This window comes from Punica granatum, chromosome 1, assembly GCF_007655135.1.
Source record: "Punica granatum isolate Tunisia-2019 chromosome 1, ASM765513v2, whole genome shotgun sequence".
Lineage (NCBI taxonomy): Eukaryota > Viridiplantae > Streptophyta > Magnoliopsida > Myrtales > Lythraceae > Punica > Punica granatum.
This window is the reverse complement of record NC_045127.1, coordinates 17692896-17752973: the sequence shown is the minus strand read 5'-3', so window position 1 is coordinate 17752973 and position 60078 is coordinate 17692896. Positions and strand designations below refer to the sequence as shown.

At 42.0% G+C, this 60078-nt stretch overlaps 3 protein-coding genes across 8 annotated transcripts; all 3 read left to right on the top strand.

Moving 5' to 3' along the window:
- Positions 1-10403: 10403 nt before the first annotated feature.
- Positions 10404-14364, top strand: LOC116203979. The gene is made up of 3 exons (XM_031535983.1): positions 10404-10698; positions 12872-13711; positions 13922-14364. The coding sequence occupies exons 2-3, from the start codon at positions 12874-12876 to the stop codon at positions 14362-14364; spliced, it is 1281 nt and encodes a 426-aa protein (XP_031391843.1). The 5' UTR covers positions 10404-10698; positions 12872-12873.
- A 26497-nt stretch (positions 14365-40861) lies between these two features.
- Positions 40862-42658, top strand: LOC116192761 (60S ribosomal protein L44). Its single transcript, XM_031521396.1, has 4 exons — positions 40862-41058; positions 41786-41965; positions 42057-42131; positions 42244-42658. Exons 1-4 carry the CDS (start codon positions 41056-41058, stop codon positions 42301-42303), a joined length of 318 nt encoding a protein of 105 aa, XP_031377256.1. The 5' UTR covers positions 40862-41055; the 3' UTR covers positions 42304-42658.
- Positions 42659-47970: 5312 nt separating this feature from the next.
- LOC116187975 (angio-associated migratory cell protein-like) lies at positions 47971-52923 on the top strand. 6 transcript variants are annotated; one of them, XM_031517067.1, is made up of 14 exons: positions 47971-48413; positions 49152-49262; positions 49555-49621; positions 49705-49871; positions 49982-50017; positions 50159-50200; positions 50425-50544; positions 50623-50768; positions 50857-51004; positions 51101-51184; positions 51736-51851; positions 52013-52071; positions 52278-52368; positions 52478-52923. In XM_031517067.1, the coding sequence occupies exons 4-14, from the start codon at positions 49778-49780 to the stop codon at positions 52703-52705; spliced, it is 1164 nt and encodes a 387-aa protein (XP_031372927.1). In that variant the 5' UTR covers positions 47971-48413; positions 49152-49262; positions 49555-49621; positions 49705-49777; the 3' UTR covers positions 52706-52923. The 6 variants fall into 6 exon arrangements, with proteins under 6 accessions (XP_031372927.1, XP_031372933.1, XP_031372911.1 ...); XM_031517073.1 differs by lacking the exon at positions 49555-49621; XM_031517051.1 differs by having other exon boundaries at positions 49555-49871.
- Positions 52924-60078: the final 7155 nt, after the last annotated feature.

The window sequence follows — 60078 nt, the reverse complement described above, 5'->3', positions numbered from 1 at the left end:
AATGGCCGTTTTGCCCACAGAAATCGCAGAAAGGATGACCTCGATGCTTGAAATCGCCTCTATTGGAGCCAAAATTAGGGTTAGAACTGCCGCCAGTATCAGTGCCGATTTTGGTCGCAAAACCGATCGCCTCAATATTGGAATCTCTGCCCTAGGTGATAAGGCATTGAGCTTCTTCATTTGCGGTCATGAGTGGGCTTTATTTGCATTCGATAAGGGGTCCATGCTTAGAATTTGAATTTGAATTGTGGAAAACTCGAGATTGAGCCTGATGAGGAATTGATGCACTTTCTCTCTTTCTTTATGAGCAGTGAGTTGAAGTCCATCATTGTAAGTACAAGCCGACAGATCAAGTTATAAGTCCAATTCATCCTAAAGACTTTTCAATTTCGAATAATACTCGGAGATTGACCTCTTTTCTCTTATGAGTAGGCAAATATCGGTCTTCAATTGATGAATTCTTGTTTCATTGCCCTGAGAAAATCTTTCCTTAAGATCATCCCAGAGTGTTTTTGCATTCTTTGCCCCTGCAACTGAGTTCTGCAATTCTTCATCCAAGTGATTGAAGATATATGAGACTAACATTGAGTTACAGGTTACCCACTGCTCATGATAAGGTTGTCATTCTGCTGGTTGTATTAGCTTGCCTTCGATGAAACCGAGCTTGAGTTTGCATTGCTTGAGACCAAGTATTGTAATTATTTCCATTGAGTTTGCAGGAAATAAGTTGAGTGTTGGGACCATCAGAAGGAGTGAAGACATAGACGAGTGGTATGCCTCCACCCGAAGTATTCTAGTCTATGGTTTTCAACATGATGATGGCTTAGAGAAACGTGGAAAAAGGAGGAATTTACAGGACAAATCAGAAGCGTAAAGGATGAAGCTTAGCAAGAATAATTGGCATATGGAAGCTTGACTATACTAGCCGGCAATGAGATGAGACGGCTGGCCTTAAGACCACCGCTCTGATACCATGTCAAGAACGGAATTGGGCGAAAAGATGATACTCTTTTTCATTCATCCAATAGGTACGTATACAACCAGGTCCGATAAATAGAAGGAAAGCAATATCTATGGCTAAACTAGGGTGTCCTAAGTATAGTATACAAGGATATGTACATAAGTTACAACGGAAAGGAAATCTTCCCATAATACTACTCGGATTGAAATGATGACTAGAGGCTAGAACCATGCCGTGCTCAAGTCGCGCGTACTCAGTGTGTGGGGCATTGGACCTCGTGATCGGTGGTTGAGGCGGTGGACCCTGTCAGCACCCAATTTCGGTCCATCGGCTCCAGGGGGGCAAAATTGTCATTTTTCTATTTATCATTTTTTTTTTAAAAAAAATTTAATTAATTAATTAATAATAATAAAAATAAATTTAAAAAAAATATATAAAAAAAAGGAAAGAAAAGAAAAAAATCTCGGGCAGGGCCGGGCAAGGCCGGGCAGCGTTGACCGGCTGCCCGTGACCCGCCGGCCCTAATTTAAAAAAAAAAATTACTGTTCCGGGCAGTTCGGGCAGGCCGGGCAGCGGCAACCGGCTGCCCGCGATCTGGCCGGCCGCCTAGAATAGGAAATCGCGGATTCCGCGATTTCCTCCCCAAATCGGCTGAAATCTCGACCGAAAATTGCAATTAAAGGAGGGAAAACCTAATTCGGCGGGGACACAAGGAAACCCACAGAAAGAAATCGCGAAATTCCTCTCGGATTGGGAGAATTTTGCAAATCGTTGCCCGATCGGAATAACGCCGGAAAACTGTGAAATCGCCTTGATTCCGACCGTCCCAGCCATCAGCGAAGCCTAGATCGGAGCCGGCGTGACCCAGGCGGTGCTCAGACCCCTCACCCGATCCTTTTCGCGTCGTCGTCGCGGCGTCCAACAGCCGGAACCGCCGCTCGTGGCCGATCGGCGCCGCCAGCACCACCTTCTTCCGGAGCTCCTCACTGACGGGCTTCGGCCCATTATTTCCTTGTTGCAGGTCCAGCCCAGTCGGCCCAATCCGCCAACCTCGGCCCATCTATCCTTCCGCAGCCCAAGTCTTCGTCCGGCCCGAATTGCTCCAGACCAGCCCACTCCTTTCGGGCGGTTTTTTCCTTCGGACCGGCCGACCGATCCGATCCGATTCGACCCGTTCGTCCGACAGCTTTCGTATATTACAGAAACGCCCCAAACTTTTGGGTTAGGTAAAAATCTCAACTTAGCGGCATGTTTAGGGCTTTATATTAAATATCATGCTTGCTTGAATGATGATGACATGGAATAATTGCTTGTTGGTTGCATAGATTATCAAAATTATGCCGAATCCGATTATTCTAATTTTCTGATTTGTTCCATTCTAGTCCTGCAACGAATTTTCATTTTTTTTCAATCCTGCCCAAATTCCCAAATCAATTTTAAACCAGTTTCATGACATTTTCGATATTTTCATCACGTCCCTAATTTATTTCAGAATCAAATACTGCTCCAGCAAACTTTTACATTTGTTTCAATTCAGTCCCTGGAGCATTTATTATTTTTTTAAAATCAGCCCTAAATTTCAAAATTCATTTCAAACATACTCTGGGCTATTTCATTATTTCTAGCACATCCTACGAATTGTTTTAGAATTTAAAATCGCTCCAGTAAACGTTTCAATTTGTTTCAATTTAGTCCCTGCAACATTTATTCATTTTAAAAAAAGCCCTGAATTTCAAAAATTAATTTCAAATAAACCCTAGCCCATTTTATACTTTCCCGGACATTCTCCAAATTTTATAGAATTTAGAAAAAAGTCATTCTCCAAATTTTTTTTTTGATTTGTTTCAGTTTAGTCCTTGAAACCTTTTTCTGTTGCTTTATTAGTCCTTATTATTCTACATTATGTTGTTCGATCTTTATGCAAATTGTTTCGAGATGACTGGAAATTAGAGTTTACCGGGCGATCTATTATTGATCGTTTCGACGGCTCGAAACCCAAAAAAATAAAATAAAGCATTCAGCAGATTTTAATTAAACTTAATGATTTCACCAATCGGGTAAACGGGACGTTCATTTGACTAATTAATTCACTCGACCTTAATAATTTTGCACGAATTGGTAATTAATCGGAAATACGCGTCGATAAATTGCAAATACGTGTTGACGCCTTCTTTTCAAAATTCGCAAATTTCATATTAAAATCTGAGACTCGTGATCCGATGTGACATGGACGTCTGGGAAGAACTTGCATGTTTTGACTCGAGGCCTCCTAATTTTAGGTAACTCAAGTCGGGGTGTGGAAGTTCTTTTTAGATCACTTCCGGATAGATTGACCGTTTCTTTGACTTTTTGGGGTTCTCGCATAACCCTAGAAGAATCAGGGAATCAGTCAACGCCGATCACAGGCCGAGGTGGCCCGCATTGCGCAGTCTCTCTCTTTTCAAAAATAAATTTTCTATACAAAGGCGAAAAAAGGCGTATTTACAATTTATTGTTATCTATGCATGATCTTGGGTAGTTAGATCGGGAATAACGGTTTGAGATACCAAAATTTGACTTAATCGCATACTCGGCCTAATAGAAAACATAATTGGGATAGCGGGCTAGGCACTAGGTTGTAGGATTCTCGTGTCAAAATCCACATTCTATAATAACTTATCATAATCAAAGTGTCACGATACATAACAATTTAAAATCAACCCACACATTCGAGACTTGATCACGGACACATACAGTCTGTCAGGTCCGGTAAATGATGCTGAATGCCACATGCCATTCCCGTCTTGCCTTTTGCTTGTTTTAGGGTAGGATTTGTATGCCAAGATTCCTCGGTTAATAATCAATTAATCCACGTAAATTTGGTGATAACAAAACCCCATTGATTGTTTATTTGAGCTTGCTTGTTACATCTTTTGCACTTGATTGTATTGCGGATCGAGCCCGATCCTTTAGGACTCGATTCACACTGGGTCCAACGCCCATAACCGACGATCATGGGGTCCAATGCCCTTATACACCGAGTGCGCACTTTAATTTCAATTTCAGTCTTTTCAAACTACACGGTGAGCACGAGTGGAATAATAACCGAATGCGAACCGACCGGGATCCAATTGTTATAATTTGTATTTTATTTATTTGAGAGAACAATGTGAGGATTTATGTTGTATGTTTATTCATGTAAGAATCCCGGTCGGAGAGCAGACGGTCGGAGTGTTTCTTCGAATTTACGGTGTCAAAACGCGTAAGATGAGCGGAACTTAATTAAGCGGTAATTAAAATAAAATGGCAAGCCTAGACAAACTAGAGTACCGATAGGGCATGCGAGATATAGGCTCGCATGTAACAGAATCCCCGAATTCGGAACCTTGGGTTTCGCAGACCATATGCCTTAGCAATTAGGTGTACTCCGTACCCCTAGACCTGGGTAACTTGTCGGCCCTCGACCCTCGGGTCATAAAATGGCAAGTGGCGACTCCTTCTCACGTGCGTCCGTCGCGCGTCCCCGGGAAGGTGGATACTCCCAAGCCGCGTTGCATTTAGGCCTCGCGCATGCGTGCCCCGACGAGACGAAATTCGGGTGCGCACAGACCCCATGTTGATCGTATCCTAAGGGTTTGAACTCGACCCGAACAAAGTAGAACAGAGAATAAATTAAGCATTGAAACATGGTTGTTTTCGCTTTAAGTGAGTTAAGTTTTCATGTGAGTCGAGTTTTGGAATGCATGTCTCTAACCTAGACACACAAGCCTGATCAGGGCGCAAGCAATCAATAAATTGACCGTGGGCCCACTCGGAGGATATGATGCATTCGACTTTGTTAAAGACAGTTCGATAGAAACAGCGTCCCATCACTCTCTCTCTCTCTCTCTCTCTCTCTCTCTCTCTCGGAAATTGAGAAGAGAGAGGGGAGATCAAACCGATGGTGACTTATCAACCGTCATTGCCTAGACCAAGTCGTTGATAATCTCTAAGGTCGTTGGTGACTGAGTCTAGGCAGCAGTGGTCGGGGTCAAAGCCACCACCGCCCCCTCTTGTCCCGTCATGCTCTCTCTCCCCCATCTAACTTTTTATGCAAAAAATGAAAAATTGAACCATTCTACAAAGTTGAAAAAGTTCGGTGCAGTGTTGAATTATTTAGAAATTAGCTAATTTGACTGAGCTATTAAGTACAAAAGAAAAAGAAAAAGAAAAAGTATGTTCCGTTTTACTGAATCATCAAATGCTTTTTGACTATTTTAATAAGTTAAGTCTTTTTTATTTCCTTGCGCGTAACAATAAGTTAAGTCCAATTGCGGACTGAAGAATTAATTAAACACTCAAATAGGATAAACAAACTTCACATAAGTATACTATGCTATGTCTATTAGATTTTTCACATTAGTTTTGGTTTTGCAAGTATATTTGAAATAACGAAGACTGTACGGAACTCAACATTTTTCTAGATTGATATGATTTTTTTCAGGATAAATGACAAAAAGATCATGGTTTCACGATTTTCCTAAATATCATATATACTTTAAATTTTACTCTAAAATCACATAATTATTCATAACCTATCACACCGTTCACCTCCATTACCTTTCGACCATTAAATGCTTATATGTCACGCCACTGTCACTATGCTAGAACATTATAAATAAATAAATAAAGTTATTAAAACACGTGCTTTGTTTGGCAATTAATACTAATAAAAATTTAAAAGAAAAAACTCTTAGGCTGGGTTTTTATTGTCAATTCTTAGGCAAAAATTCAAGGCCGACTCAAGAATTAATTTTGAAAAAGAATATGCAAGTCGATCTAGATCTTAGGATCCGGTTCAATTCGATTTTTTGGATCGAAATTTGACTTGGGGGAAGTGCTGAGATAATTTTGAAAAATAATTTCTAAATTGAATAAGAAAATATTGATTTTAAGATGGATCCTAGTAATGAATTGGAATTGTCATCGGAAAATTGGAAGTATTTGCCAAATCACTTTGTGGGAACTTGCTAAAAAATGAAGTGCGAATACCTGGCGGATTGATGATCACCTGTAACAACCCGCCACGGGGCCTTGGATTTTTCTTTCCTTTCACGTAAAAATGCATCGTGTCCTTAGTCTATTAGCTAATATTGATCCATGATCAACGTTAATTTGGCCTTGATTTTTCTTTTTAAATTTTTAAAAAGTGTTATTTTCGAAAAGGAACATATTTTCAATTTTTTCCCCGATGTATCATGAGCACTATGTGACAGTAGACATGGCAATTTGTGGGCTTTGTTATGTGGCACTTAACGGCGAATTTTACAGATGGACGGCATGATAGATTAGAGACCAAATTAAAATTATAATGATTTTACGGTAAATTTTTAAGGTATATAATAAATTAAGAAAAATTGTGAAATCACGCGATTTTTTTAATATTTACTTTTTTTTTTTAACTTCTCAATTGGGATTAACAGAGGGATTTTCATAATGATTTTTCAGAGTTTTTTTTTATAAGTGGTGTTTTATTAATCCAAATCTGCATGCACAGAGAATCGCCAATTCAAATTTAACATCCAAGTAACACTAGCAAAACCGGATCTCCAGTGTATGAACTAATAAGGAACTTCTCAACAAGAAAATCTAGGCAAAGACAAAATAGTCTTCAATTCACCATTACAATCTCTCTCTCTTACTATGCTGTCCATGGTTCTTCTTTGCTCGTGGGAAAAGCCTCTGGTTTCTCTCGATCCATGCTTCTCAGCCAAATTGAGCCAGTAACTTGACAGGAAAAGAGGACGGGATTTCTGCTTTCTTCAGAAATTACAGAAGTATATATTGAATTGTTTCGTTCTATACTGACTTAAAATTTACTTTTGATTGAAAAGTGTGAGGCCATTTCCAGCTTCAAAGACTGATCCTCACAGCAACACATCATATGCATTGACATTCCTATGTTTTAACTGCCGTGAGCCAGACCGGTTCACCTTTGACATTCAACAATCAGAACATACAGCATTGTCCAAGGAACCAATCGGGCTTCCAGAGTATAAAATGCATCCAAATTTAAGCAACATGCACTTTTCGACATTTTTCGCTGAAGCCCATACACTTACAACTTTGCCAGGAGGGGGAGGAAATAGCGAGGTCGAGCTAAATTGAGTCCAAACTTTAGCCATTAACCAGTACATCAAACCCAAAGTTCATCCAGAACATTGATAGTTGTGGGACTGCATGAGGTGCGCTCCAGTGATTGTCCAATTTAATCTAAGTTGATCTATGTCAGCACCATGTTTTGGTGTACCGGCGCTCGATGACCATCAACGAGAACCCAGCTGCATTTCCTATTTATCGAGAAAATCACCTCTAATCATTGCTCGATGCACTCACTGCTTTTAAAATCGGGACATTTCTTTAATTTAATTCCAATTTTGATTAAAAATAAAGAAAAAAGATAAATAAATGAAATAAAAAGTTCAAAGGGAAAATTTTCAGGCTTTACGTGCATCAATTTCGATTTTCGAAATTCGAGACGATACTCGGGGAAAAAAAATATTTTCTGCATAATATCGATTCTCGAATTTTTTTAAACGCAATGGCGATCCCAAAATATATTTTGGGCATCGAATTGAAAATGATCGGAATTTTGAAAATAATCGAGTAATTACGATCAACACGTGTCGGGGACTCGATATCGATTCTTATTGAAGCTCTGTCTCCATTAATGCAAATTTCAATTTTTATAGAGCCAATTATCTTTCGATTTCGAAATATTCATTTTGAAAATGTCGATGGATCCCGAGAAATTGAATTTCGATCGATGAACATCTGTATGAGTAAATAAAAAACCCCTCCCTCTCCTTTCTTCTTCCTTCTTTTCTACTCTCCTTTATTTTTCCTTTCTTCCTCCTCTGCTTCCATGTAGCAACTTTGCACTGAGTCGATTTTCTTCCTCTCCGGCAGCTAACCCTCACGTCACCGTCTCCATCATCACATCACCACCAACCCTCACTTTCTTCTTCTTCTTCTTCTTCTTTAACTGTCAACCATCACGTCCTCTCCATCACGAACAACACAAATCCCTCTCTTGCTCTCTCCATCTTTCTCGGGTCTGTATCTACGCGCAGCAGCAACAAAATGCACATACTTGCCTTCCTTTCCTCCGGCCCCTTCTCTTCCTTCAACACCAACAGCGTCACATACACACCATCACCACCCTTTCTCACAATCGGAGGCAAACACAGCAACACTGTGTCAGCACCCCATTTTGGTCCACCGGCTCTAGGATATGACATCAACAAGGCTCCCAACTAGGGTTCCACAACTCTAACAAAAAAATGGCAAGGGCAACATATAGAATTTTGTAGCACACACAATTGGTCCCGAAGAGTAAGGCACAAATTATCAATATTCGAACCGAAGGCAATGGACAAAAGGGAAATCACGTCTCTGTATCATTTTCTTCGATGAGAACGACTATCTTTGTGGATCCTAGAACTAAGTTCGATATTTTTATATCAAGGTGGTTTGGTGAGTTAGGGACATTTCAATGCAAAAATCACGTCGAGAGCCCTTTCAAGCAAAAAGATAAAATTCGTGGGAGCTGGGGTGCCCAAACAGTGAATACAACAGCTCGAGCAGGGGATTTGACGCATCATATCACGGTCAATCCTGAACCTAAAAGGGTGAATTCTATATGCTTGACCTAGGAAATCGAGTTAGGTTCAATTTGACGGGTCGTTCATTCCAAGATTCAATACAGAGAGAGAGTTATAAATTTTTTAGCGCACCATGCCCGAAACTGTTAAACCGGGACAGACTCTGTCAGTCGAGGGAGAAAATCCATAAAAAATTCAATTCTTCGTATTTTCAAGTATGGCCAACGTCATTGGATTCATAATTCACTGAAGATTCAGAAAATAAAAAGAAATAGAAGATATTTTTGGCTAGATTAGTACAGAATCGAATATATTCTCACAGATCATAACCAAATCTCCCGGTTCGGGCCAGCTGTCAAAAAAAAATTGTTTCGGGAACTTCCCGAGGTCAAACGATCTTCAAATTTTACGAGGATGTGCCCAACTCATGTAGAGATCAAGGAAAAATATCAGATAGACCGAAAGGTTCATGAGAAATGGAGGAAAATTCGGGATGTTCAGGTCAGCTGATGGATGGTTGGTGACAGCACCCTGACTTCTCTCCTCCAGCTGCCTCCTTTCCTCTCAACCCTCACCTCATTCCCGAAAAAGAAACCCTAAGGCACTCTCTCGGAAACCCTAGCCGCAACTTCCCCTGGGCTGATCCCGAATCCTCCCATTGATTCTCCCTAAACTCCCTCTGGGCTCCATAACGGTAGGCAGACCAGACTCGACCCTAGTCTCCTCCTCTCTGATCGTCTCTCTCTCTCGCACCTTCTCAGTTCTGGCACAAACACAAACAGAGAGTAACCTCAGCATTTCCAACACCATTCCTAGCTTCTTCTTCCTTCCCTCGGTGACTCCCTGTGAAAAAAAAAATAAAGAACAACAGCAGCAACTACGAGCTTGAAAGATACGTTTGTACAAGCACCTGATGTGATTCAGCTTCGAGCTCACACCCGCTGGGACCTTCTTCGACTAGCAGCTGCAACCAGCTTGTGGGCTGTGCTGTTCCGCAACTCCGGTGAGCTTATTCGATCTCTATTTTAGCTGGTTTTGTATAGCTATGATATGCAATGATTTATTGGTTGATTTGGAGGACGTTTGGCTCGATTTTGATGAGTAAAAGACATGTTTGTGATGAAGGCTTAGTTACCCAATGATTTCTTGATTAATTTGGAGTCATTTAGCTTGATTTCCTTAGATTGAGGTCGAGTTTATGATAGTGGCTGAGCTGAGAAATGATTGTTGGTTCGATTAAGATGGTTCTAGCTTGATTTCAATGCTTAGAGATTACGTTAAGAGCATGGGCTGAGCTGTATTTCGTTTTCTTTGACGGCTTTATGGAAGTTTGCATGGTTCTAAGAGCTTAAATCCTCGTTTTGATATAGTGGCCGAGTTATGATACAGTTCTTTCATGGTTTCGAGCTCGTTTGGTATGAATCGATTGACTTTTGGTTGGGTCTAAGGCATGGGCCGAACGAGATGATGCTCTATTGATCAGGTTGAGGTCCTTTAGCATAATTTAGATGATTTGTGATGGGATTATGGTACGGACTGAATTGCTTGATGGTTCTCTGTTCGGTATAAGCACATTCGACATAATATTGAAGGCCATACGTTAAAATTAATTGTGCGGCTGAATTGAACGATTATGGACGTGCTGTAACTTCATTGCTTGCTGGTCTATCTAGATTTTGATCCTTAGAGACATGTTTTGGCCGCCTTCAAGTCATTACATGAGTTGTTATTGTGTCCATATGTCTTAGTATCGACTTTCTTAACCTTTTATGTCATTCCGGGTGCTAGCAAGTTGAGTCATTGGGACTTTAAAGTCGTGACCAGATTTCAATGGTGGTCTTGGAACTCATTTCATTAGCCTTATTCTCGATCTTGTTCATGGCTCGCATATTTGCTTTTGTCCCGCTTCTCCCGTGTTTGTTTCTTGTCTTGCATGTCTCACAAGAGGAGAAGAAAGGCGAGATATAAGAAGATATTTGGCCAATGCCGATGGAGCTCCAAGACGACGTGGAGACTCACCTAGGCTTAGGCTGAGTCCCGACTTGAAGGCCGCCCCGGTCCGTGGTAGTCAAGGATCTTCCGAGCTAGCTCATCCTGAGAATCTCTTGGGATCAGGTAGAAATCTCCAACTTAGTAACATGCGATAGGTCTTTCGATGTTCGACGAGGGAATTCGATGAGCTTGACATGATTGTGTGCCCGTGATTTGTGTGTCTGGATGTTTCCTTGATAATTTAATTAAAATCTCATACGAATTCGGATTAATCATATAAACTCAGTTTAAAAATTGTATTTAATTTCAGGGCAATTGGAAATTAGAGTTTATCGGGCGGTCAACTAATGTCTAATCCGACGACTCGAAATCCGTAGACTAAAGCATTCGGCAAGTTTTTAATTAACCTAAAATTCTACATACGGGATAATTGGGACATTAAATTTGGCTAAATTAAATCACTTGATTCCTTTAAATGGATTGCACGAATTGATTAATAATTTGTAATCGCGTGGACAGTTCAAGAACTATTAGTCATGCCCATTTTAAAATTCACAATTTCAAAAGCACTGAGATACGTATAACGTAATCTTGATTTTCATGCACACACATATTTACCGATTCAAGGGCATGATTACCGGTTCTTGTCATGCCGTCATCCTAGCGTAGGTTTATGCATAGAATTGGTCAAAACATAGGAAAACAAATTAATTACAAACTCGGCTTAATCGAACATGGGCAAATAATCAAGCAGAGGGTTAGGTTTCGGGTTTTAGGTGAAAATACTCTTAATCTGTAAAAGCCATATTGTCACGATACAAAATAACCTAAAAATAACCCACACATTCTGGACTTGACTACAGACATCATGTCTGTCGGGTCCGTTAAAATAATGCTGAATGCTACATGCCCTATTTATCACTCCTTTTGTTTGTTTTAAGGTAGGATTTGTATATCAAGATATCTCGGTTAATAATCAATTAATTCACGTAAATTCGGTAATAACAAAAACCCCATTGTTTGTTTATTTGAGCTTTTTTGTTACATTTTTGCACTTGTTTGTTATGCGGATCGAGCCCGATCCTTTAGGACTCGATTCACACTGGGTTCAACGCCCCTAACCGTCGATCACGGGATCCAATGCCCCCATACACCGAGTGCGCATTTAATTTAATTTTCGGTCTTTTCCAAAACCATACGGTGAGCATGAGTGAAATAATGACCGAACGTACGACCGGGATTTAGTTATTGTAACTTGTCTTTTATTTATTTGAAAGAACAATGTAAGGGTTTATGTTGTATATTTATTCATGTAATAATCCCGGTCGGAGAGTGGACGGTTCGAGTGTTTCTTCGAATTTACGGTGTCAAAACGGACAAGTCAAATGCAACCCTAAATCATGCGGTAAATAAATAAAATGACAAGTCTAGCAAGTTAGAGTACCAAAAGGGCGTGTGGGATATAGGCCCACACGTAATAGAACCCCCGAATTCGGAATTTTCGGTTCCGTACAAGACCATTACCTTAGCATACTAGATGTATCCATACCCCTAAACCCGGGCGACTCACCGGCCCTCGACTTTCAAGTCGTAAACAGGTAGTGGCGACTCCTTCTCACGTGCATCCGTTGCACGTCCCTAAGAAGGTGGACACTTCCAAGCCGCGTTGCATTTAGGAGCGCGCATGCGTGACCCAACGAGACGAAATTCAGGTGCGCACAGCTTGGCGACTCCGCTGGGGACACTTAGAGGGTTTGGGCTCGTTCTCGCTTGCTTTGTTTGCTTGTTTATTTATCGCTTTCTGCAATTTTCCGCTTATCTACTTTACGCATTTTTATTTCTCGCATGCACATTGCATATCATACTAGTTTCAGGTACCTACGGGTCGCGTCCCACGACCGATTTTAGGAAACGCAGGTTAGATAGGGGTTCCGAGTAAAGGTACGTCGCACGGTTGGACCGTCGATTAGGCCCCCAAAGATCCCCACTCAATTTCAAGGAATTGACACCCTTGAGTCGAGAGCCCCCATCCTTACGTAGCACGGTCCCTGTAGTACTAAAACCATGCATTCTGCAAGAGCTCCACACCATCCTCCAACCCGACTCCAACAACAGTCCTTGAGTCGGTCTGCGCGCCAATTTGAATTTTTTCTATTCTTGAGAGTGATGTGCGATGTATACTATTCATTAAGCCGTGGGCATTTTATTTTCTACATGCATGCATCATCCTATTTCAAAATTAGGGTGTCATTTGTATTGACTAGTCTTAAGTCGATTTTCTTTGCATCTTGGTAAGGGATGTCACGCCCGGTCTCCTGCCCGCACCTCGACAGAGTCACACCACCGCTCGAGGAGATTACCCGTATATGGAGAGCATTACGCCCAATCGACTGCCGTTACATCTCTGCGTTCATAGGGGATATCCCTTTTCTGGCTACTCGGCACGTTGATTGGAATTTTCTCGAAACCGCCATCGCATTCTGGAACCCAAGTCGCGTCGTCTTCGACATACAGGGTACTGAGCTCACGCCAACCATCGAGGAGTACCGAACACTCATCGGTCGAACCGCAGTTGTCCACGGCATTGTAGAACCCAATTTCCACACCGCCCGACCAATCCAAGTCTCACGCCTACTCGGGGTTCCTACGAGTCGTTTGAATGTTGAACTCGCATACTCCGGCAGCACGGAGATTGCAATCGAGAAACTCCTCTTTTTTATTGAGTCCCGAGTGCATAGGGTCCAGGGGGATTTTCTTCGAAAGGATTTATGTCATGCTGTTCTATTGCTAATCTTTGGGACCCTCTTATTCCCTCGCTCGCATAGTCTCATCGATGCGGCCTTGGCCAGCATTGTCCTCCAAGTGGTCGGAGGGCGTGGTTATGAGGTAGCCTTCGTGGCTGAGACCATTCGGTCCCTCGACCGCGTTTTGAGAACATGTGACCGAAAGATAAGAGGATCCCCTATGCTTTTACAAATTTGGCTACAAAGTCACGCAAACCCTCTGCGTCTGGTGCGCTCGATTATGTATTTTAATGGTCCAGAATCAATTATTTCTCGATTGCTACCCCTCCTGCGTGTGGAAGAACGCAAGGTCTCTGAGTGGATCAAAATTTTTTGTGAAATAGCACCTAGGGGCTTCAAGTGGCGTGCCGCATGGATGCCACCCGGACCCATGGCCCTTAGGTGTCCTGATTTTTATGGAGTCCCACTCATGAGTCATGCGGGGTCTACCACTTATTTTCCGGCGCGAGTAGTGAGGCAACTCGGTGGCTTACAGACGGTCCTCGAGGATACGGCGCGAACTAGATTTGAACATACTTGGCGGGAGGATCAAACACCCGCAGATCGCCAAAGTAACGTCGAACAGATCCTGGATGCGTGGCGAACTGTGATTACCGAGCGTCCATACTTCCCCGAGCATTCGACCCTTGATAAGCGGGATTTCCAAGCTACAGAAGAATACATCCTTCGCTTCTACCGATGGGGTCCAGCAGCACACGAGGATCTCGTCAACTCTCCGCAAGTCAGAGACGGCGGGTCACCCGGCACAACTCGCACTCCGAATATGACCATCCAAGCCGAGCTCACTCATCTCAGAGCCGAAAGAGATCGTCTTCGTCGGGAAGTCGCAGAGAAGGACGAGCAGCTTGTTGATCAGCGCCAACTACAGAGAGAGCTCGCCCAGACCCGTGCCGAGCTACAGAGGCGCGATCAGAAATTGGCACGAGCAAACGCCGCTTTGGAGAGGTCCAGGAAAAGGGTCCGCGAGGGTCCATATACACCCTAGGATAGACACCCCCGCCAAACCCTCGAACTAGGACTTTCCATGGCGATGGTTGCTTGCTCCCCGAGCGCTATGGAAAATCGACTTAGGACTTCAATTTCAAAACTTGCATTGTACTTTGAACTATCATAGTCAATATGAATGACCGCATTAGTATTTTCAAAACTCATGCATCGCATGTATTCTGTTTATTTATTATTTTGCAGCTACCACGCATTCTCACATGACAGATGAGTCGTGCCAAATTTCGCTGGTAGACAACCTACAATCTTCACCATTCCTCTACGCCTCCACGTGTTCCAACACGTTTCTTGGCCTGTCCTGTGCACCTCCCTCAATGCAACAGAGTGCGTCACTAGGCGTCGTGTGAGCACATCACTCCCTACCCGTGCCGAATCTTCAGCATACGTCCCTCGATGCGCTCGCACGACGCCTACCAGGCCAGTTCGCTTCCCTACACTCTTGCATTGAAATCCTGAACAATTTATGCTCTTTCATTGTTTTCTTTTCCCATTGCAGGAAATTCCCAACAAGAAGACAGCCTGAATACTGAGCGATCACAATTGAGACAACAAACGTCTCTCATCCAGCTCCTTGGGATTTCAACACTAAGCAAGACCACAAGAAAAATCAGAGTCACCGCTTTGCAGTGCCCTGCACTTTTTTTCAGCATTGACCTTTGCTTTTGCCTCTCTTGCACTTTCTTACCGAGCACGCATTTACTGCATCGGGCTCCAGCCCCCGCATTTACTGCATCGGGCTTCGGGCCCGCTTTTGGGTTTTGGCCCCGCATCGGGCTTCGGCCCCACTCTTGAGCTTCGGCCCCGTATCGGGTTTCGATCCTGCATTTACTGCTTTCGGGCCCCGGTCCAACATTTACTGCTTTTGGGTTCCAGCCCAGCATTTATTACATTCAGGTTTTGACACATCGCATTTACTGCTTTCAGGCTCATCTGAAATCCAAAATCGACTTGGATTCAAATTCAGCCAAGCGATACTCCGAGGAGCAAGTCTAATCCTTTCGCTGCAAAGACCGGAAGTGACAGCTCCACAAGCAGAGCATGACCCAACTCTTGATCGCAGGAGATACCAGCACGATCATGCCTCTGATCAAAGAATGGATCTCATCCACCTCTGTTGTGGTCGCCGATTGAATACGGGGGCAACATGCGCAATCTTCTTTAAACTCTTTTTTGCTTTAATTTAAATGCATTCCCACAAATGGGCTCTCGACATGAACAAATCCTTCAATGGAGCATTAGGACAGTCTTTGTGACGCCCTATTAGTTCTGTTGGACCTGTTCGACTAGCCTGTCCTCATGGGACCCGACTCCTCGAGCCTTCCCTATGACGACTGCGCATGCTTACTCGCAACTAGGGAAAATATGCTTATGTGACTTTAGTCACGGTCTAACCACTCCAGAGTAGTGATGACTGGATTTCCAGAAACAAATGCCACCTACACGTGGCACCCCATGGGTCGCGCGCGGGACAAAAAGGGATTTTCCTGTGGGACCACCTCATATTTCTTACCACATATTCCCCGCATAATCGCCTAATGCATTGTCTTCTTTGTCATCCTTCACAGGGGCACATTGACCACAAGCGAAGAGCGATGCACGAGTTCACGCTTCCTTGAGAACTTGTCTCGGACCCTTTTCTTATTCTTTGACGAGGGAGGTGTCCGACGATGAGGTACCCCCATATGAAGTCGAAAACAAGGACAATCGAGCGAATCACTCAGCATTGATACAATTGTCTTCCTCGAACATCCAGTGGATTTAACAGCGAGCACCCTCCAAGAGGTACGTGCTGGAAAAAACAACAAGAGATGATCGGAGACATCAAATCAGACGCCTACCACGGGCCACTTCAACAAATGAAGACTGGGGCATCCCCGTTCAACATTCGCGCCGAGACAACCTCGGTTCCTTATTCCACATGGGGCAATTTGACATTTTCTTTTCCTAGATAACAGGGGAAATTCACATGTAATGCTTGCAAGGGCAAATGACACGGAGTTCGACTTCTGAGTGCCCGAGAGTCAAACTTCCAAGAAAGCTAGTCCTCACAAAATAGGGCTAGTAACACACAACAAGTCTCCACGAGGCGAAACACACCAAAGCGGCCTCGGCGATGCAAAATCTCGGAGTTTCAAACAAAGACATGGGAAACAAAACAAACCCCAGCTGCAAAAAAAAAAACAGAGCAAAAAGAAGCTGGAAAAACCCGCCAATGAAGAGAGAGGAAAGATGCGGGAAAAACCCGCCAATGAACAAAATAAGGCACCGTCGAGATTTAAAACTCCGGCTTCGCCAATCTAGAAAAATCAACAAACACCGAAAAAAGGGGAGCAGCAGACACGACTCCTCGACGGAGATAGAAAACAATGCACTCGGAGGTTGAATCCTTCGAAACCTTCGCCCTTGCAAACTCGAGAGATAAAAGAATCGAGTCTGTTAGGTCGAAAACCCCTTTTGGGGCGGCCTAGGCAAAAGCTAGGGTAAAAGAGAGGCATGACCGGAAACCCTTTGGGGCGGTTGTGGCAAAAGAAGAGCTCCTCCCCTTTAGGTTGAGAGGTGCGACCCCGAGGTGGGTGACCGTAGCAAAAGGAGAGCAAAATGAGAGATAGATAAAATTGACCCTCTAGTCTCTCACACATCGTGCGGACTAGAGATCCTCAACGGAAGTGGCCAAATTATCTACTCCAACATGATCCTCAATCAGCCCTCCAACACAGCTCAACCGTCCAGCGTGGATTCCTCCTCAAGCACAGTGGGCAAACCGAGCATGCTATCTAAGCACTTTGATACAGCCTACACAACAGAAGAACAGAGGAAAAATGGTACATCTCGCTACAAGCGTGAACTCGTGTATCCTTTTAGCCTGGGGCAACGCGTTCCCCCCAAGCTTTCTCTTTTTTGTTTGTCTTTACATAACTCCAGAATGGGTCACAGCCACCCTTCAACAGGCTACCACAAAGCCGAAATCCCAGACATTCCTTTCTGAGGTCTAGTCATAGCATTCTGGAAATGGTCAGACCGAGTCTAATCAAATCTAGGCAAAAAAAATCCCCACGCGGGTCACAAGCGCAGCCGCCCTACGGTACCTTGACGAGAAGGGTCCTAAGCCGACGGGCGCGTCGAATAATCGACAGAGCCGTTAGGGCATCATTGAGAATGTCTCGATATGCTCGTGCATGGCCAACAGGAGCCTTAGAGGCCTTACATTGAGGCCTTCGAAAATGGGATCTCATTCGCATCGCCAAAGTAAAAACTCTCTACGGGTCGCCTGAAGAACATGCGTCGCGAACACATTCTTTTACCTGTGCTTATAAATTGCTAGTAATCCCATGACTTACTACCGATGTCAGGATCACAGGTACAACAAACGTCGGAACTACGGCGGACTCTGATTCCCCATCCCTCGGGGTACGTGGGCACTTCGTCTAGAACTCGAGTCCTTCATCACAAGACCAGGGCGTCCCCATCAAACTACAATCGCCCCTGTGACAGAGTCGGCATCCGGCAGAGCAACGAGCAACCGCCCTAGTGGTGAGGTTGGCTTCTGGCAGATCAGACGCACAACCGCCCGAGGGGCAAAACACAACCACCCCGGCGGCAATGCCAGCCACGCCTACCACTACACCATCCCAACAAAGCCATGACCCAATGCCAAGCGCCCCTCTTCGGCGCCCCGCGCCATTCCCTAACACTAGTCGTTGCTTCTACATTCCCTGCACTTTCGCATCATGCCCTCATTTACTGCTTTCCGGACTTCGTGTCCGCATCGGCATTTCGGACCTCGTGTCCACATTTACGACATTCTGGACTTCGTGTCATATTTACTGCTTTTCGGACTTCGTGTCCTCATTTACTGCTTTCCGGACTTCGTATCCGCATTTACTGCATTCTGAACTTCGTGTCCGCATTTAATGCCTTTCGGACTTCGTGTCCGCATTCACTGCATTCCGGACTTTGTGTCCGCATCTACTGCATTTCGGACTTCGTGTCCGCATCTACTGCATTTCGGACTTCGTGTTCTCATTTAATGCTATCAGGACTTCGTGTCCGCATTCATTGCATTCCGGACTTCGTGTCCGCATTCACTGCATTCCGGACTTCTTGTCCGCATCTACTGCATTTCGGACTTCGTGTCCGCATCTACTACATTTTGGACTTCGTGTCCTCATTTAATGCTTTCCGGACTTCGTGTCCGCATTCACTGCATTCCGGACTTCGTGTCCGCATCTACTGCTTTCCAGACTTCGTGTCTGCATTCACTGCATTCCGAACTTCGTGTCCGCATCTACTGCATTTCGGACTTCGTGTCCGCATTCACTGTTCTTCGGACTTCGTGTCCTCATTTACTGCTTTTCGGACTTCTTGTCTGCATTCACTGCATTTCGGACTTCGTATCCGCATCTGCTGCTTTTCGGACTTCGTGTCCTCATTTACTGCTTTCCCGACTTCGTGTCTGCATTCACTGCATTCCGGACTTCGTGTCCGCATCTATTGCATTTCGGACTTCGTGTCCACATTTACTGCATTTCGGACTTCGTGTCCTCATTTACTGCTTTCCGAACTTCGTGTCCGCATTCACTGCATTCCGGACTTCGTGTCCGCATCTACTGCTTCCCAGACTTCATTTCTGCATTCACTGCATTTTGGACTTCGTGTCCTCATTTATTGATTTCCGGACTTCGTGTCCTCATTTACTGCTTTCCGAACTACGTGTCCGCATTCACTGCATTTCGGACTTCGTGTCGGCATTTACGGCTTTCCGGACTTCGTGTCCGCATATATTACGTTTAGATTTCGTGCCTGCATTTACTGCATTTTGGACTTCGTGTCCTCATTTACTGCTTTCCGGACTTCGTGTCTGCATTCACTGCTTTCCGGACTTCGTGTCCGCATCTGCTGCATTTCGAACTTCGTGTCCGCATTCATTGTTGTTCGGACTTCGTGTCCGCATCTACTGCATTTCGGACTTCGTGTCCTCATTTATTGCTTTCCGGACTTCGTGTCCGCACCTACTGCATTTCGGACTTCGTGTCCTCATTTACTACTTTCCGGACTTTGTGTCCACATTCACTGCATTCCGGACTTCGTGTCCGCATTTACTGCTTTCTGGACTTCGTGTCCGCAGTTACTTCTTCCCGGACTTCGTGTCCGTATCTACAGCATTTCGGACTCCGTGTCCTCATTTACTGCTTTCCAGACTTCGTGTCCACATCAGCATTTCGGACCTCGTGTCCACATTTACGGCTTTCCGGACTTCGTGTCCGCGTATACTGCTTTCCGAACTTCGTGTTCGCATATACTATTTTTCGGACTTCGCGTCTGCATTTGCTTCTTCTCAGACTTCGTGTCCTCATTTGCTTCTTCCCGGACTTCGTGTCCGTATCTACTGCATTTCGGACTTCGTGTTCTCATTTATTGCATTTCACATCTACTGCTTTCCGGACTTCGTGTCCGCATTTACTATTTTTGGACTTCGTGTCCTCACTTACTACATTCCGGACTTTGTGTCCGCGTCCACTACATTTTGGACTTCGTGTCCTCATCTACCACTTTCGGACTTCGTGTCCTCATCTACCACTTTCGGACTTCGTGTCCTCGTTTACTGCTTTCCGGACTTCGTGTCCGCATCTACTCCGTTTCGGACTTCGTGTCCTTATTTACTGCTTTCAGGACTTCGTGTCCGCACCTACTCTGTTTCGGGCTTCCTGTCCTCATTTACTACATTTCAGATTTCGTGCCCACATTTACTGCATATTGGACTTCGTGTCCACTTTGATTGCTTTTCGGACTTTGTGTCCATATCGTTCTCTGGACTTCTTGTCCACATTTAATGTCCTTCAAGTATGCATCCACATTTACTAATTTATGGTTTTTACTATTTTGCAACAGGCCCACATATTAACAAAAACGAGGAGAATTACCAAACGGTCGCCAGGACCAAACGAGGTGCTTCGTATAGTCTTTGGCTGCATCCTCTATCCGAGTACGCAACCAAAGAGGGGCAAGCTGTCAGCATCCCATTTTGGTCCACCGGCTCTAGGATATGACATCAACAAGGCTCCCGACTAGGGTTCCACAACTCTAACAAAAAAATAGCAAGGGAAACATAAAGAATTTTGTAGCACACACAATTGATTCCGAAGAGTAAGGCACGAATTCTTAATATTCGAACCGAAGGCAATGAACAAAGGGGAAATCACGTCTCTGTATCATTTTCTTCGATGAGAACGACTATTTTTGTGGATCCTAGAACTAAGTTCGATAATTTTAGATCAAGGTTTGGTGAGTTAGGGACATTTCAATGCAAAAATCACGTCGAGAGCCCTTTCGAGCAAAAAGATAAAATTCGTGGGAGCTGGGGTCCCAAACAGTGAATACAACAGCTCGAGCAGGGGATTTGACGCATCATATCACGATCAATCTTGAACCTAAAAGGGTGAATTCTATATGCTTGACCTAGGAAATCGAGTTAGGTTCAATTTGAAGGATCGTTTATTCCAAGATTCAATACGGAGAGAGAGTTATGAATTTTTTAGCGCACCATGCCCGAAACTGTTAAACCGGGACAGACTCTGTCAGTCGAGGAGAAAATCCATAAAAAATTCAATTCTTCTTATTTTCAAGTATGGCCAACGTCATTGGATTCATAATTCACTGAAGATTCAAAAAAATAAAAAGAAATAGAAGATATTTTTGGCTAGATTAGTACAGAATCGAATATATTCTCACAGATCATAACCAAATCTCCCGGTTCGGGCCAGCTGTCAAAAAAACATTGTTTCGGGAACTTCCCGAGGTCGAACGATCTTCAAATTTTACGAGGATGTGCCCAACTCATGTAGAGATCAAGGAAAAATATCAGATAGACCGAAAGGTTCATGAGAAATGGAGGAAAATTCGGGATGTTCAGGTCAGCTGATGGACGGTTGGTGACAGCACCCGGACTTCTCTCCTCCAGCTGCCTCCTTTCCTCTCAACCCTCACCTCATTCCCAAAAAAAAAAAACCCTAAGGCACTCTCTCGGAAACCCTAGCCGCAACTTCCCCTGGGCTGATCCCGAATCCTCCCATTAATTCTCCCTGAACTCCCTCTGGGCTCCATAACGGTAGGCAGACCAGACCCGACCCTAGTCTCCTCCTTTCTGATCGTCTCTCTCTCTCGCACCTTCTCAATTCCGGCACAAACACAAACAGAGAGTAACCTCAGCATTTCCAACACCATTCCTAGCTTCTTCTTCCTTCCCTCGGTGACTCCCAGTGAAAAAAAAAAAAGAACAACAGCAGCAACTACGAGCTTGAAAGATACGTTTGTACAAGCACCTGATGTGATTCAGCTTCGAGCTCACACCCGCTAGGACCTTCTTCGACCAGCAGCTGCAACCAGCTTGTGGGCTGTGCTGTTCCGCAACTCCGGTGAGCTTATTCGATCTCTATTTTAGCTGGTTTTGTATAGCTATGATATGCAATGATTTCTTGGTTGATTTGGAGGACGTTTGGCTCGATTTTGATGAGTAAAAGACATGTTTGTGATGAAGGCTTAGTTACCCAACGATTTCTTGATTAATTTGGAGTCATTTAGCTTGATTTCCTTAGATTGAGGTCGAGTTTATGATAGTGGCTGAGCTGAGAAATGATTGTTGGTTCGATTAAGATGGTTCTAGCTTGATTTCAATGCTTAGAGATTACGTTAAGAGCATGGGCTGAGCTGTATTTCGTTTTCTTTGAAGGCTTTATGGAAGTTTGCATGGTTCTAAGAGCTTAAATCCTCGTTTTGATATAGTCGCCGAGTTATGATACAGTTCTTTCATGGTTTCGAGCTCGTTTGGTATGAATCGGTTGACTTTTGGTTGGGTCTAAGGCATGGGCTAAACGAGATGATGCTCTATTGATCAGGTTGAGGTCCTTTAGCATAATTTAGATGATTTATGATGGAATTATGGTACGGACTGAATTGCACATTCGACATAATATTGAAGGCCATACGTTAAAATTAATTGTGCGGCTGAATTGAACGATTATGGACGTGCTGTAACTTCATTGCTTGCTGGTCTGTCTAGATTTTGATCCTTAGAGACTTGTTTTGGCCGCCTTCAAGTCATTACATGAGTTGTTATTGTGTCCATATGTCTTAGTATCGACTTTCTTAACCTTTTATGTCATTCCGGGTGCTAGGAAGTCGAGGCATTGGGACTTTAAAGTCGTGCCCAGATTTCAATGGTGGTCTTGGAACTCATTTCATTAGCCTTATTCTCGATCTTGTTCATAGCTCGCATATTTGCTTTCTTGTCTTGCATGTCTCACGAGAGGAGAAGAAAGGCGAGATATAAGAAGATATTTGGCCAATGCCGATGGAGCTCCAAGACGACGTGGAGACTCACCTAGGCTTAGGCTGAGTCCCGACTTGAATGTCGCCCCGGTCCGTGGTAGTCAAGGATCTTCCGAGCTAGCTCATCTTGAGAATCTCTTGGGATCAGGTATAAATCTCCATCTTAGTAACATGCGATGGGTATTTCGATGTTCGACGAGTGAATTCGATGAGCTTGACATGATTGTGTGCCCGTGATTTGTGTGTCTGGATGTTTCCTTGATAATTTAATTAAAATCTCATACGAATTCGGATTAATCATATAAACTCAGTTTAAAAATTGAATTTAATTTCAGGACAGTTGGAAATTAGAGTTTACCGGGCGGTCAACTAATGGCTAATCTGACGACTCGAAATCCGTAGACTAAAGCATTCGGCAAGTTTTTAATTAACCTAAAATTCTACATACGGGATAATCGGGACGTTAAATTTGGCTAAATTAAATCACTTGATTCCTTTAAATGGATTGCGCGAATTGATTAATAATTTATAGTCGCGTGGACAGTTCAAGAACTGTTAGTCATGCCCTTTTCAAAATTCACAATTTCAAAAGCACCGAGATACGTACAACGTAATCTTGATTCTCACGCACACACATATTTACCGATTCTAGGGCATGATTACCTGTTCTTGTCCTGCTGTCATCCTAGCGTAGGTTTGTGCATAGAATTGGTCAAAACATGGGAAAACAAATTAATTACAAACTCGGCTTAATCGAACATTGGCAAATAATCAAGCAGAGGGTTAGGTTTCGGGTTTTAGGTGAAAATACTCTTAATCTGTAAAAGCCATATCGTTACGATACAAAATAACCTAAAAATAACCCACACATTCTGGACTTGACTACAAACATCATGTCTGTCGGGTCCGTTAAAATAATGTTGAATGCTACATGCCCTATTTATCACTCCTTTTGTTTGTTTTAAGGTAGGATTTGTATATCAAGATACCTCGGTTAATAATCAATTAATTCACGTAAATTCGGCAATAACAAAAACCCCATTGTTTGTTTATTTGAGCTTTTTTGTTACATTTTTGCACTTGTTTGTTATGCGGATCGAGCCCGATCCTTTAGGACTCGATTCACACTGGGTTCAACGCCCCTAACCGTCGATCACGGGATCCAATGCCCCCATACACCGAGTGCGCATTTAATTTTATTTTCGGTCTTTTCCAAAACCATACGGTGAGCATGAGTGAAATAATGACCGAACGTACGACCGGGATTTAGTTATTGTAACTTGTCTTTTATTTATTTGAAAGAACAATGTAAGGGTTTATGTTATATATTTATTCATGTAATAATCTCGGTCGGAGAGTGGACGGTTCGAGTGTTTCTTCGAATTTACGGTGTCAAAACGGACGAGTCAAATGCAACCTTAAATCAGGCGGTAAATAAATAAAATGACAAGTCTAGCAAGCTAGAGTACCGAAAGGGCGTGTGTGATATAGGCCCACACGTAATAGAACCCCCGAATTCGGAATTTTCGGTTCCGTACAAGACCATTACCTTAGCATACTAGATGTATCCATACCCCTAGACTCGGGCGACTCACCGGCCCTCGACTTTCGGGTCGTAAACAGGTAGTGGCGACTCCTTCTCACGTGCGTTCGTCGCACGTCCTCGGGAAGGTGGACACTCCCAAGCCGCGTAGCATTTAAGAGCGCGCATGCGTGCCCTGACGAGACGAAATTCAGGTGCGCACACACTGGACAGCGGGCAGCCTCTTCTTTCTCTCTCTCTCGATCAACAAAAAAAAAACAGTAGACACACAGACAAAACCTCCATCTCCTCTTCCTTCCCTTCATCTATTCCATAACACGCCATCACTATTCCATCTCTGTGCGCACCCGAATTTCGTCTCGTCAGGGCACGCATGCGCGCGCCTAAATGCAACGCGGCTTGGGAGTGTCCACCTTCCCGGGAACGCGCGACGGACGCACGTGAGAAGGAGTCGCCACTTGCCATTTTACGACCCGAAGGTCGAGGGCCGACAAGTTACCCGGGTCTAATAGGGTACACCTAAAATGCTAAGGCAATAGTCTGTATGGAACCAAAAATTCCGATTTCGGGGGTTCTATTACGTGTGGGCCTATATCCCACACGCCCTTTCGGTACTCTAGCTTGTCTAGGCTTGCCATTTTGATTTAATTACCGCTTAATTAAGCTCCGCTCATCTTATGCGTTTAGACACCGTAAATTCGAAGAAACACTCTAACCATCTACTCTCCGACCGGGATTTTACATGAATATATGTATAATATAAAACCTTACATTATTCTCTCAAATAAATAAAGACAAGCTATAATGACTAAATCCCGGTCGGTTCGCATTTGGCCATGATTTCACTCATGCTCACCGTATAGTTTGGAAAAGACCAAAAATTAAATTAAATGCGCACTCGGTGTATGGGGGTATTGGATCTCGTGATCGACGGTTATGGGCGTTGGACCCAGTGTGAATCGAGTCCTAAAGGATCGGGCTCGATCCGCATAACAAACAAGTGCAAAAATGTAACAAGCAAGCTCAAATAAACAAACAATGGGGTTTCTTGTTATCGCCGAATTTACGTGAATTAACTGATTATTAACCGGGATATGTTGGCATAAAAATCCTACCTTAAAACAAATAAACAGGATGATAGATAGGGTATGTAGCATTCGGCATCATTTAACGGACTTGACAAACATGATGTCCATAGTCAAGTCTCGAATGTGTGGGTTATTTTTAGATTATTTTGTATCATAGCAATATGGCTTTTACAGATTAAGAGTGTTTTCACCTAAAACCCAAAACCTAATACTCTACTTGACTATTTGCCCATGTTGATTATGCCGAATTTGAAATTAATCCGTTTTTCCATGTTTTAACCCGTTCTAAACACAAACCTGCACTAGAGTGACGGCAGAACAAGAACCGGTAATCATGCCCTTGAATCGGTAAATATGTGTGTGCATGAAAATCAAGATTACGTTGTACGTATCTCGGCGCTTTTGAAATTGTGAATTTTGAAAAGGGGATGACTAACAGTTCTTGAACTGTCGGTGCGATTACAGATTATTAATAAGTTCGTGCAATTTATTTAAAAGAGTCAAGTGATTTAATTTAGCCAAATTTAACGTCCCGATTACCCCATATGTAGAATTTTAGGTTAATTAGAAATTTGCCGAATGCTTTGGTCTACGAATTTCGAGTCGTCGAGATAGCCATTAGTTGACCATCCGATAAACTCTAATTTCCAACATAGTCACATAATTACAAAAATGAAATATTTAAATGGGGCACATACATTGTCGGTGGGTGATCTAAGTAGAAAAGGGCCGGATATTTTAGAAAATATCCAGGGGACTGAATTGAACGATTTTAAAAGAGCAGGGACTGATTTGAGAATTCTAAAAAATTGGGGACTGATATGAAAATTCTAAAAGATTGGGGACTGATTTGAAAATTCTAAAAAATGGGGACTATGTAAAAAATTACTGAAAGTGTCCTAGGGCTTATTTGAAACGAATTTGAAAATCGGGACTGATCTGAAAAATAAAAAATGGCCCCATGACTAAACTGAAACAACTCAGAAAGTTCCTTGGGATGCTTGAAAAATTCTGAAAATTTCAGGACTGATTGGAAAATAGTAAAATGACTGGGACTTGATTGAAAAGAATTTTTGAAATTCGGGGCAGATCTGAAAAGGGTGAAAAATGGTCCCGGGACTAAACTGAAACGATTTGAAAAGTTCTTTGGGATTCTTAGAAATATTCTGGAAAATTCAAGGACTGATTGAAAAATAATAAAATGACCGGGGCTTAATTGAAAATGATTTTGAAATTCGGGGCAAATCTTAAAAAAATAAAATGAGTCCTCTGGACAGAAATGTAACAAAATGGAAAGTTCGTAAAATCGAGTTCGGGACAAATCCGATCACCCACGCGACCCAAGAACACTCAATTCACATTATATTCATCCAAGCAAGCATAGACATTCAGAAAATTAGCTCTAAACATGCCACTAAGTAGAGGATTTACCTAGTTCGGGAAGTTAAGGGGTGATTCTGTAAATAAAAAAAATAAAAAAAAAAATCAAAGATCTGCTGGGCGAGTTGGACCGGGCCGTGATGGGCCGAACTGGGCCGGCTGAGTTGGATTGGGCCGCTGGAATTCGGACTGGGTCGAATGGGCCGCTGGAGTTTAAACTGGGCCGGATGACTGCTGGGCCGAATGGGCCACTGCTGGATTGGGCCGTTGGTGTACTGGGCCGGGCCGCTGCAGAATGCGAGCTGGGCCGCTGGACGGCGCGGATGGTCCAGGCCGCTCCCGGGAGTTCCCTGCGAGACCCGAAAATGGAAGCCGACCCGATTAGAGTCGAAAGGGGAACCGATGAGAAGAGGCGTGGTCTAGGTGGCGGCGCGATTGCAGCCGACCCCGAAAGATCGCGGAGTGCAGCTGGAGGGTACGTGGATCGTCCGGAGAGAGAGTTGGCTGAGCTATGAGAGATGGGCGAGCTCCGATTTTTTTGAGAGTTCGAGCTGTGTTTTTTTTCGAAGAAAACAGCGAGCTCCGGGAGAGTTGTGAGCTGAGGGGTCCCGGTTCGTGGGAGCTGAGGGCGAATGGGAGCTGCGGGATCGAGAGATCGGCGAGAAAGAGCTTAGGGAAATTTTCTTTTTTGGGTGAACTCAGGGAGCCGGGTCGGGGATGTTCGGAATCGGAGAGCCGAGACCACCCGAGAGAGAGAGAGAGAGAGAGAGAGAGCCAGAGAGAGAGAGAGCTCCCCCCACTTTTTTTCGAATCCTCCCCCCCCCTCCGGCCTGGGCTTCGCCAGGAAGAAGAAGAAGGAAACGGAACGGAGATCGGGCGAGATTTTCACCGGAAATTTGCGAAAGCGGGAACGAAAATCTCGGTTTTTCGGTTGCAGGGACCAAAATGAAAGGAAGGAAAAAGGAAGGAGGAAAGAGGAAGAAAAGGAAAAGAAGCGGGCAGGAAGGAAAGAAATGAAAAGTCTGTCTTGTTGGTCAGACCGGCTCTGACCGGTTCTGACCGACTTGACCTTTTTTTTTTAAAGGTGTGTGTGTGGGCAACGGTCGGTCAGACCAGCTCTGACCGACCCTGCCCATCCGTCCTGTCGGTCAGACCGGCTCTGACCGGTTCTGATCGACTTGACCTTTTTTTTTAAAATAAAAAGGTAATAAATTAGGAAATGACAATTTTGTCCCCCTGGAGCTGATGGACCGAAATTGGGTGCAGACACTCTCTTTTTTCTTCAGAGGACACTCACCAGCCCTTACCCTCTGCCTTACGCTACTAGCCCTCTCCTTCCTTCCCTCTCCCTCTTAATAGACATTCACGCACACACGCACAGACTCCCTTCCCTCTCTTTCCATTACCAATAGCTCCATCATCTTCTGCTTCCATCACTTTCCCTATTCTTTTCCTTCCGTCCCACGGTGACCAGCCCCTATTCTCTTCTCACTTAATCTCCATCACCAACTCCATCATCCATCTCTCTTTCTCACACTCTCGAACCCCTGAGACAGCAGCACAGACAATGGCTCACCATCACCATCCAGTCTATCCTTCGTCAGCTCCTTTTTTCCCCTCAGCTCCATCATTGACTCTATCGTCAACACACCACAGCCACACCATCACCAGTGCCTCTTTCCTTTACGCTATCACCAACAACTTCATCCCTTTTTTTTTTCTCATGTCCTTCCCCTTTCTCGGCTCTAGCAACATACATACACATAAACACACACCGATCACGGGATTTAATGCCCCCACACACCGAGTGCGCGTGACCCAAGCGTGGCATGGGGTCTAGTCTCAGTCACCGTTTCAATCCGAGTAGTTTCCAAGCAGAGAATGACTCAGATCGGGGCGCGTAAAAAGAGGTTAGACAATTACCCGAGAGCTCGACCGGTCTCATGGCTATCTCGAAGACCATTAGGTCCTCTTGGGATCCATTGGTTCGGTCGGACCCGACCCTTGGCTCTCCTGAGTCTGCGTCACTTTAATTTCAGTTTCGGTATTTCTCAAAACACACCGTGACAGAGAGAATTTGGTCAAACGCGAACCGACCAGGATCAAATCATTGTATTTGTATTTATTACTGAAGGCACATTGTGAGGTATTTATTTGTACATTCATTCTTGGAATAATCCTGGTCGGTGAAAGAGAGGCTCGAGAGTCGAAACCAATCGAGTCGGTTTACCGGTCCCTAGGATGAGCGGAATCACAGCGGCCCGATCCACACAGTGAACCAGTCATCATGATCCGGTTAACTGAGATGTGAGGACAGCGGATCGATTCCCTGACATGAGGATTTGTTCCTCTTTCAGTCTCTTAGTTTGAATCGATTGTTTTCACGAATTTACAGTTTCAAACCGGGTGTGACGAGTGATACCTAATTCATGCGGTAAATAAACTAAAAATGGCAAACGGTAGACAAAGTAGAGTACCGAAAAGGGCATGCGGGATTCAGATTCGCACGTAATAGAACTCCCTAACTTGGAACTCCTCGTTTAGCAAGACCATATGCCTTGTCAGCACCCCATTTCGGTCCATCGGCTCTAGAGGGCAAAATCGTCATTTTTCCAATTTATTACATTTTCTAAAAAAAATAATAATAATAAATAAATAAATAAAATAAAAAAATTTAATTTAATTTTAATTAATTAATTAATTAATTATAATATATATATATATATATATATATGTATCATATAAAAAAAATTCAAATCCCAGGCAGGGGCCGGGCAGCGTTGACCGGCTGCTCGTGACCCGCCGGCCATTTAATTTTAAAAAAAAAAAAGATTCCGGAAGACCGGGCAGGGGCCGGGCAGCGCTCGCCGGCTGCCCGTGATCCCCGCCGGCCCAGGAAGCCCCAAATCGCGATTTTCGCGATTTCCACCAAATCGGCCAAAATCTTAACGGAAAAGGGGATGAAATTGAAATTGAATGGACAGAAAGTAAATTCGGGGGAGGGGGGGAACACGACCCAGGGAGAAAAAACAGAAAATTGGCTCTCGATTTGGCGAATTTTGAAATTGGAGAACTCGGAACTTCGCCGGAAAACCGCAACTTTTCCCCCCGATTCCGGCCGATTAAGCGCCGGTGAGGTCCCGATCGACCACGGCGAAGCATCGGGGACGCCCAAAGCCATCTCCCGAGCCTTCTCGTGCCGTCGTGGCGGCGTCCAGGGGTGAGAACCGCCGCCCAGAAGCCGTTGCCGCCGCTGCCCCCCGATCCTGACCGCCTTTGGTTAACGGGCCTCGGCCCAGTTCGATTTCTTTTGCAGGCACAACCCAAGCCCAGAAATTCGGCCCAACGCTCCAGTCCGGTCCAGCAGCTCTTCCGGGCGGTTTCTCCTTCGGGCGGGCGATCCGATCCGATCCGACCCGACTGTTCGGCGAATTTTTTTATTTACAGAGAAGCCCCTCAACTTTCCGGATTAGGTAAATTCTCGACTTAGTGGCATGATTAGGGCCCCTTCCCTGAATATTATTGCTTGCTTGATGGATATAATGTAAAATGAGTGTTCATGGGTCACGTGGGTGATCGGATTTGTCCTGAACTCGATTTTACGAACTTTCTATTTTGTCACATTTCAGTCCAAAGGAAGTATTTTATTTTTTTAAGATCTGCCCCCAATATCAAAATTATTTTCAATCAAGCCCCGGTCATTTTTATTATTTTCCAATCAGTCCTTGGATTTTTCTGAATTTTTCCAAGAATCCCAAAGAACTTTTCAAATTGTTTCAGTTTAGTCCCGGGACCATTTTTCACCCTTTTCAGATATGCCCCGAATTTCAAAAATTCTTCTCAATAAAGTCCCAGTCATTTTATTATTGTCCAAGCAGTCCTGGAATTCCCAGAATTTTTCAAGCATCCTAAGGAACTTTTCAAGTTGTTTCAGTTTAGTCCTGGGCCCTTTTTTTGTTTTCAGATCAGTCCAGATTTTCAAATTCATTTCAAATAAGTCCTAGGACATTTTCAGTAATTTTTTTCACACAGTCCCCATTTTTTAGAATTTTCAGATCAGTCCCCAATTTTTTAGAATTTTCAAATCAGTCCCCTGGACATTTTCTTAAAATATATGGCCCTTCCCTACTTGGATCACCCACCGACAATGTATGTGCCCAATTTAAATATTTCATTTTTGTAATTATGTGACCATGTCGGAAATTAGAGTTTATCGGGCGGTCAACTAATGGCTATCTCGACGGCTCGAAATCCGTAAACTAAAGTATTCGGCAAGTTTTTAATTAACATAAAATTCTACATACGGGATAATCGGGACGTTAAATTTGGCTAAATTAAATCACTGGATTTCTTTAATTGGATTGCACGAATTGATTAATAATTTGTAATCGCGTCGATAGTTCAAGAACGTACAACGTTCTTGATTTCAAAAGCACCGAGATACGTACAACGTAATCTTGATTTTCATGCACACACATATTTACCGATTCAAGGGCATGATTACCGATTCTTGTCCTGCCGTAATCCTAGCGTAGGTATGTGTTTAGAGCGGGTTGAAACATGGGAAAACAAATTAATCACAAACTCGGCTTAATCAAACATGGGCAAATAGTCAAGTAGAGGGTTAGATTTTGGGTTTTAGGCGAAAATACTCTTAATCTGTCAAAGCCATATTGTCACGATACAGAATAATCTAAAAAATAACCCACACATTCGAGACTCGACTACAGACGTCATGTCTATCGGGTCCGTTTTAAATAATGCCGAATGCTACATACCCTATCAATCATCCCTTTTGTTTGTTTAGGATAGGATTTGTATGCCAACATACCTTGGCTAATAATTAGGTAATTCACGTAAATTCGGCGATAACAAAAAAACCCCATTGTTTGTTTATTTGAGCCTGCTTATTACATTTTTGCATCTATTTGTTATGCGGATCGAGCCCGATTCCTTAGGACTCAATTCACACTGGGTCCAACGCCCAGAACCGTCGATCACAGGGTCCAGGGCCCCCCATACACTGAGTGTGCATTTAATTTAATTTTCGGTCTTTTCCAAAAATATACGGTGAGCATGAGTGAAATCATGGCCGAATGCGAACCGACCGGGATTTAGTCATTGTACCTTGTCTTTTATTTATTTGAGAGAACAATGTGAGGTTTTATATTATACATACATTCATGTAAAATACCGGTCGGAGAGTGGACGGTCAGAGTGCTTCTTCGAATTTACGGTGTCAAAACGCATAAGATGAGCGAAACCTAATTAAGCGGTAATTAAATTAAAATGGCAAACCTAGACAAGTTAGAGTATCGAAAGGGCGTATGGGATATAGACCCACACGTAATAGAACCCCCGAATTCGGAATTTTTGGTTCCGTACAGACCATTGCCTTAGCATTTTAGGTGTACCCCGTACCCCTAGACTTGGGTAACTTGCCGGCCCTCGATCTTCGGGTCGTAAAATGGCAAGTGGCGACTCCTTCTCATGTGCGTCCATCGCGCGTCCCCGGGAAGGTGGACACTCCCAAGCCGCGTTGCATAGGCGCGCGCATGCGTGCCCCGACGAGACGAAATTCGGGTGCGCACATGCCTTAATAAACTAGATGTATTCCTTACCTTTAAAACTCATTAGCTCTCGATCTCTGGATCGTAAACAGGTAGTGGCGACTCATTTTAACATGCATCCATCATGCGTTTCCCGAGAAGGTAGATACTCCCCAGCCGTGTGATTGTGCGCAACCATTAGGGCCCCGAGGAGACGAAATTCAGGTTTACAAAGTATGCACACCCGAATTTTAATCTCGTCGGGGCACGCGTGCGCGCGCCTAATGCAAAGCGGCTTGGGAGTGTCCACCTTCCAGGGGACGCGCGACGGACGCACATGAGAAGGAGTCGTCACTCGCCATTTTACGACCCGAAGGTCGAGGGCCGGCAAGTTACCCGAGTTTAGGGGTACGTGGTACACCTAATTGCTAAGGCATATGGTCTACGAAACCCAAGGTTCCTAATTCGGGGGTTCTGTTACATGCGAGCCTATATCTCGCACACCCTATCGGTACTCAAGCTTGTCTAGGTTTGCCATTTTAATTTAATTACCGCTTAATTGAGTTCCGCTCGTCTTACTCATTTTGACACCGCAAATTCGAAGAAACACTCTGACCGTCCACTTTCCGACCGGGATTCTTACATGAATAAATGTACAATATAAACCCTTACATTGTTCTCTCATATAAATAAAACACAAATTACAAGAATTGAATCCCGGTTGGTTCGCGTTCGGTTATTATTCCACTTGTGCTCACCGTGTAGTTTGAAAAGACTGGAATTGAAATTAAGATGCTCGCTCAGTGTTAGGGGGATCGGACCCCGTGATCTACAATAGGGGCGTTGGACCCCGTATGAATCGTATCCTAAAGGATCGGGCTCGATCCGCATAACAAACAAGTGCAATAATGTAACAAGCAGACACAAATAAACAAACAATGGGGTTTTGTTATTGCCGAATTTACGTGAATTAAACGATTATTAACTGGGGTATCTTAGCATACAAATCCTATCCTAAAACGGACAAAGGTGGGTACAGGGTGTGAATCGATCTAGGATCGCCTCGGGAAGGTATTTCGCATTTGGCATTATTTTCGAGGACTTGACGTACGTGACGTTTGTTATCAAGTCTTGTGTTTATGGGTTGCTTTTAAGATTGTTCTATGTTGTGACACTACGGTTGTTACAAATTATTACCGAATATGGATTCCGCCCATAAGTCTTAGAACTTAGTGCCTATCTCACTATTGCCCGTTTTTGTCTTAGCCAGGTACATAATTAGTCCGGTATTTGTATTATGAGCCAATCCACCCGAACTAACTACCCGAAACTATGCTAGAATAACAAAAACTTATCGGTTGGATAGAGCGAGCTATGCAGATGAACCTGCGCCTAGACAGGTAGCTCATCCCTATCTTGATACCGTAATGTTTCTCTTATTCTAACCCTAGAGTTGTCGCTAAGTTGCAAATAGACGATTTTGCCCTTGAGGTGAAAATTATTTTCGAAAAAGAGAGATTACACGGCACGAGCCACCTCGGCCTGTGACCTGCGCTGACCGATCCCTTGGACCTTTCAGGGTTGTCAAGAACCCTAAAGAGCCAAATGATCGGTTAATCTATCCGGAAGTGATCTAAAAAGAACTTCCGTGCCCCGACCTGAGTTTCCTGAAATCAGGTGAGGCCTCGAGTCAAGACGCGCAAGTCCTTCCTAGACATCCATGTCACATCGAGCCACGTGTCTCGGGTTTTATAAAATTTGCAAGTTTTGAGAAGGGCACCAACGCACGTTTACAACCTATAGACGCGTGTTACCGGTTTATTACCAATTCGTGCAAAATTATTAGGGCCGAATGAGTTAATTAATCGCATGAATGTCCCAATTACCCCGTTAGTGGAATTGTTGATTAAATTGATAAATGTTTTGCCAAATGCTCTAAATATTCGGGTTTCAGACCGTCGAGCCGATCATTGATGGACCGTTCGATGCGAATCCTAATTCCCGACCACCTTGGGATTCAAAAATTAATTTTAGGTCGAGTTTGCATGATTAAACCGATTCATGTGAGGTTTCGATTAAAACGAGAAAATAAAGCATTTAAGACACGAATCAAGAGCACATTATCACGTCAAGCACGACAAACATACAAATTTACACAACCGGTGCCGCCATGATCATGATAAACACATAAAAACATAATATCAATGGAATCGATAAAACAACACCGATTCGTAGAAGCGAAAAAAACATAAACGAACGCACATTGTCATGTTGTATACATCTAATTACAGAAATAAAATATTTAAACGGGGCACATACGTTGTCGGTCAGGGATCCAAGTAAGGAAGACTTGGATATTTTTTAGAAAATGCCCAGGGACTGATTTGAACGATTTTAAAAGAGTAGGGACTGATTTGAAAATTCGAATAAAGTTTCGGGGATTGATTTGAAAATTTTGGAAAAATTGGGGACTGTGAAAATCACTTAAGTGTCCCAGGACTGGTTTGAAATGGATTCGAAAATTCGAGCTGATTTGAAAAGTGAAAAATTGCCCTAGGGACCAAACTGAAACAACTTTAAAAGTTCTCGGGACTGGTTTAAAATCCTGAAAAGTTCAGGGACTGATTGGAACATGCTGAAAATGGCCGGGACTCGACTGAAACGGATTTTAAAATTTGGGGCAGATCTGAAAAAGGCGGAAAATAGCCCCAGGACTAAACTGAAACAACTTGAAAAGTTCTTTGGAGTGGTTGGAAAATTCTGGAAAATTCAAAGACTGATCTGGAAGTATTAAAATTGGTCGGGACTTAACTGAAACGAATTTTAAAATTCGGGGCAAATCTAAAAAAATAAAAATACATTCTCAGGACTGAAATGAGACAAAATAGAAAGTTCGTAAAATCGAGTTCGGGACAAATCCGATCACCCACGCAACCCAATAACGCTCATTTCACATCATATCCATTCAACCAAACATTAATATTCAGAAACGAAGTGGTAAACATGCCACTAAGTCGGGAATTTACCTAGTTCGGAAAGTTGATGGGTGATTCTGTAAATAAAAAAAATAAAAAATAAAATAAAACTGCTGGACGAGTTGGGCTGGGCCGTGACGGGCCGAACTGGGCCGGCTAAGCTGGACTGGACCGCTGGAATTCGGACTGGGCCGAATGGGTCGTTGGAATTTGGACTGGGCTGGGCCGCTGGACTGGGCTGGCGCTGCTGGACCGGGCCGCTAGTTGGGCTGCTGGGCCGGGCCGCGCTGGACTTTTCGTTGGGCCGGGCCAACGTGTGTCTGATTTACCCGGAAAATCACGGCAGACCGATTAGAAGAAAAAACGAAAATAGAGAGAAGGAGAGGGTTGGTCCGGGCGGCGGCAGCGACTGGTCGCGGTGACTCCCGGCTCCCGAGGGGCTTGGCGGTCCGCTAGAGGAGGCTCGCGTGACGGGGGAGGCTCGGATTTGCCCGCGTGACGGAAGAAACCGAGATGAGGAGTCGGGTCCTGTGGTTTTATCCGGGATCCGAATCGAAGGAGGCGAACGATTTTTTGGAGTCTGAGCTGGGGTACCGTGAGCTGAGGGTTGGGCCGTGTGTTCGAGCTATGGGTTTCCCGTTCTTCGAAAATCGAGAGGGAGAGAGCGTGTGAGCTCCCGGAAAAAGAGATCCAAGAGAGAGAGATCGTCCCCGAGAGCGAGCGTCCAGTCCCGAGAATGTGTGAGCCGAGAGTTTCTTCGAATTCCGGCCGTTCAAGATTCGAGCTTGGGGTTTCTTTTTTTTGGAGAGAATCGGTGAGCTCTGGGATTTTTCCATGTGAGACCCCTGCCGAACTGTGAGCTGCGGGTTTTTGTTCCACAAAACCGAGAGAGAGAGAAAGAGAGAGAGTATCCGTGAGCTAGGGTTTTGTTATTCCCCTTTTTTTTGGGTGGAAGGAGGCCGCTCTCCAAAGGCAGAGTGTGCTAGGGTTTTGTTTGGATCGATCGAAGAGTGTTACGGCTAGGGTTTTCGTCCCCAGTCCATTCGGTTTTTTTTTTTTTTTTTTCCTTCCTTCAATGGAATCTGCAAGAAAGGAAGGAGAATGAGAGAGAAGAAGAAGAGCCGGAAGAAGAGAAGAAAAAGACAAAAAAGCCCCCCCTTTTTTTATTTAGAAATTAGTCGGTCAGACAGGCTCTGACCGGTTCTGATCGACTCTGACTTTTTTGACTTTTTTTTTTTAGAAATTAGTCGGTCATACCGGCTCTGACTGGTTCTGACCGACTTTGACTTTTCTGACTTTTCCTTCTTTTTTTTTTTAGAAATTCGAAAATTCAAATTTAACGCGTGTGGAGATTAAAATTCTCGTCTTTGCAATTGGATGTCCAAAAAATTGATCCGGGACTGGCATCATGTTCAGAAAAATTTAAGGATCAATGTTATGCAATAAAATATTTTCCAGCCTTGAGTTTTCTTCCCGGATTTTGAAGATGCGCGCGAAATTTAAAGACACCTCGTAAAAAATATTTTTATAAAATTGATGTTAAATTAGAAAAATGTCACTTTTTCAAAGGCCATGAATGCTCGAGCAATTTGCTAGAAATGCTTCCCTCATACGGAGTGACAAAGTGATGATTCAGTCCCTTTGGAGCCGGTGGACCGAAATGGGGTGCTGACACAAAGCTTGGCAACTCTACTTAGGACTCTAGAGTGTTCGGGCTCAATCGCGTTTGTCTATTATTTGTCGCGTTTATTTACCGCTTTCATTTTTTTTCTTTTCTGAAAAATGTACTTTATGCACGCATAATATATCATCTTAGTTCTAAGTGCATATGGATCATGGCCCACTACCGATACTAGAAGCACAAGATTAAATAGGGGTTCCAAGTAGAGGCAAGTCGCGCAGCTTGGCTGCCGCACATAGCCTCGAAAAGACCCTACTCGATTTCAAGGAAGTCACACCCTTGAGTTGGGAACCCCATCCTTAAATACACGGGCTCTGTAGTACAAAACCATACATTGTGCTATACCTCCATGCCAGCATCCAATCGGCTTCATGGACTATCCTTTGAGTCGAATTATGGGCTTTTGAGTATTTTTCTATTTCAAGAGATTTATTTGTACCTTTTCCTTTTAAGCCGTGCGTATTATTTTTCTGCAAACATGCACCACGTGTTCTCTTTAAACTATTAGGGGCTCATTCATGTTGACAAATTCTAAGTTGGTTTTCCTATCATCTTGGTAAGGGATATCATGCTCGACCTCTTGCTCGCGCCTCGACCACGTCACACCGCCACTAGACGGGATCGCCTGCATCTAGAAGAATTGCGCATAGTAGATCGCGACTACATTGCAGCCTTCGTCAGGAACATCCCTTTATTGTCCTCTCACCGGGTAAATTGGAACTTCCTTGAAGCCGTTACCTTCTAGGATTTGGTCCATGCAGTCTTCGACATCCAAGGCACCGAGCCCATACCGACCATCGAGGAGTATCGAACACTTATCCTCCGGCAGACGAGGATCCCACCAAGCCTCCACAAACCGAGGCTGGCACACCTGCCGGGACATCTTCCTCTTCAAGCTCACCGACACCAAAATCGAGAGGGATCGTCTTCGCTTAGAGATAGCCGAGAAGGATGAAGAACTCACAGACCAACATCAACTCCAGAGGGAACTCCCTCGCGCCTGCGTCGAGCTGTAGAGATGCGACCAGGAGCTGTCTCGAGTGAACTCCGCTAAGGAAAGGTCTAGGGAGAAGGTGCATTGAGGTCCATGCACATCCTAATATAGATACCTCCTTAAGGTCTTAGCCTAGAACTTTTGCTTTCCAAAGCAACGCTCACTCGCTCCTCAAGCGGTGGAAAACCAACTTAGGATTTTACTTTCAAAACTTGCATTATACTTTGAACCTTTCGAATCAATGTGCATTACCGCATTAGTATTTTCAAAGCTCACGCACCTTATGCATTCTATCTTGTTTTGCACAGAGGCTGCACACTCTATACACGATAGGCGAGTCGTGTCTACCTTCGCAGGTAGACCTACTGCGGTCTTCTCCTCTCCACGGTGAGATGCGCCATGACTAGAGGCCAAGTCCATCCTAGCCACCACATCCCTACATGACAGACAAGTCTTGCTCACCTTCGCAGGTAGACCACCTGCGGTCTTCTCCTTCCCACAGCGAGACGCGCTGTTACCAGAGGTTGAGTCCATCTCAGCTACACACTGTCTACACGACATACGAGTCATGCTCACCTTTGAGTGTAGACCACCCGCGGTCTTCTCTTCCTCCACGGCGAAGTGAGCTGTGACTAGAGGCTGTCCATCCCAGCCACACACCCTGCATGACCAGGCGAGTCGTGCCCACTTCAGTGAATAAACCATCCACGGTTTTCACCCTCCGCGCGTCCTCAGCAAGTTCGCATGACACCTACCAAGCCAGTTCACTTGCCTAAACTTTTATATCAAAATTATGGACGGTTCTATGCTCATTCATTGGTTTTCCTTTTCCCATTGCAGAAAATACCTAATAGAAAAGCAGTTTGAATCTCGAATGACTAGAATTGAGACAACAAACACCTCTCATCAAGCTCCCTGGAGTTTTAACACCGAGGCACAGCCCTCCCTCCGTAAAGATCACAGCAACAGAAACATGACCTACCCTACCTGCCATGGGAATCGCTAGCCTTATTGTACCTCCGACCTAAGAATGGGCCTTGCCTGTCCTCCACCGGGGCAATACGCATCCTACAAACACATTCCTTCCTAAACTTCATTTTTATTTTTATTTTTATTTCAATGCAATTCCAAATGAGCTCCCGACCAAAACATGTCCCTCAAATAGGCATTAGGACAGGATCTTTCTGATGTTGCAAATGATCTTTCTGATGTAGCAAAGGATCTTTTTGATGTTGCAAATTGTTGATTTGATGTAGCCAAATGACCTAACTGATATAAAAAGGACCCAATAATGCAAATTTCATAACTCAGGGTTCCAAGTGATGGGAAAAATAACTTAGAGACTCAAGTGATGTAGACCCGATAAGAGGACCGAATTATTAGCTTACTCATTAATTAATTAATTATTTTTGCGAATTAAGTAAATTGAGAAATTGGTCCTCTAGAGATTAAATGTACATCAAATTTACCCCGAAATTTTTTTTGCATCAGTTTAAACCTCCACTTAATAATTGTACATCACGCTCACCATTCCGTCCGTCAATTCCGTCCAATTCCTTGACGGACGTTGACCTCTTTTCTTTCCAAACACACACACACACACACACACACACACACACACATATATATATAAAGGAAGAGAGAGGGAGGGAGAAGCTGAGAGGTGTTTCAGCAGAGGCACAATTTCTCCAGTTTCTCCATATTCACTCATCAGTTCTAATAGAGGCACTCCTCGATTTCAAGCAACTTGGTTTAAAAACCTTATCACCTCAGGTGCCAAGCCATCAAAAGTTTTAGAAGAGAATAATAAACAAGAAGAGGATGTATTGTGGCATAAAATAGAGGAAGCTGCGGAAACACCAGTACGACAGAATTCATAGGGATGATGGCTAGTAGATATAACAAGCTATTTGGTGTGTACTCCTCCACATTTGTTTGATTAGACCAATTATTCGTTGTGTATTCAGGCCTAATTTCATTTCTTATCAAACTACGCTCCCGATTTGATTGCAACTTTTGAAAGCTAGTATTTGAACCGTATTCATCGCATTGTTAATCGCTGCAGAAAACATCAACAGTGGGCTTTGCCTTGAGTAGATCATTAAAAACAACTGCTGAGAATTGGCGTAGAAATCAGAATGCAAGCATGACATGAACAAATGATCATTAAAAATCTGAGGGAAAGAAATTCTGGACCAAATGCAACTGCTACGAAAGGCACAAAAACTTTCACAGATTAAAGTAATCGTGGAGGAGGGAGCAGATCCCCCGGGCTGGAGGTGGTATACCCCGAAACACAAAGCTGACGGCTCTGAGAGATTAGAGGATCGAGAAGTTTTACTTAGACAAAATTGTTGAAGAGCACAACAGAGAGCTCGATCAATTGCCGGAGATCGCTTGGAAGTATGGTCGGGAAGAGAACTACAAAAAAGTAAACATATTCGTCTTACCAGAGGCTAACAAGGCAAGAGCGGGAAAGAGGAAAGATTCGATTGATAGCCTTGACTGGGATATGGGAACTAAGCAAGGGATGCTAAACTCAAACAAAAAAGCTGGAGCTGAGCTGCGAAAGGCGAGATCGATCTCTGGCTCCGCCAATTGGATACCCTGACGCATTAGCCCCAGTGCGGAAACGAAACGGAAGCCTCTGCGGAGACACCTCTCAGCTTCTCCCTCCCTCCCTCTCTCTCTCTCTCTCTCTCTCTTCTCTCTCTCTCTCTCTATATGTGGGTGTGTGTGTTTGGAAAGAAAAGAGGTCAACGTCCGTCAATGGGCGAAATTGGACGGAAGGGTAAACTTGATGTACAATTATTAAGTGGAGGTTTAAATTGATGTAAAAAAATTTTCAAAGTAAATTTGATGTATATTCAATCATGGAGGATCAATTTGTCAATTTACTCTAGCGAATTTGATCATACCATAGTTCGGTTCGGGGAGCAACGGTGATACAAGCTCGTCCCAGCCCAAAGCAAAGGACTCGGGTCGAACAGGAAGCCCAACTAAAAACACCGGGTCGGGTCGACCTATAAAAGTATATATCTCAGACGATGCCCTAAACCCTAGCGCTTCTCCACCAGAATCACCTCTTTCCCACTCCTCTCTTCCGTGCTGTGGCGGCGGCAAACCTACCATCACCATGGTAAGCGAGGGCTCACCCCTTCTCTTTCGTCCTCAATCTCCGGTTTGTATTGTACAGCTTCTTCTGGAAGAGCAATGCAGGATTCTTCTTTCCGTTGAAAAACTTGATAGGCATGTACGTTGACGAATGCAACATTTCAGAGTAGCACTGTCTTTTCCGGATCTCTAGTTCACAGTAGTAGAAATCAGGGCGTAGGATACGTAAAAATTTGTAAGCTTTGGGATTTGCTTGGATTGGATTGTGTATTACTGGTAGGTAATTAGCAAAGCCTCTAGTATTTGCGCTGCTGAAGGATTTGCATAATCTTCTTACTAATCGTGAGATTGATTGGGAAATTGAGGGAAGCAGTTAGTTTTTGGGAGGGCGAAATCATTGGATTGAGCTGCTTTGGCCCGAGCGGTGATGTGAACCAGGAAATTGCTGGCTTTTCCTGACCTCTGCACCATTGTATTGCATTTACAACCATAATGGGTCGGAGCAGGTTTTGTCAGCTGTTGTAATTTGGTCCATTTGAAACATCGAACTCGATTTCTTCTTCTTCTTCTTTAGCGGTCCAACTGCGTATGATACTTCATTATAGAATCATTGAGGGTTGCCCAGTGGCTGGCACATGTGCATGATAATGCTCTGTGTCTTCGATGCTCATATGAGATCTATGGTTTTGACCCGCATATTGATGAAGTGATTATTGCTGACTTTTGGTGGGTGAGTGGGTAACGGAATGCAGGTGAACGTTCCCAAGACAAAGAAGACCTACTGCAAGAGCAAGGAGTGCAGGAAGCACACCTTGCACAAGGTCACCCAGTACAAGAAAGGTAAGGATAGCCTCGCTGCTCAGGGGAAGCGACGTTACGATCGCAAGCAGTCTGGATATGGTGGTCAGACAAAGCCCGTCTTCCACAAGAAGGTATTGAAATCTGATTTTTGATAAAGAATATCCGTTTCCAATAGTCTTCTTGATTGTCTTGAGCCTCTTATAACTGCTAATTACACGCCAGGCCAAGACTACCAAGAAGATTGTGCTGAGGCTCCAGTGCCAAGGCTGCAAGCATGTCTCACAGCACCCGATTAAGGTTATTAGTGATTCCTGCTGCTGTACACATCTCCCTATGTTGTGTTCTATACTAATCCCCCTTCGACCCTTTTACTAACATCAAGACGTTTTCTGGCTGGTTTGCTCTGCAGAGATGCAAGCACTTTGAGATTGGCGGGGACAAAAAGGGCAAGGGCACTTCTCTCTTCTAAGCATCGGATTATTTTCTGTGTTACTGCCTCAAGTCAGCCACTAGTTTTGGCTATTTTGTTCCTTTGGACTTGCAGTTTCTTTTGACTTTCGTTTCAAGGCACGTAGGTTGAGTACTTAGATGGTCATCCCTGAATTGGTTTTTATCTTCTCTGTAGTTGATGAAAATTTTACTTATGCAGCTTATATACGTTGACTTATCTTCAGCGTTTCAATTTGCTTGTGCAAAATTGGAAGAATTCAGGATTGTACTGAGGCTTGATTTCTTCAGTTACGCGCTAAGAGTTTTTGTGGACAAGCACTACGGCTAAGTACTTGTATGCACTAGTGTTATCAATGTTGGTAGAAATTCTCTTAGGCTGAGCTCAGTTGATCGGCTTTGAATTGGGATAAAGATTACAAAATTGTTTTCACGTGTTTGGTTTAAGGGGATTAGGGTGATGGCAGAATGACAGAAATATTCTGCTTCTTGTTTTTCAATTATGCCATCAAAGGATTAAATTAAAGCAGGAAATGGAGGGAGGCCGTCTCGCGCCGACAGGTACCTCCCAGCTATGTCGCCGGCGGCTGTAAAGGATGCCGGTGCTGTTGCTTGGGTGGTGGGGGCCGCCACTGCCACGGATGTGCTCTCCTGTCCCTCTCTTCGAATAGAGGAGCCGATGGGGGCAATGCCATGCACACGGTTTTTTCCATCTTGACAGGAATTGTAACTGGAAGGGGACATCTTCTCTCCACTATAGTTGAGAAAGTGCGTAGGGCAAAGAGCTAAGAGCAAAAGTGGCTTGTACAAGTATAGTTTCCTACTCTATTTTTTTCTTTTCCATGATTAATAATATTTTATGTCAAGAATTTTTCAATATGATATTATAACTTGGCATGAGTACGTATTTATTTATATTATATTATTTTATATAAAAAAGCTTGGTTTTCACTTTTATCTTCTCAAATTACTCGAGTAAAAACGCTTCAATTAATTAGATCCAAATGTAGATTAAATTTGTAAATTTATCTGAAAAATCACCAATTAACTTCTTACTGTTCACTCTATTTAGTCCCCTACTCTCTCCTCTTTTCCTCTCTCTATTTGCCAGTCTTCTCTTTTTCTTTTTCTTTTCTGTTACTTTCATAAAAGTTTGATCCAATATGTGAATATATAAGAGCCTATTTACTTCTCGAGAATTTTTCATTCTTCCTACAAATTTTTTAAAAAAGTTGAGAATTGCAAAAAATATGTTTATTTATATACAGTTGAAAAAAATATTTTAGGAAAATTTTCTCTTCCACTATTCAAATTTGTACATGAATTAGTAAAGCATTTTTTTTAGTTCTCCACTTTCCGATTAGCTAATTGTTTCCATTTCTATCTTCTAATTTACGACTTTCTTTTTTATTTGCTTTTCTGTTTATAAATTGAATTCAAAATTTCCATGTATGATGATTATCTCAAAGCAAAGAATTTTTTAACTTAATATTATTAAACATGTTTTTATACTTTTCAATGGATAAATAAATTAAGAAAAGTAGTAGAAAAATAGAGATGCAAATGAGAATCAATTCTCTAAATAGGCCCTAACGTATTATGTAAAGAGAAAAGTTTGGCTTTGGTTTCACTTTCATCGTCTCAAAATTGCCATTACCAAATGTACTTTCAATTAATTAGAGTCACTAATTTTAGGCTAAAAATGTAAATTTATGGAAAAATTAGCAACTTCTCATCATTCACCCTAAGGAGTGGAGAATTAACGTCAACCCTTTTTGTCATATTATTTCAATCAAATTAGTTACTCATTTTTGTATGTAGACACTGGTGAACATTTATTCACATACTAAATTGCCATCGGTAAAATGTATTTTTAAAAAGCAAAATATAAAAATATGCAATATCATGCGTAAATTGGATCGACATCTACAATTTACACTAATTTAAGTATGTTATATTAACTAATAATAAAATTGATAATAAATTAACATCTTAAAAATGTAATTCATAAAGATGAAAAATTATTTATACAATGTACAACCATACCCAATAATTTCACAAATTAATATTATTTTTAATCTCATTTGTAGCATGCGGCATCCCTCTAGTATATACTAGTATGAAGGTCACATGTGTTGCATGTGGTGTGCCCTTGCGAGTAATAATTTTTTTCTATAAATGCAAATGTAAGTTTGATACATAAATAAATTTAAATAAGGTACAAGTACATTCTTTTTAGTACATAAATTTTCAATATATAAGTAACTTCTAGAGATCGATGCTGTGTCATGAAACACAAATTTCCCACCTGGGTTGTGAATTGAATTGCTACATTAGTCAGAAATTTCCATTTTTCTTTTTGTTTGGATTCTTGGGATTGTCGGTTCTATCGATTTGGAGTTGATATTCGATTTGTGCTATGATTTCTTACAAATTGATCTGCAACTTTCCCACCTAAATAGTGTATTGAATTGCTACATTTGTCGAAAGTTTCCAGTTTTTTTTTTCTGTTCGACTCTTGGAATCACAGAGGAGACTGAGATGGGGAGAGAGCAGAAAGAGAGAAGAGAGACGAGAAAGATTTTTATTTTGTTAGTTTTATTTTGATTAAAATTTTAAAAAAATTATTGTATTATTTATGTCACGTGGGATGCTTAAATTACACATCATTTGCCAAATCTGAAAATGCTAACAACGCCGGTATTCAATTGATGGAATGCACTTGATTGTAATACTTTCAAAATTTTTATATCAAATTGTTACAATAAAAAGTTATTGTATTCAACATGAAATGTGGCAAAACTTTTTGTACTATTCATACTTTTTACCCTAATCTATCTATTATAATATATAAATGTCTACAAGTAGAAAGAGAATGTACCATGTAATTAAGGATATAAGATATAAAATCCTTAAGTCCACGTTGAATTGACCTTTCAATTTCAATTTAATGAACATTTATAATATCTTGTTTGTATCATATTCAAAATACTTTGGTTATTTGTCCACATATATGCATGTAATAATATATAATTAAAATTTTTGAAAATTATAAATTTTCTCGATAATTGAAAGGATCTCTTAAAAAAGACATGATATTTTTCTTTCAAGTTCAATGTACCCAATGCCTTATAAATACAAGACCGGAAAATTAATTTTTTTCCATCTCCTTTTACTCATTATAGTTTTTTAACTTCTTAACTCCTGCACAATGTCTCACTTATAACACGTAGTGTTTATTAAATTTACTTGGTCAAAATGAATTTGAATATATCTTTTCTCTCTATCTACATATATTTACATGGTATGAGTTAAGTATTTATTTTTGATAATGCGAAAATTGACAAAAAAATTTATGCGCAATGCGGATATCAACAAGTTTATTTTCAATTCACATAGTTTATTTGATGTATAAGTACACATCATACATTTATTAGTTAATAGATAGCAGTACTGTACTCTCACTCCTATTAACTAGTCGTGATGGCCGCGCACGTTTGTATTTCTTGTTTTTAGTAAATCATTTGTAAATGGAATTAATAAAAATTAGTGAGATCAATCTTTTGAATTCATTATATGAGAAAGTACTATTAAATTCATGCACTATTTCGATGAACTCGTGGGCATTATATGAGAAACTGCTAGGAAGTCCTACCCTTTCTCTTCCTAGCCATAAACTGCCCAAGCTCAATGTTGTAGCTTCCGTTACACTTGGCATACTAACCCATTTTCTGTGGATGACAACATCAGATAAATCTCCCTCTGTCTCATCTCACCTATAAGGACACGGTTGTGGAGAATTCTCTGATATGGAGAGCTAAAAACGATGGGACTCTTGAAAGTTAAACTGAAAACAAGTCTGTTATATTGACTAACAGTACCTCTTTTTTGATATACTGCTAGATTTTTGCCATGAAATTCCATTCAAGTTATGAAGGTATCCCATAATAATTATTTTTCTCAAGTAAATGTGATATCATAAACATAATTTATATCCTAAAAACCTTCAATCTTCTTCCGAGTGTGGAAGGTCTAGAGGTTTTGAATTGTCTGTACTTTTATATAATTCATACTTTTAATAGACACATTCTTAATATTTTTGTTCATAATTTTTTTTTGTGTGAACCCTAGTATACAGAAGCCTAATTGGGCCCCGACTAATCCAGTTCAGCCAGGACGGCTCACTAAGGGGTAAAACTCTTTCAGCGTGGATTTTTTGTATTTATAAGGACTCGAACTCGAGACCCCGCTTAAACAGAATAAACGCCGAACCACTTGAACCAACCCACGTTGGTGCTCTTAATTTTTTTAATACAACAACAATAATAATAGAAAAATGTTTTGTATTTAATGCAAAGACTCGAAAAGACTTTATATCTCGAGTTGAGGATTTGCCAAAAAGGATTATCTGGCATATTTTTCTTGCATGAATGGGAGCCTCTCATTGCAAGAATTTAACGAGTCTACTTTAAATATCTAAAATCAATTGTAGCATACACTTTTTGCACTAAAAATATGGAACCAAATGGATAGAATCTAATAGAACAAATTACCATCTCTTAACAAAAAGAAAGACGACGTTTTTCAAATAACGTATGATAATGAAGAGCTACGGAACAATGATATACCTTGACAGGTTTGTTAACCCACGAATCTTTCCCGAGGAGCTGGCCTCATCGGGGCGAGCCCCAAAGTCATTTCTATCAAACTCTTGAGCCGTGCTTACTGCTTATGAAGCAACAAAGTCTGGACCGTTCCGCATCATATTCGCGTCGCAGATTTGGTGCTTCGGCATTCCACCTCCAAGGATTATCATTCCCAGTCTTCCTAGGACTAGCATGTATGGAATCACTAAAATATTTGTCGAATCAAAGGAGCATGTTTAGACAGCAAAGGTCAGCTCTTAAGCATGAGATGGTGTTCAGATGAAGCTACCTACCCTGGACTATGTCCAAAATTAGACCAGGACTGCAGAGGGAATGGAAGTATAACATGTTTCCTAAGTAACACTAATTAGGAATGGATTATTAACTTGCAACTTCATCCATGTGTCCAGAGTAATTTGGTTTTTTTTTCTTTTTTAATTAATGAAATGAACTATGGGTCTGTGTCTATCTGGTACCTGTTTTGCCATTTTTATATTTTTTAATGATATTTAAAAAATATTTTATGTATAGCCTTACAATGCTTGGATTATTGCATGAAATTTTTTTAATATTTTGAAATGTAGATTTGTTGGACCAATCATTATTATTTTTAATTTCTTAAACTTTCTTTAAAAAAATATTTTTTTTAAAACATATAAATGTAATTTTTATGTAGGTCAAAAATTCGGAGTAAACGGCAGCCGATTTACTGAGGAGAAATTGACAAGGACAAAATTAACAATTTGATCCCTAAAAGTTTTCTCTCTCTATAATTTAGTCCCGCCATTTGAAAACGACGTAGTTTTTGATTTTTTATGCCCTAAATGGTTAACGTGCCACATGAGTAGATAACGGCCATGTCATCTTTTTCTGTCGGGCGGTACTCAAACATGAATGAAAGGATCAATTTGTGCTAACTTTTCAAACAGAGAGACTAAATTACATAGAGAAAATCTTTCAGGGATGAAGTTGTAGAGAGAGAAATTATCAAGGGACCGAATTGTTAATTTAGTCCATTGACAAATCCCTAATTCACTCACGCTCTTTCTTTCTCTCTCTCTGGCTCGCAGAGCTGATAGCCGTTCCCGCCCTTCTCCGATCACAGCTGTGACTTCCGGTGGTTCTTCCGGCGAGGCTACTCCGACGTCGACGGGCGGCGCTGGAACTGGCTTGGGTGTGCGAGAGGCGGCTGCCGCGTCCGACTAATCTACAAGCCCGCCGTTGCTGCTTCTGCTCGACAATCCCCTTGGCTCCGGCGCCTGGTTCTGGTGACGACAGCGCCGCCGCCGCCATTTCCGCCTTCACCGAGCTGCTCGTCTGGTTGCTGCTTTGACCCACACGCCGCCCCTGTGCCCTATTCCAACCGCCCGACGCTGCTGCTGGTTCTCTTCTTCTTCCTCCCTCCGCCCCTGTGCTGTTCTGCTCTACCTTCTCGGATCGCTGCTGCCCCAGCTCACCTCTGCCATAACTGAGCTAGCTAAATTTGGTAAGAAATCTCTTCTCTTGGCTGAAGTCGCGTGAAGCAGTGAGTTGAGTGGGGATTGATACTGTGGTGTCTGGAAAGCTAAGCTGAAGTTGGTATTGCTGAATTATGTGTGGGGACTAGCGTTGAGTCTGCTGCTTCTTTGAATGTCTGTGGAGATGGCTACTGCTAGTTCTTATAGTATGGCCCCTAAGAGGGCTCGAGTGGCGCATCATGTGGTTGATTCTTGGGTGGGACAATAGCAATTTGATTCTCTCTGTGAATTGTAATGATCAAAATTTTTCTTTTTCACTTCTTATCATAGCATGATCCAAACCACGAGTTAAATAGCCTGAGCTCGACTTCAACATCTAACAGAGCGGATGGAAATCAATGAATGACTAAGTTACACATCAATCAGCTAATCAACAATCGCATGACTTAATTACACTATTACACAGACTGATGAAAATCATTGAAGGTGAAGGAATAACAGCCGTTCACCACGTCGCCTCTGCCACTTAGCACACCTCTCTTCCCCTGATTTCCATTTCTCAAATCACCTCATTCCGATCACCAGTCCAGCCATCACTGCTCTCCCACTCTGTCAATTTCACCTCCCCACCTCACTGGCGGTGAGTCACCGAGCTGGTCCTGAGCTGCTGTTGCTCAATCATCCGCTCGTTGTGCTTCACCGCTGGCGTCGCTGTTTGTGAGGCTGCTGATGTCCTCCTCCTGCTCTTTCATCTCACTTCGCTGCAGGTCCTAAGGCCAATCTTGGAGTCTCCATCTTTCCAAGCAGCTCAAGCTGCTACTGCCCTCACTGAGTCATCGGCGTCGCCCAGCTGCTCTTCTCACCAAGCTACTGCTGCTGTATCGTCACCCTTCACTGATTTTCCTCAGTTCGTTTAATAGTGTAATTAAGTTGTGCGATTGTTAATTAGCTGATTGATGTGTAATTTTGTCATTCATTGATTTCCCTCACTCTGTTAGATGTTCAAGTCAAGCTTGAGCTAACTTAAGTTATGGTTTTTATTGTAATCCGTGATGAAGAAACTGTGTTGGTTTTAGTTTCATTGCAGCACGCACTGCAGCAGGAAGGTCTTCATGAATGAGCATTTTACTTTGTTTTATTTTTTTCTTTAATATGCTGCGGGTCAAACAGGTCGGGCCAGGGTGTGGCTATGCTAGCCTTGACCAGATCGGGCCGGAGGCCTAAGAGTGCGGGCCAGGTTTGGGTTCTCAAGTACCCACGCTGGTCTGGCTCATTGCCATTCTTGCCAGTATCTTGAGAATAACGAGGTCTCTGCTGCAGCTGGGCACCAAGCAGTGAAGTCTACAACCGGTGCAATTGACGAGCACGGACGGAGCTGAAAGAAAAGGGAAGAATGAACAGCCCAACACGCCATGAAGAAGAAGATCAGGGTGAGGTCTTTCTGGATGAGTCCGACATCATTCATGAGGTCGAAGTCGACGAGGAAGGTCCTTCTCTTTACTTATCTCGTTTTGTTGTATATATGTACCGCATATACCTATATGTGCTGTTTGTTCATTTTGTTGGGTGTGGCGTACCTTACTGGGTGTTGTTGCAGATCTTCCTGATGCGGATGATGAAGAAGATGCAATCGGTATGGTGCAAATTGCTTTATTTCTTTTGTTTACTTCTTCCTCATTCTATGTGTGGTTATGATGCGCTTTCTATCTGAAGCTGTTAACTTTAGTTTTAGAAATTGGCTGATATGTTGTGCAAACATTTCTATTGATTTCAGATGAAGCTGATGATTCTGTGCACATATTTACTGGTCATACTGGTAAGTTTTCTTCATCTCAATTTTTCGTGTGTGCATGCTTTCGTTCTTTTTTTTTAGCTTCCAGAGGGGGTGTCCCATTTGATGGGTTCTCGAAGGGTGAGTCGTTCTTCCTTATTGGAGAACTCTGTTAAGTAGCTTCAACTATGCACGCAGTGATTGGCTTTTTTAAAATGTAAAACCTTAGAAATTTGTATTGATTACCCCCTGGCTCTTTGTCAATTCAGGCGAACTCTACACTGTTGCATGCAGCCCAACAGACGCAGCTTTAGTAGCAACTGGAGGTGGAGATGACAAGGGCTTTCTTTGGAAGATAGGTCAAGGAGATTGGGCAGTAGAGATCCAAGGTGTATTCTTGAACGATGCTTAATCGGCTTATCATCATGTTAAATGCCCCAGCTTACCTATTTAGAGTACTTTTTCAGGTCATAAGGATTCTGTTTCTAGTCTGGCCTTCAGTAATGACGGGCAGTTGCTTGCATCTGGAAGCTTTGATGGGCTTATTCAGATATGGGACGTGTCTTCAGGAAATATTAAAGGAACACTTGAAGGACCAAGCGGGGGCATTGAGGTGAACTTCTGTTAATCATTTTACTTTGATCTAGCTTTATCTTGTTGATGCCATAAGACGTTTAATGATGGACCATGTGATTATTCAGTGGGTCAAGTGGCATCCCAGGGGACACTTAGTGTTGGCTGGTTCGGAGGATGCAACTGTTTGGATGTGGAATGCTAATAAAAGTGCCTATCTCAATGTTTTTTCCGGTCATAGTAGTAGTGTCACATGCGGAGATTTTACCCCCGATGGTACAAATCTTATCATGACCATTGATTTGCTGCTCCAGTTCATTGACTCCCTTTTTTTTCTTGTTTATTTATTTCATTGCCTCCTGGTTGTTTAAGGTAAAACAATTTGTACTGGCTCTGATGATGCTACTCTACGGATTTGGAACCCTAAGACTGGTGAAAACATTCATGTTGTAAGAGGTATGCCTTATGCTTTACCTGAAATCTTTTCTTTATTAGTTGTCCTTTAAGTTGATGTAATTGAAGTTATTAACTATGAAAAGAGCATGATTCGAGCACGTAACGATTTGAACTTCATCCACAATTGAGACCACTAGCTAGTTTGTCACCATGCGCTGTAAAATGAATTTAGGAGTCAACAATTAGGACTTAGTGCCTCTTATAATTGTCCTTTAACAAATCTTTGGTTTTCGCTCGAGCATAGAATAGTTCTTCTTTCAATTGAGGTTCATAGCTAGAGCCATTCACTAATGAAATTTGAGCTTTATCACAATCTCAGAATATTTGATTCTTCCGTTTCTAGAAATTACCATGTGCTGTTTAGAAGTCCAATATAAGTATTTATTACCTTGTAAGTCGCAGTTAATGTTGACTTCTATCTGAAAGAAGTGTGTACATTTGGATAATAAATTTTTTGGCAATTTTTGTCCATTTCTCATAAAAGATGATGCTATTTCCTAAGAATTTCATATTATATTTTGAATTATTTATAATCAATGTATGTCTCTTAGGTCATCCATATCATACTGAAGGATTGACATGCTTGACTATAAGTTCTGACTCGACTCTTGCCATTACTGGTGCAAAAGATAGTTCTGTTCATATCGTGAATATAGCAAGTGGGAAGGTTCGAATCCTTGTTCATGTTTCTTTCTAATTTCAGCTGGGTCTTTGAGAAGCTGAATTGATAAAAATAACTATTTTAATTCACAGTAGATGGTATAGTAATTATTGTTCTTCGATATGCTCACTCATCCTTGTGACAAACTGGCATTTTTTGCTGAAAAGGTCGTGAACTCCCTATCTGCTCACTCCGATTCCATTGAATGTGTGGGGATTGCACCAAGGTAAAAGTTGTGCAGCCTTTCCCACTTTTCCTTTTCACCTTTCTCCACTCGCACGCCTATATGCAATTTATCGAGTCATTTGTAAAAATAGCGATTGCAATAGCAATTGCTCACACTTTGTTTAACGATGTTCGCTCTTTGTTTTGTGAAATTGTGTAAAACAACTTAATAATGTTCTCGCTTTGTTTTGTGATATCGTGTGAAAGCTCACCTTGGGCTGCAACGGGAAGCATGGATCAGAAGCTTATTATCTGGGATCTGCAGTATTCATCACCACGCGCCACCTGCGATCATGAGGTTACTTGTCAGATTCTGCATAAAAATAGTATTGAATGAATCAGCTTTAGTTTTCTTTCTGATAATGTAACGGTTTTTTTTTTCTTTTTTTAAAATTTTTCTCTCTCAGGATGGAGTAACTTGCTTGACATGGTTTGGGACGTCCAGATTCTTGGCAACAGGTTGTGTGGATGGCAAGGTTCGGGTGTGGGACAGCCTCTCTGGTGATTGTGTGAGAACCTTTAGCGGCCATTCTGATCCCATTCAGTCGCTATCTGTTTCTGCAAATAAGGATTTCCTTGTTTCAGTTTCACTTGATAGAACTGCCCGAGTTTTCGAGATTGCAGAGTTCCAGTAAAGGCGAAAAAAGCATTGGGGGTTTTCTTCGAACAGCAGAGAGTAGGGCATCGTTCCCTTGTTTGTTAAACCCTATATCCCTGAGAATGTAGAAGATTGTTTATAAAAGTTGCTGAGAACAAGCTACTAGAATCAGCACGGGATGTCACATTTGCATTTGATGGTGTGTGTTGCACGATACGTTCCCGTTTTATGCGATGCTTTTGATTTTTTTTAGGAGTTTACAACGAGAAAATGCCTAATCGGTACACTCTGTGAAGTTTATTATAGGCACTCGAGGCCAGGCCGGGGGCAATGAATTATGGAGCACGGGCCTGCCCAAAGGGGCTACCACTTGTTTCCAGAAAGCTTTGGTCCAACAGGGAAAGCGCGATCGGACAAGTGGAAATTTCAAATCCTAGAAATTAAGAATTTAAATCTGTAGATTTGAAACAGTCGAGAGCATTGCATCAGCGGAAAATATTGAATAAATCTTAGTGTTTAAACCCAAACTCCTCCGTTGTTCCATCCAGACAGCATTGCATTGCATATGGCTAAACCAACCAACCAAGGACAAGGTTCCAAATCCAATTCATAGACAAGGGAAAGAAAGAACAAAGTGATGATGAATTTCATTAATCAAAGGCTATATGCAATATTTTTTTTTTTTTGATAAATGATGAAACTCCATTAAAACAAAAGAATATGTGCAAGAACATCAGCTATCACAGCAACTCTCCTGACAGCATTACAAACAAAAGGAAGGCTATCACTCTCTCTCTCTGTTATGAGCCTATTCCCAAAGCTTTCGCTACACGTGAACTAGAAAGCTTGTGGTTCACCCTTCCTAGAAAACCTTATGTTTTTTTTTTTTTAAAGATTGCCTGAGCTACCCCAGCAACTGCATTTCTTGTCTTCCGAGGGCCGACTAGAACAATATCACCGGGCAGACCGCTTAATTCGTCCCCTTCCTCATAACGTCCACTGGCTACACTGCACTTCTCGATTTGGTTATCACATGATACTCCCTCCACCTCATGTTCTACCTTCTGTCCTACCACGTCCTCCATACCTTCACTCCCACCATTCTTTACCTGCACAACATTTCTGCAATCTTCCTCAATTCCCTCTTCTTCTTCTTCAGACACTCCCCTCCGATTCTATCGGATTGCTTGGATTTGGAATTATAGTACCCACAACAACAGCTTCCTCAACCATATTCTCGCCTTTATTGTCTCCCTGAACTTCAATAACCTCTTTCACCTCAGCAATAATCAGCTCCTTTTCTGCATCCCCAGAAGCAAACTCATTGACATTATTATTTCTTTCTACAGATTCCTCAACTATACAGCTATGCCCAAACTTCCTACACTTCCCACATCTTTCAGGACACCAAGGAACTTCCGCCTTGAATTTAGCAATATAACCATTATATCCACATTTGGGAGCTCAACTTCTAATATGTCATCCTCAGCACTCACGTCAACACAAACTTTCGCAAAGTCTAGACGAGCATGCAAAAGCAGTTGCTCAATCCATGCTCAAAGGCTTCCCAACAGCACTGGCGGTGTAGCTAATCCCAGTACTGTGAAAAAAGCTATATACATTACGCATGCTCTGTCCACTTAATCAAGAATAAAACATTCAAGAAAGAAAATACATCAGCTCCTTAACACTGTGTTTGGGAGTTTTTAAGGGAGGGAGAAGAGAGGAAGGGAGAGGAGAGTCAACGAAATAAAAGTATATTATAAAAAATTATACCTTCATTAATTTTAAGTTACATTATTTATTTATAATTTAATTATATTAAAGGTCACTTTACTTTTAAACCATAAAGATTATCTTTTTCCTGTATCAAAATAAACTGTACGGGCATTAATTAATTAATAAAATAATACATATATATAAATAACAATATATATAGCGTATGTACATATATATAACATAACATATACATATATATAAATATATAACAGTACAACGTATGTATACATTATAACAGTACGTGTGTGTGTATATATATATATATATAACAAGTAAACTAACAATTTACAGCTAGATAGATTAATGTCACATTAAATCAGACCTCAAAATTTTTTTTGCATCAAATTAGACCTTGACAGATTAAGTGTATATCAGATAATCCATTTCATCTGCCTGCCATCCAATAGTGGACATAAATATTTGATGTGACATTATTTCTTATTTTTTTCATCAATTTTGACTTTGATATTTTAAATGTACATCACATTACCTCTTATGTTAGAGGGTTCCATCGAGTTTTTAACGACAGACAAACGGAATGGGCAATATGATGTACATTTAATAGGTCAATGTCAAAATTGATGTAACATTGATCTCTTGAGGGGCAATTTGTTAGTTCACTCTATATATATATAATAGTGCAGTATATATAGCGTATGTGTATATATATATATATATATATGTAACAGTGTAGGTATATAGCAGTAATATAAAGTTAACAAAATTAATTTATTGTAAAGGGAGTTGTGCAGAGAAGAGAAAATAATACATGAGTTCCTCCAAATTCCTTTAATTTGGACGGTTAGGAGATTTTTAACAACGGAGGGAAATGAAGAGATAGTGTTTCCTCCAAATCTCTCATTCTCCCTTCCCTCTCCCTCAAACAAATCTCTCAAATAAGGGAATCACTTTCCCTTCAAATCCTCTCTCACCCTCTCCCTTCCTCTCCCTCAAAATTCAACTCCCAAACAGTGTAAAGCTTATAGACCCAGCCCTCTAGCCGTGCGCTAAGGAAGATTCCAGCTTGAATTATCTTCACTGTCTGCAGTATCTGCTGAGTAAAACTCCTTCTACTGATGAGGAAGTGTAGGAGTAAACTAGGCGCCTTTTCGTGTATGATGGAAATTCGAGGAATGCTTCCTGGGAACCATATTACCATATGGCACAGCCCGATGTAACTTTCTCCCTCCTCGGCCAGAGATCTTTCCATGCTCCAGCAGGAGCTGGAACACTTCCATATAATCTGGTCTTCCTGCTGAATCACTGTCTGCTCGATAAACTGCATAATCTCACTGGTAACTTGCCCTGCCTTAAACCAGAACAAGGTAGAACAGCTTCTTCCTCTTCAGCATTTAATCCTCCACTATACGCCTCAGATTTTTTTTTTTTCAAGAATTTAACCTCAATCAGGACCATTTACAGAACACATTAAGAACATCCAGTACTGCCAACAGAGACTCCTTGCTCCCATTTGTATATATGAACATGTCGTCTTTTTCGCTGAATATATATGAACATGTCGTCAGCAAAGCGCAAATGTGTTAGTGCTACTGACTTACATCTCGGGTGGTATTTCAACTTAAGACTTACTGCTGCATCATTTAGAAGCTGAGTTAGAACTTCCATAGCCATGACAAAGAGATACGGGGACAAAGGGTCTCCTGGCCTAACACCTCTTCCTCACGGGTAATCTGCAAATGCTCCACTAACAGACACTGGCAGGTATGAAGTTTTTATGCAGCTTTTTATCCATCCAACAAATTCATCAGGAAATCCCATCACCTTCATTACCTTTAACAAAGAGTCTCAATCCAGGGAATCAAACGCCTTCATGAGATCTACTTCAATAGCACATCTCGGAAGAATACTACTCCTATGATAGTTCCTTACCAGTTCATGGGCCATAAGCACATTAATCAGTAATTCTTCTGCCTTTTATGGATGCGGACGGATTCGAACTCATCACTTGAGGCAAGACAAGCTTCATTTGATTGGCCATGATCTTGGTCACGGACTTGTAAAACACGTTGCAGCATGATATAATTGTGTAATAATCGTTGAGTTGGTCAAGACAAACTTCATACTATCTGCATGCTCCTCCCTAGGACCCAGTGTAATAATCGTTGAGTTGACGTCCCTGTTCATTGTTTCTGTGGAGATAACATAATTGACGGTAGAGATAAAACCCTTTTTAACAATAGGCCAAGCAACTTTGAAAAAGTGAGCTATGGACCCATCAGGTCCAGGAGCTTTTTCTCCATTCATTGATAAGATGGCATCTTGAAGGGGAAGCATCCTCTCAAGACGACTATAGAAAGAAAACGAACCACTTCTATTCTCTCAAAGAACTCCTGCATTCGTCAGTAACTCTGCTTTTAATTACCCCAGCAAGTGATTCCAAAGAGCAACAAACTCCTCGCCTAGCAGGTTTTTGTTCAAAGATACAGCTTCATCTTTAACCTCTTCAATCCCTTTCTATCTTCCTCCCATCAGATATGTATAGGAGTCTGATGGAGTTTTGCATTTTTAGCCTGTACAGTTTCATGAAAGAATGAAGTATTTTGATCACCTGCCTTCAACCATAATATCCGAGATTTCTGCCTTAAGAAAGCCTCTTCCACCTTTACTGCATCTTCATATTGTCTTATCAAAACCATTTCTTTTTTAATCAAATCCTGGTTCACTCCATCACTCCTTCTGCACCTTCTCAAGTTCATTCTTTACTTCAATCACTCTAGCATGAATATCCCCATATTGTTTTCTACTTTTCCTCCTTAAAAACCTCCTTTAAGCTCCTCAACTTCTTATACAAAATAGATATTTCCCTTCAACAGACCCAAAGAGCTTCCACAATTTTCAAAAAATCAGGGGACTGAGTCCAGACATTGGGCAGATGGGTTATGGGCAACCCAGGCTTAGCTGGCGTGGGGGGCCTCATTCGGCACTCCTTGGGCAGATGGGTTATGGGCTTTATGATGAATCTGGGGTGTGCTACAAGTCCTATAGCTGAGCTCAAACCCCTTAGACAGGGGTTGATAAATGCTAAAGAACGTGGAGTCGACAACGTGATTGTAGAACTTGATGCTAAACTGGTCCTAAGCTGGGTGCGGGGGAAATCCACCAATATGGTGCTAACAAACCTGATCGATGATTGCAGGAACCTGTGCCTCCAGTTTGATACCATCATACCCAAGCATACCTACAGGGAAGCTAACAAATGTGCAGACCACCTTGCCAATCTTGGAGCCGAGCTACCGAATAGCCTTGTTATTTTAACCCATTCCCCACCTTCTATTAGGAAGCTCTTATTTGAAGACATTATGGGGCTTTCGTCCCCAAGAACTATAAGCGCTTTGCGCATGGATGATTAAATTTTAATGCGTCTTCTTATTTTGCCAAAAAAAAGAAAAAAAAAGAGTCCAGACATTGAAGAAATTTAAAGGGCTTCAGTTCTGAATTTTCTGATGAACAGAACTTAAGAATTGCTGCACTATGATCAGAAATTCCCAGGGTAAGAATTCCACCACGTAGAGTAAACACTTTTGTTACAGAGTTCTGATTCGGGGTTGATTCGTGGTGCCCCGATTTCCCTCTCGGAGGCTCAAGTCAACCAGAGAGCAAATAGTTGTTAAATTGTAAATTGTGGGCATACCTCGATATTTATAGTTGATCACAAGTGTATCTATTACTTTATTTCATGGGATTCTCAATATATTCACCACATACCATATCTTGATCAATTAGGAAACAAATCCTTCCATGCTTGCTGCCCAAGTAGCCTTCACGCTTCGCCTGTGCCGAATCAGACTTCGCCCCATTGTGGGCTTCGCGGGCCTGTGCGGCTATCCCTAACACCTTTTGAAGCCATTTCTCATTTATGAGAACTCTATCCAACTTCCTTGCCTGGTAATCCACTTGTCTTTTGCTGCTCCAAGTGAGTTTACAGCCCTTTTACTCATGATCAAATAGTCCCAGTCTATTCATATATTCATCAAAATCCTTCATACTTGTCTTTGTGCGGCTATCCTAACACCTTTTGAAGCCATTTCTCATTCATGAGAACTCTATCCAACTTCCTTGCCTGGTAATCCACTTGTCTTTTGCTGCTCCAAGTGAGTTTACAGCCCTTTTACTCATGATCAAATAGTCGCAGTCTATTCATATATTCATCAAAATCCTTCATACTTGTCTTTATAGACAGTTCTATGTAATGCTTTGACCTCCAGTGGTCTTGTCACCGTATTATAATCCCCCATAAGAAGCCAAGAATCAGTAACAGGAGCACTTACCTAGAGTCTCCAAATCACACCATATTTGTATCCTTTCATCTTGCAAATTAGAGGCATACACAAACGTGACATGTATTTTCCCCTTATTATCAAGAAGATCCATCAAACAGTGGAGAAACTGATCAGATTTCCTCAACAACAGTTACCTTAAAATCCTTCTTAACAAACAGCCATATCCTACCATTAACAGCATTGACATCTATACATATATAAAAGCTGGAGTGAAGCATAGGTTACTGTCACGTAAGACGAAGCTACGTTACAGCTGAGCGACTTTTCAAGTCATCACCAATGAAGACGCTACAATTAGCATAGAATTGTGGTGCCACCTCACTCATCATATGTTTATTGTATACACTATGCATAGTTGTATCATCATATGTTTATTCCCACTTCGTTTGAAAATTATATTTGTAGTTCAGTTAATTTCTAAAAATTAATCTTATACCCAACAAAATATAATATTTTATAGGTTCAACAACCTACTAAGCAGATCGATTGGTGGGATGAAATTTCATTTTTCACATAAGCTAATCAGATTATGGACCGTACGCATCGCTTCCAATGATAGTCATCGTATCAATAGTTAATAGTCATCCTATCAATAGTAGTCATTATTTCGTCATCTTAATCATTTTAGCTATGCATGGGGTCTTTCATCTAGTTCCCATAATTGCAAAACAAATCCCACCCTTCCCAGCTTTTCATTAATCGTTACTAGTTTTCTAACGCGGGGGTTTATCTTCAATGGTAATTATATATAATTTTAGAATTTTTAGGATTAACTAAACATTTTCAAGTAATAATCCTAATATATTCGAGACTCATTTTAAATATTAACGACAACATGCTACTGATTCTCTTATTTAAATTGCATTAAATATTTAATTATTTTATTGAAAATAATATTTTTATACCGTTGCTTTATCTTTTTTTACTTTTTATATGATCCTAATTTCAGAAAATTAGTGTCTTATATTGATTTTTTTTGAAATTATGTGTATAGGTAACGATTATTTCGTTTTTGAAATTCGGTCTATTTTTTGATAGTATTTATGATAAAATGTTCTCAGTTTTACTATATATCATAATTATTATTTATTTGTTTATTGTAAAATGTTTTTAATTTTCTTTTAATTTTGCCCATGCAATGCGTGGATTTTATTTAACAAAATTAATCACAATGAATTGAATTTACATTTACAAATTAAATAATTAAGAATCTAAATTCAATAATATTTTGTTAGTATGGATTTTATAGTTATATATGTATATATATATATATATAGCATGCAATGTTTGTTTTGTACAACATAATATCCAAATAATAATTAGAGGAATC

Bases quoted from the DNA above. Each gene is read 5' to 3' on its own strand.
- LOC116203979 (XM_031535983.1), top strand. From the start codon at position 12,874: ATGTCACGCCCGGTCTCCTGCCCGCACCTCGACAGAGTCACACCACCG. The intron at 13,712-13,921 runs GCTTCAAGTGGC...AAACACCCGCAG, and splicing joins TTGTGAAATAGCACCTAGGG to ATCGCCAAAGTAACGTCGAA.
- LOC116192761 (XM_031521396.1), top strand. The intron at 41,966-42,056 runs GTATTGAAATCT...ATTACACGCCAG, and splicing joins AGCCCGTCTTCCACAAGAAG to GCCAAGACTACCAAGAAGAT. The intron at 42,132-42,243 runs GTTATTAGTGAT...TTTGCTCTGCAG, and splicing joins TCTCACAGCACCCGATTAAG to AGATGCAAGCACTTTGAGAT.
- LOC116187975 (XM_031517081.1), top strand. From the start codon at position 49,778: ATGAACAGCCCAACACGCCATGAAGAAGAAGATCAGGGTGAGGTCTTT. The intron at 50,201-50,424 runs GTAAGTTTTCTT...TTGTCAATTCAG, and splicing joins CATATTTACTGGTCATACTG to GCGAACTCTACACTGTTGCA. The intron at 50,769-50,856 runs GTGAACTTCTGT...GTGATTATTCAG, and splicing joins GACCAAGCGGGGGCATTGAG to TGGGTCAAGTGGCATCCCAG.